Here is a 72,089-nt window from a genome sequence, read left to right as displayed (position 1 = left end):
TCCATGACTTTGCTGATAATTGGGAGAAGGCTGATTGGTCTGTAGTTGCTGGGATCTGTTTTTGCACCTTTTTTGTGCAAAGCGGTGATGTTGGCTGATTTCCAAGCAGATGGCAGATGACCTTGAGCAAAAGAGAGGGTGAAGAGAACAGAAAGAGGGAGTGAAAGAGCAGAAGAACATGATTTTAGGACCCGTGGGCTGATGCCGTCAGGACCAGCTGCAGAATCAGAGTCGAGGGTTGACAGAAACTTTTCCACCTTGTCAGGAGGAAAGGACACAGAGTCCAGGAGCAGCTGGGTATGACTGGGTACGGTGGTTACAGAGAGGGATGGGTTTGGGACACAAGATTTAGAGGCAAACACAGAGTTGAGGCATTCAGCTTTTTCACGTGCGGAGTCAGCCGTTAAGCCGTTTGAGGTGAGGGAGGGGATGGAGGGGGAACAAACACCAGAAACAGATTTGACCAGACGCCACCAGGATTTGGAAGAGGGAGACAGATAAGAGAGTTCGGTCTTGAGAACGGTGAGATATTGTTTCCTGGCTCTCCTGAGGGTGGACACACACTTGTTTCGGGCTTTGTGAAAGGAAATAAGATTTCCTTCCGTTGGATTTGCTTTCCAGGAGACGAAAGATAATATAATATATAATATAATTATATATATATAATATTATATATATGATATATATTATATCAGTCACTATGGTTCCTCTGGAACTTTGCAGGCAAGGCGGATGTGCATGGCGATGACGTCATGTTGTCCGCTCATTAGGTTGGAGAACCAGATTACAGATACCATTATATATTATATATATATATATATCACATATATATATATATAATATATTATATATATATAATTATATATAATATAATATATAATATATAATATAATATAATATATAATATATAATATATATATATATATATATATAATATATATATAATATATTATATACAGTGGAACCTTGACTTACGAGTGCACCAACTTACGAGTTTTCCGAGATACGAGCCGTCGCTCGGGCGGTTTATTGCTTTGAGATGCGAGCCGAGATTTGAGTTACGAGCTTTCGCCACCCGCCACCAGGTGGGTTCCGGTCACGTGGTTATCTTGCCATGCAAGCATATCTGCCGTATATCGCTGCTGTTTTGTTTTTGCATGTTGGTTATTTTGGAGCTTACGCCAGCCGCCACCAGGTGGGTTCCGGTCACGTGGTTATCTTGCCGTGCAAGCATATCTGCCGTATATCGCTGCTGTTTTGTTTTTGCATGTTGGTTATTTTGGAAAATTTCTTAGTTTTAACCATGGGTCCTAAGTAATTGAGTGCCAAGGGCAGTTCTGAGAAGAGGAGGAGGATGATGTGCTTGGATATAAAACACGCAATCGTCGAAAAACATGAGCGAGGTGTGCGTGTTGTCGACTTGGTGAGGCAGATGTGAAGGCAGCTGAAGATTTTATTATAACTTTTGCCGAACTGATAGAAGCCGAACGATACATCCCCCAGCAAATCTTCAACTGTGACGAGACAGGGCTCTTCTGGAAAAAGATGCCGAGGAGGACGTATATAACGGCAGAGGAGAAGAGCATGCCAGGCCAAAACTTGTTCAGAGTGCCGGCGATAGCTCGCCTTCTCTTTGTGGAAGACACGGTGAGATTCTTAACATCCAACAACTAATGGGACGCAAACGGGGCGCCCAGTTTAGCGGTACACACATTGATGAATCACCCTGCCTGTGAAACACCGACATGACAGGTTATAGCTGGGTCGGGATTCAAACCCAGGCTGGACAGTTTAGAGTCAAGTGTGCGTACCTCCAGTCCAGGCCATCCTGCCAACTTGTATGCTGCATACAGGTGAAATATAAAGCGCGAGATATTTTTATATATACTGCATATTTAAAAAAAAATTGGTGTGGTTTTTGGCGGGCTGGAACGGATTAATAGCATTTCAATGCATTTTAATGGGGAAATTTAATTTGAGAAACGAGCAAATTGAGTTACGAGCTCGGTCACAGAACGAATTAAACTCGTAAGTCAAGGTTCCACTGTATATATAAATTATATATAATATAATATATAATATATAATATAATATATAATATAATATATAATATATAATATATAATATATAATATATAATATAATATAATATATAATATAATAATAATATATAATATAAAGGTGATATAATATAACAAATATAATAAGATATACAGTTACGTGAAAAAGTAAGTACACCCCATGTAAAGTTTTGACTTTTTCAACATATTTCAACATACAGCTATTTGATCTTCATTTCAACAATATTGATAGATAAAGGTGATATAATATAACAAATATCATGAAACGTTTACATTTTGTAGTCCATTGTATAATTTAAATAAACATAAATGCAAATTTCGCATGTGGAAAAAGTAAGTAGACCCCGACATTGATCACCACTTCAAATACCAAAAATTAGAATCAGGTGCACCAGCTCAGGTGCGAATGATTAGAACATCGTTAGAGAGGATCTTGGAGGAACCTGTCTTATTTAAACCTCAGACATTTAGTTTGGTTTGCTCTTTGTTGTTGAAGTGCGCGGCGTCACAATGCCGAGATCAAAATAGCCCTCTGAGGCCTTCAGAAATAAGGTTATAGATGCTTACGAGACTGGGAAGAGATTTAAAAAGATCTCCAAACAATTTGAAATCAATCATTCGACTGTCCGGAAGATCATCTGCAAGTGGAGAAGATTCCAAACAACTGCCAACTTGTTCAGGCCAGGCCGCCCCAGCAAGTTCAGCCCGATGGCAGACCCCAAGATGCTGAAATAAGTCTCGAAGAACCCCAGAATGTCATCACGGGACCTACAGGTAGCTCTAGCCACTGTTGATGTCAAAGTGCACGAGTCTACCATTAGAAATAGGTGGCACAAATTTGATCTACATGGGAGGTGTACCAGGAGGAAACCTTTGCTGTCCAGAAAGAACATTAGGGCAAAACTAAAGTTTGCCAATGAACACCTTGGCAAAGACCAGCACTTCTGGAACAATGTGCTCTGGACAGATGAGTCAAAGGTAGAGCTATTTGATGACAGTACCAGAAGACATGTTTGGCGAAAACCAAAGATAGCATTTGACCACAAGAACCTGATACCAACTGTAAAGCATGGTGGTGGAAATAGTTGGGGCAGCTTTACTGCATCAGGGCCTGGGCAGTTCACCATCATAGAATCCACTATGAATTATTCATTGTACCAGAGGGTGCTTGAGGATAATGTGAGGTCATCTGTCGGAAAGTTGAAGCTCAACCAAAGGTGGACCTTGCAACATGACAATGACCCTAAACATACCAGTAAATCCACCAAGGAATGGCTGAAAAGAAAGAAATGGAGGGTTCTAGAATGGCCAAGTCAAAGCTCGGATCTAAATCCCATCGAGATGTTGTGGGGGGATTTGAAACGAGCTGTGCATGCAAGAAACCCCTCAAACATCGCACTGCTGAAATAATTCTGCATGAAGGAGTGGGCAAAAATTTCTCCCAGTCGATGTCAGAGACTCGTATACAGTTATAAGAAACGCCTACTTGAGGTTGTTTCTGCCAAAGGGGGCAATAGCACCTATTAGAGCCAAGGGTCTACTTACTTTTTCCACATGCGAAATTTGCATTTATGTTTATTTAAATTATACAATGGACTACAAAATGTAAACGTTTCATGATATTTGTTATATTATATCACCTTTATCTATCAATATTGTTGAAATGAAGATCAAATAGCTGTATGTTGAAATATGTTGAAAAAGTCAAAACTTTACATGGGGTGTACTTACTTTTTCACGTAACTGTATATCTTATTATAATAGGACAAACGTATATGGTTATGTCGTTGTGTCGCTATGTTTGTCGCTATGTTTATATGCACCGAGAACGTCTTCTTCTTCTTCAAATAAAATTACCACCCTCTTAATTGCGTTGTGACTGCTGAGACCCCTCAGACCTTTGACGCTGAGACCCCTCAGTCCCCCAAGATCCTTCAGACCACCAAGACCCCTGAAGACCCAAAATACCCTGAAGACACCCAAAGACCCCAACGACGTAAAACACCCCAAAGACCCCAAATACCCTTCAAGGGTATGAAGGTGTAATACCCTTCAAGGGTATTACACCTTCAAGTACACCGACTGGGTATGGTGTACCCACCATACCCAGTCGTACCCAGCTGCTCCTGGACTCTGTGACCTTTCCTACTGACAAGGTGGAAAAGATTCTGTCAACCCTCGACACTGATTCTGCAACTGGACCTATCGGCATCAGCCCACGGCTCCTAAAATCCTGTTCTTCTGCTCTTTCACTCCCTCTCTCTGTTCTCTTCACCCTCTCTTTTGCTCAAGGTGATATGCCATCTGCTTGGAAATCAGCCAACATCACCGCTTTGCACAAAAAAGGTGCAAAAACAGATCCTAGCAACTACAGACCAATCATCCTTCTCCCAATTATCAGCAAAGTCATGGATTCCATCATTGCTTCGGATATGAAATCTTTCCACTTCTCCAATGGCTTGACCTCTGATCATCAATTTGGTTTCAGACCAGGTCACTCTACTCTGGACATGCTGCTTCTGCTGTCTCAACAATGGATGGAGGCCCTCAATGCCAAACAGGAAATTAGAGCTGTCTCCCTTGACATATCATCTGCCATCGATACGGTCTGGCACCCCGCGCTGCTCACCAAACTCTCCTCCTATGGTATCCATGGAAATCTCCATGCATGGCTGGCGGACTTCCTCTCTAGTCGTAGTCAACGTTTGGCCCTGAATGGGTTTCTCTCATCTCCTCTTCCTGTTCAGGCTGGAGTTCCCCAAGGCAGTGTTCTGGGCCCTGTGATTTTTCTCGTCTTCATCAATGATCTCTCTGACTCTCTTGAAAATCCTCTCTATCTCTTTGCTGATGACTCCACTCTCTGCCGCTCCATTCGTCATCCCTCTGATTGGCAGTCTGCAGCCTCCTCACTCTCTGCAGACCTGGACAAAACCACCGACTGGTCAAACAAGTCGAACATGTCTTTGAATCCTGACAAATCTCACACTCTATGTCTCTCTGAAAATAACGACTGGACAACCCTCCCATTCACTTTCTGAATAATCCTCTCCAAGAACATCTGTCACTCAAGCTTTTGGGTCTCACTATCTGCCATGATCTTTCCTGGGAAAACCACATTTCAAATCTGGCCTCCGAAGCCAGTCGCCGACTGGGCATCCTCCGTCGTGCGAAGTCCTTCCTTGGCACACCTGAGCTCCTCACCACATATAAGGCTTTCATCTGCAGCCCAATGGAATACTGCTCTCCCCTCTGGGCCGGTGTTCTTGCCTCAGACCTAGCTCGTCTTCACGCTGTTGAAACCAAAGCGTTCAGAATCATTGGAATCTCCCGCTATGAAGCTAACTCCGAGGGCCTTTCACTTACTCACCGCAGGCAGGATGGTGGTCTTTCCATCTTCTACCGAGTCCTCTCCGGCCTTGCTCCCCCAGCTCTCTCTGGGCTCTGTCCCCCCAAATATTCCTGCAGGTCGCACAAGATCTGCCTGCAACCCTCTTATGGTTAAACTGCCAAAATCAAGACTCTGCTCACCTTCACTCCTTCATTCCTCTTTTCTCCCACCTCTGGAACAAACTCCCTCACTCCCTTCAATCCCACTCCTCCCTCCAGGTCTTTAAAACAGCTGTTCACCACCATCTCTTATCTTCCCCCATCCAAAACCTTGATCTTTTCTACCCCCGCTAATTTCACTCCAAGTCCACTTTTTTGAAATACCAACCACTTTCCTGGAAGTCCTTGCAGTGTCCTTGTGTTTTATGGTCCTTGTGTTTTATACTTTTCCCACCTCACCCCCCCCCCCCTTCCCACACCTCCTACCCCCAAGCCTTCCCCTTCCCACAGATCTCCCGATGTCCCTGCTCTCAAATGTTGTGTTTGTGTACTTCCCCTTCTCTCCCCATCTTGTCTACCGTTCCCCTTTTTACGTACTTTGTTTGTCTGTTTGATTTGTTTGTTTGATAAATGTTAGCTCTTTCACGAGCCTCGATTCTGTATCCCAAAAAAAAAAAAAAAGGCCCTGCGGCTCAAAAAGACCCGGAATACCCAAAAACCCAAAAGACCCCAAAGACCCAAAACACCCCGAAGACCCAAAACACCCTGAAGACCCAAAACACCCCGAAGACGCAAAACACCCCGAAGACCCAAAACACCCCGAAGTCCCAAAACACCCGGAAGACCCAAAACGCCCCAAAGACCCAAAACACCCAGAATACCCAAAACACCCGGAAGACCCAAAAGACCCTGAAGACCAAAAAGACCCCAAAGATCCCAAAGACCCAAAAACCCCGAAGACCACAAATACCCTGAAGACCAAAATTACCCCGAAGACCCAAAAGACCCCAAAGACCCCAAAAGACCCAAAGACCCTTCAAGACCAAGAATATCCAAAAGACCCTTAAGACCCAAAAGCCCATGAAGACCCCAAAGACCCAATAGACACCGAAGACCCATAAGACCCAAAAGCCACTGAAGACACCAAAGACCCAATATACACTTCGAGGTCCAGATAATCCAAAAGACCCTGAAGACCTAAATGGCCCTGAAGACCAAAAACACCATGAAGACCCAAAATACACCGGAATGGTCAAAGATGCCTCCCCCTCTGAAACGACGTGTGGTGAGGCGTGCCGTGTGCGCCGAGTCACGCTCGTATATACAAAGAAATATCAAGAAAGATACACCAACAACTGGGAGAATGACAAAATATCAGGCAAATATAAAAAATAAAAGGATAGAGTGAGGATAGACAAAGAAGGCTCATTGGAATGCCGAAGAAGAGGTAATCTGAACTGGGATGGTGAACGAATCACAATAAACACCCAAGATCAATGGACACTACACCAATGGATTTAAAAAGATGGCGGAAACATTATACATCGCAATATTATACATCCCGATATTATACATCCCAACATTATACATCCCAATATTATACATCCCAACATTATACATCCCAATATTATACATCGCAATATTATACAACAACAACAACAACAACAGTCATTTTAAAGCCATTTTCCCTGCAAGAGCAGGGGTTAGCCTTGCGGTCCCCATGACAATATTATACATCCACAAAATATACATCGCAATATTATACATCCCAATATTATACATCCCAATATTTATATATATCCCAATATTACACATTCCAATATTATACCGTACATCCTAATATTATACATCCCAATATTATATGTAAATGTATTGATGTAAGGCAACAAATTACTCAGGGTGCATGATTCTCAAGGTTCTGTTTTACCGTGTTCCTCTGTACAACAAGCTGTCCACGAGGGTTTTAACCGGATTTAACGATCGCGCTCACCGTGAGAGGGCGCTTGAACCATGTACTTTGATCTCACCAGAAATCACTGTGTCAAGCATTGTAATACCTTGAACCATGTACCTTGATCTCACCAGAAATCACTGAGTCAAGCATTGTAATACCTTGAACCATGTACCTTGATCTCACCAGAAATCACTGAGTCAAGCATTGTAATACCTTGAACCATGTACCTTGATCTCACCAGAAATCACTGAGTCAAGCATTGTAATACCTTGAACCATGTACCTTGATCTCACCAGAAATCACTGAGTCATGCATTGTAATACCTTGAACCATGTACCTTGATCTCACCAGAAATCACTGAGTCAAGCATTGTAATACCTTGAACCATGTACCTTGATCTCACCAGAAATCACTGAGTCAAGCATTGTAATACATAATTGTCACGTTTCAACCGCTAGTAATTTTCACATTTGAACCACTAGTAATTTTCACATTTCAACCACGAGTAATTTTCACATTTTAACCACGAGTAATATTCACATTTCAACCACTAGTAATTTTCACATTTGAACCACTAGTAATTTTCACATTTGAACCACTAGTCATTTTCACATTTGAACACCGAGTAATTTTCACCTTTCAACCACTAGTAATTTTAAACGTTTCAACCACTAGCAATTATCACATTTCAACCACTAATAATTTTCAAATTTCAACCACTAGTAATTATCACATTTCAACCACGAGTAATTATCACATTTCAACCACTAGTAATTTTCAACCTTTCAACCACTACGAATTATCACATTTCAACCACGAGTAATTTTCACCTTTCAACCACTTGTAATTTTCACATTTCAACCACGAGTAATTTTCACATTTCAACCACTAGTAATTTTCACATTTCAACCATTAGTAATTATCACATTTCAACCACTCGTAATTATCACATTTCAACCACGAGTAATTTTCACATTTCAACCACGAGTAATTTTCACATTTCAACCACTAGTAATTTTCACATTTCAACCATTAGTAATTATCACATTTCAACCACTAGTAATTATCACATTTCAACCACGAGTCATTTTCACATTTCAACCACTAGTAATTTTCACATTTCAACCATTAGTAATTATCACATTTCAACCACTAGTAATTATCACATTTCAACCACGAGTAATTTTCACATTTCAACCACGAGTAATTTTCACATTTCAACCACTAGTAATTTTCACATTTCAACCATTAGTAATTATCACATTTCAACCACTAGTAATTATCACATTTCAACCACTACGAATTATCACATTTCAACCACGAGTAATTTTCACCTTTCAACCACTTGTAATTTTCACATTTCAACCACTAGTAATTTTCACATTTCAACCATTAGTAATTATCACATTTCAACCACTAGTAATTATCACATTTCAACCACGAGTAATTTTCACATTTCAACCACGAGTAATTTTCACATTTCAACCACTAGTAATTTTCACATTTCAACCATTAGTAATTATCACATTTCAACCACTAGTAATTATCACATTTCAACCACTAGTAATTTTCACATTTCAACCATTAGTAATTTTCACATTTCAACCATTAGTAATTATCACATTTCAACCACTAGTAATTATCACATTTCAACCACTAGTAATTTTCACATTTCAACCATTAGTAATTTTCACATTTCAACCATTAGTAATTTTCACATTTCAACCACGAGTAATTATCACATTTCAACCACGAGTAATTTTCACATTTCAACCATTAGTAATTTTCACATTTCAACCACTAGTAATTATCACATTTCAACCACGAGTAATTATCACATTTCAACCACTAGTAATTATCACATTTCAACCACGAGTAATTTTCACATTTCAACCACGAGTAATTTTCACATTTCAACCACTAGTAATTTTCACATTTCAACCATTAGTAATTTTCACATTTCAACCATTAGTAATTTTCACATTTCAACCACGAGTAATTATCACATTTCAACCACTAGTAATTATCACATTTCAACCACGAGTAATTTTCACATTTCAACCACGAGTAATTTTCACATTTCAACCACTAGTAATTTTCACATTTCAACCACTAGTAATTTTCACATTTCAACCATTAGTAATTATCACATTTCAACCACTAGTAATTATCACATTTCAACCACGAGTAATTTTCACATTTCAACCACGAGTAATTTTCACATTTCAACCACTAGTAATTTTCACATTTCAACCATTAGTAATTATCACATTTCAACCACTAGTAATTATCACATTTCAACCACGAGTAATTTTCACATTTCAACCACTCGTAATTATCACATTTCAACCACTAGTAATTTTGACATTTCAACCACTAGTAATTTTCACATTTCAACCACTAGTAATTATCACATTTCAACCACTAGTAATGTTCACATTTCAACCACTAGTAATTTTCAACCTTTCAACCACGAGTAATTTTCACATTTCAACCACTAGTAATTTTCACATTTCAACCACTAGTCATTTTCACATTTCAACCACTCGTAATTATCACATTTCAACCACCAGTAATTTTCACCTTTCAACCACTAGTAATTTTCACCTTTCAACCACCAGTAATTATCACATTTCAACCACCAGTAATTTTTACCTTTCAACCACTAGTAATTTTCACATTTCAACCACTAGTAATTTTCACCTTTCAACCACTAGTAATTTTCTCCTTTCAACAACGTCATTTTCACATTTCAACCACAAGTAATTTTCACCTTTCAACCACCAGTAATTATCACATTTCAACCACCAGTAATTTTCACCTTTCAACCACTAGTAATTTTCACCTTTCAACCACCAGTAATTATCACATTTCAACCACCAGTAATTTTTACCTTTCAACCACTAGTAATTTTCACATTTCAACCACTAGTAATTTTCACATTTCAACCACGAGTAATTTTCACATTTCAACCACTAGTAATTTTCACATTTCAACCACTAGTAATTTTCACATTTCAACCACGAGTAATTTTCACATTTCAACCACTTGTAATTTTCACATTTCAACCACGAGTAATTTTCACATTTCAACCACTAGTAATTTTCACATTTCAACCACTAGTAATTTTCACATTTCAACCACTAGTAATTATCACATTTCAACCACGAGTAATTTTCACATTTCAACCACGAGTAATTTTCACATTTCAACCACTAGTAATTTTCACATTTCAACCATTAGTAATTATCACATTTCAACCACTAGTAATTATCACATTTCAACCACTACGAATTATCACATTTCAACCACGAGTAATTTTCACCTTTCAACCACTTGTAATTTTCACATTTCAACCACTAGTAATTTTCACATTTCAACCATTAGTAATTATCACATTTCAACCACTAGTAATTATCACATTTCAACCACGAGTAATTTTCACATTTCAACCACGAGTAATTTTCACATTTCAACCACTAGTAATTTTCACATTTCAACCATTAGTAATTATCACATTTCAACCACGAGTAATTATCACATTTCAACCACTAGTAATTTTCACATTTCAACCATTAGTAATTTTCACATTTCAACCATTAGTAATTATCACATTTCAACCACGAGTAATTATCACATTTCAACCACTAGTAATTATCACATTTCAACCACTAGTAATTTTCACATTTCAACCATTAGTAATTTTCACATTTCAACCATTAGTAATTTTCACATTTCAACCACGAGTAATTATCACATTTCAACCACGAGTAATTTTCACATTTCAACCATTAGTAATTTTCACATTTCAACCACTAGTAATTATCACATTTCAACCACGAGTAATTATCACATTTCAACCACTAGTAATTATCACATTTCAACCACGAGTAATTTTCACATTTCAACCACGAGTAATTTTCACATTTCAACCACTAGTAATTTTCACATTTCAACCATTAGTAATTTTCACATTTCAACCATTAGTAATTTTCACATTTCAACCACGAGTAATTATCACATTTCAACCACTAGTAATTATCACATTTCAACCACGAGTAATTTTCACATTTCAACCACGAGTAATTTTCACATTTCAACCACTAGTAATTTTCACATTTCAACCACGAGTAATTTTCACATTTCAACCACGAGTAATTTTCACATTTCAACCACTAGTAATTATCACATTTCAACCACGAGTAATTTTCACATTTCAACCACGAGTAATTTTCACATTTCAACCACTAGTAATTTTCACATTTCAACCATTAGTAATTATCACATTTCAACCACTAGTAATTATCACATTTCAACCACGAGTAATTTTCACATTTCAACCACTCGTAATTATCACATTTCAACCACTAGTAATTTTGACATTTCAACCACTAGTAATTTTCACATTTCAACCACTAGTAATTATCACATTTCAACCACTAGTAATGTTCACATTTCAACCACTAGTAATTTTCAACCTTTCAACCACGAGTAATTTTCACATTTCAACCACTAGTAATTTTCACATTTCAACCACTAGTCATTTTCACATTTCAACCACTCGTAATTATCACATTTCAACCACCAGTAATTTTCACCTTTCAACCACTAGTAATTTTCACCTTTCAACCACTAGTAATTTTCACATTTCAACCACTCGTAATTATCACATTTCAACCACCAGTAATTTTCACCTTTCAACCACTCGTAATTATCACATTTCAACCACCAGTAATTTTCACCTTTCAACCACTAGTAATTTTCACCTTTCAACCACTAGTCATTTTCACATTTCAACCACTCGTAATTATCACATTTCAACCACCAGTAATTTTCACATTTCAACCACTAGTAATTTTCACCTTTCAACCACCAGTAATTATCACATTTCAACCACCAGTAATTTTTACCTTTCAACCACTAGTAATTTTCACATTTCAACCACTAGTAATTTTCACCTTTCAACCACTAGTAATTTTCTCCTTTCAACAACGTCATTTTCACATTTCAACCACAAGTAATTTTCACCTTTCAACCACCAGTAATTATCACATTTCAACCAACAGTAATTTTCACCTTTCAACCACTGGTAATTTTCACCTTTCAACCACCAGTAATTATCACATTTCAACCACCAGTAATTTTCACCTTTCAACCACTGGTAATTTTCACCTTTCAACCACCAGTAATTATCACATTTCAACCACTAGTAATTTTCACCTTTCAACCACGAGTAATTTTCTCCTTTCAACAACGTCATTTTCACATTTCAACCACAAGTAATTTTCACCTTTCAACCACCAGTAATTATCACATTTCAACCACCAGTAATTTTCACCTTTCAACCACTGGTAATTTTCACCTTTCAACCACCAGTAATTATCACATTTCAACCACTAGTAATTTTCACCTTTCAACCACTAGTAATTTTCTCCTTTCAACAACGTCATTTTCACATTTCAACCACTGGTAATTTTCACCTTTCAACCACCAGTAATTATCACATTTCAACCACCAGTAATTTTCACCTTTCAACCACTGGTAATTTTAACATTTCAACCACTAGTAATTATCACATTTCAACCACTGGTAATTTTCTCCTTTCAACACCGTCATTTTCACATTTCAACCACTAGTAATTTTCACATTTCAACCACTAGTAATTTTCACATTTCAACCACTTGTAATTTTCAACCTTTCAACCACGAGTAATTTTCACATTTCAACCACTAATAATTTTCACATTTCAACCACTAGTAATTTTCACATTTCAATACAGAGTAATTTTTACATTTCAACCACTAGTAATTTTCACATTTCAACCACTAGTAATTTTCAACCTTTCAACCACGAGTAATTATCACATTTCAACCGCTAATAATTTTCACATTTCAACGAGTAGTAATTTTTACATTTCAACCACTAGTAATTTTCAACCTTTCAACCACGAGTAATTATCACATTTCAACCGCTAATAATTTTCACATTTCAACGTGTAGTAATTTTTACATTTCAACCACTAGTAATTATCACATTTCAACCACTAGTAATTTTCAACCTTTTGTCTCCGAGGAGCATTTGTGTGTTTCAGGGTGAGACAGACAGGCAGCATTAGCCTATATATATATATATGTATATATATATATATATATATATATATATATATATATATATATATATATATATATATATATATATATATATATATATATATATATATATATATATATTGCACTCAATTTCCAATCCATCTCTAAAATTCATCCTTTTCTATATATAAAAAATAAATCTCGTGTGTGTTCTGTGCTACCCTTGTGTTCTTAGTAGGAACCAAATAATGCTCTGGAAAAGTTCATATAAAGGGGCGCTCTACTCCATATATGGGTGGAAACCCGTCAGTCGGTCAGGAAAGAATAATTTCCTTGATATGGGAAAATAAAGATTATTATTATTTTGTTGGAAATTTGATCGGGCTACTGGAGACAGGTAGAGCCACATTCAAAGGCGGGAGCTGCGTTTTGGAACAGGGAGCAGAGTTAAAAAACAACCGTAAAGGAAATAATGATTCAGATGCGAAGCAGCCATTCCTTTTTGCTGAAAATAGTCGACACGTTTGGGGAAAGTCACCCTGCATGCAGGTAAACGCAGTAGCACATGCATCGGAGAAAGAGACATTTGTGTTTGTGAAGGGGCGAGAGCGTAACGGAATCCATTAGGTGTGCAGCTGCCTGAGTGACCTCAATACCGACCGCAGTGTGCCCACGGAGCCGTGTTCACCCTCCCTGTTCGGGAAGCACCTAGAGATGCGAAAACGATCATGGTGCCCAATTACAGGTGCAATTACAGGTAATGTGGTGCTACAGCAACACACAGAGGGCATCTTTTTCTTCTGTATGTATATTTGATACCTCCTCGTGTGCCCCTTAGGAGTTTGCTTGGTTGGACGTGATGACGTTCAGAGACAACGCTTGTTGTGTACCCGCTGTTTGGTGAGATTCTGTGATTGAAGGGTCGAAACAATGACGTAGTTGAAGGAGCTGCGCTCCAACGCGAGTCGAAAGAATTGACGCGACCAAAGACGGAATTCGTCCGAGTTACTTTATTGAAACAAAACAGCTCAGGTATTCTGAAAAGCCCATTTATCGGGCAGCAATATATATACACATTTATGCCCGGGCGTTTGCCCGGGAAAACCGAGACCGGGCATGCCCGGGTGTCAAGGGCGAGTCCTGGAAAGGCGAGTCTGGACATGCCCGGGCGTCCTGGATGCGGCCTGGCAAGTCGAGGCTGGGCGTGCCCGAGCGCTCTGGGCGAGCCCTGGAAAGGCGAGAGCGGGCATGCCCGGATGCTCTGGGCGAGCCCTGGAAAGGCGAGTCTGGACATTCCCGGGCGTCCTGGATGCGGCCTGGCAAGTCGAGGCTGGGCGTGCCCGGGCGCTCTGGGCGAGCCCTGGAAAGGCGAGAGCGGGCATGCCCGGGAAAGACGAGACCGGGCGTGCCCGGGAGGTTCGGGCGTGCCCGGGAACAGCGAGTCCGGGCATGCCCAGGAGAGGCGCGTCTGGGCCCGTCCGGACGAGCCCGGCATGGCGATCGCACCCTGGCCGCGTCCTGGCAGGTGCAAGGCGATTGTGTACATTCAGCGGGGACCGCTACACACGCCCCTCCAGAATCGACCTGCACCGGCAGGGTCAATTTAAGGGGGTTCCGGATGACCCGGCCGAAGCGACCCCTGGAGGGTCATGGGGGGGGGGGGGGTCCGATCCGGTGGTGGGTGGTCGAGCGGGGGGGAACTGTAGACGGGGGGCGGCCTCGCCGCGGAGGAAGGGCCAACCGTGGTGGTCGGTCGACGTCCACTTGCGCCGGTTTGAGGCGGTCCACAGAGATCCGGTCCGACCGGCCGCCGACGTCGACGACGAAGGACTTGTCGCCCCGTCGCAGGACCCGGAAGGGCCCGTCATACGGCGGCCGGAGTGGCCCCCGGTGCGCGTCATGACGCACAAAGACGTACTCCGCTGTGCGAAGCGCCGGGGGGACGTAGGACTGGGGGCCACCGTGGCAGGACGTTGGCATGGGGGCAAATCGGCGGGCGGCCTCCTGGAGGTCCGAGCGCTGGTGTGCGGCGGACCAGGGACTGGTAGCGTCGGGCGCGAACTCGCCCGGGATGCGGAGCGGCTGGCCGTAGAGGAGCTCGGCGGCGGACGCCCGGAAGTCCTCCTTGGGGGCCGTGCGGAGGCCCAAATGGACCCACGGCAGCCGGTCGGTCCAACCGTCATCCTGAAGGCCGGCCATGAGTGCGGCCTTCATGGAGCGGTAAAACCGCTCGCACAACCCGTTGGCTTGAGGGTGGTAGGCCGTGGTGCAGTGCAGCGTGACCCCCAACGAGCGGGCGACCGCGCCCCAAAGTTCGGACGTGAACTGTGGGCCGCGGTCGGACGAGATGTCCGCCGGTGTGCCGAAGCGTGCGACCCAGGTGGCGATGAACGCCTGCGCCACGTCGGCGGTGGTGGTGGAGGTGAGGGGCACGGCCTCCGGCCACCTGGTGGTCCTGTCCACCATGGTGAGCAGGTGGGTGAACACCGCGATGGGGGCAGGGGACCCACCAGGTCCACGTGGACATGGTCGAAACGCCGTGCAGGCACGGTGAAAGGTGCTAGCGGGGCCTGGGTGTGGCTGTGGACCTTGGCCCGCTGGCAGGCCGTGAAGGCGTTGGCCCAGTCGCGGACGTTCCGTCGCAGACCGTGCCGGACGAAGCGCACTGACACCAGCTTCTGAGAAGCTTTCCGGCCCAGGTGAGAAAGGCCGTGGATGGAGGCGAAGATGCGGCGCTGCCAGGAAACGGGCACGATGGGGCGAGGCTGGCCCTGGGAGACGTCGCAGAGCAGGACGGTGCCCGCGAAGGGGATGTCGGCCAGGTGGAGGCCCGTGTCCGCCGCCCGGAGGGCCTGCACCGAGGTGTCGGTGGTCTGATCGGCTGCCATGAGCGCAAAGTCCACGCCGAGGTGGACCGCGTTCGCGCTGGCCCGAGAAAGACAGTCGGCCACAGCGTTGTCTTTGCCGGCGACATGCCGGATGTCCGTGGTGAATTCCGACACGGCGGAGAGGTGGCGCTGCTGGCGGGCCGACCACGGCTCCGTGACTTTGGCCATTGCGTAGACCAACGGCTTGTGGTCGACGAAAGCCGTGAACGGGCGGCCCTCCAGGAGGTGTCGGAAATGGCGAACGGCCAGGAATAGACCGAGCAGCTCGCGGTCGAACATGCTGTATTTTAACTCGTTCAGCCGGAGCTGCCGGCTGAAAAAAGCGAGTGGCTGCCAAACCCCGTCCACCCATTGTTCATGGACGGCGCCCACCGCGTAGTTGGAGGCGTCCGTAGTGAGGGCGATGGGCGCGTTGAGCACCGGGTGAGCCAGCAGCGTTGCGTCGGCGAGGGCCCGTTTTGCGCTCGCGAAGGCCGCGTCCATGGCCGCAGACCAAACGATGTCATGCTTGGCCGGCTTGCCCCGGAGGGCCTCGTAAAGGGGCCGCATGAGCTGAGCAGCGCGGAGCACGAATCGGTGATAAAAATTCACCATGCCGAGGAACTCTTGTAGGGCCTTGATGGAACGGGGACGTGGGAACGTGGTGATGGCCTCGACCTTGGTCGGCAGCGGCACGGCCCCGGTCTTGGTGATGCGGTGGCCCAAAAAGTCAACGGTCGTCGTGCCGAAGTGGCATTTGGCCAGGTTGACAATTAAGCCGTGCTCGCTGAGGCGACCGAACAGTGTTCGGAGGTGGAGGAGGTGCTCGGCGCGGGACGTGCTCTCGACGAGGATGTCGTCCAGATAGACGAAAAGAAATGGCAGGTCGCGCAGCACGCCGTCCATTAAGCGCTGGAACGCCTGGGCCGCGTTCTTGAGGCCAAACAGCATCCTCAAAAATTCGAACAGGCTGCAACGGCATGATGACGGCCGTCTTTGGGACGTCGGCCGCCCGGACAGGTACCTGGTGGTATCCCCGTATCAGGTCAATTTTTGAAAATATGACCCGTCCCGCCAAACGGGCGGAAAAGTCCTGGATGTGCGGGATCGGGTACCTGTCGGGGGTGGTAGCGTCGTTGAGGCGGCGGTAGTCGCCACACGGGCGCAATCCACCCCCCGGCTTTGGCACGATGTGCAGTGGTGAGGCCCACGCGCTATTGGAGCGCCGCACGATGCCGAGGTGCTCCAACGCGTCGAACTCGGCCTTTGCCACGGTGAGCTTGGCCGGGTCGAGGCGGCGGGCCTTGGCGTAGACCAGCGGGCCCGTAGTGGGTATGTGGTGCTCGATCCCATGCCGCACTGCGACGGCCGAAAACGTCGGCCGCGTGAGGGCCGGGAATTCCGCGAGCAGGCGAGCGAACTCGTTCGCCATCGGGAGGGCGCACGCCAGTTCGGTCGGCACGGAGCTGCTCATCGTGCACGCCAGGGAGCTGAAGGTCTCGGCGTTGACAAGGCGACGACGTTTGACGTCGACCAGCAGCCCGTGCGCGCAGAGGAAGTCGGCGCCCAGCAAAGACATGGGGACGCAGGTGGTCACAAAGGTCCACTGAAAGCGCTGGCTGCCGAAGCAGAGGGTGACGTCGCGCGGGCCGAAAGTGCGTATGGCCGAGCCATTAGCAGCGACCAAAGAGGGGCCGCAAACGGCGTCCCACCTGTCCTGCTCGGAGGCGGGTATGACGCTCAGTTGGGCGCCGGTGTCACAAAGGAAACACCGCCCGGACGCTTTGTCCCGAATAAAAAGCAAGTTGCCCGAGTGGCCGGCGCTCATGGCTGGGAATGAACGCCGGCCCGTCCGTTTCCCGACTTGCCGAAAGTGCACGGGGGTCGGCACGTCCGAACCTTGTGTCCGAACCTGGTGTGGTAATAACACCACGCCTGGTCAGGTGGAGGCCCCGGCCGTTGTGTCGGAAGCGGTCGGCGCAGCGTGGCGGCCGCCAGTTGCACCGGCAGTTCGGCCTCCAACCGCGCAGTGCGCTCGGGCGTCGTGGGCGTCGCCTCGGACGGTGGCAGGCTCCAGGTAGCCGTGCCGATGTGATGGCCCGCCGAGGAGATCTTACCGGCTTGCCTGGCGAGGGCGCGGGGATCGGTGATCGATGTGCCAGCCAGGGCGAGGTGAGGCAGCTGGCGAAGGAACAGCTCGCGGAACAGAAAATCCGGAGAGTGCTCCACGAGCAACGAGAGCATATAGTCCATGCGCTCGGACGGGCGCGTGTCGCCGAGCTCGGGCAGGTCGAGCAGGCGCCGTGCGCGTGCCGCCGGTGAGAGGGCGAAAGCGTCGAGGAGGAGCGTCTTCAGCGCGTCATACTTGTCAGCAGCCGGCAGGTGCTCGAGGAGGCTCAGGGCGCGGGCCGCGGTGGCGGAACCGAGCGCTGCCACGACGTGGTGGAAGCGGGTGTCGTCCGCGGTGATGCCTCGCAGGGCGAACTGGGAGTCCGCCTGGGCGAACCAAACAGCCGCGTGAGCCTCCCAGAAGGTAGGCAGTTTAAGAGGCACTGCCGTGTCCATATCGGTAGGTCACCAGTGAAGGAGCTGCGCTCCAACGCGAGTCGAAAGAATTGACGCGACCAAAGACGGAATTCGTCTGAGTTACTTCATTGAAACAAAACAGCTCAGGTATTCTGAAAAGCCCGTTTATCGGGCAGCAATATATATACACATTTATGCCCGGGCGTTTGCCCGGGAAAACCAAGACCGGGCATGCCCGGGTGTCAAGGGCGAGTCCTGGAAAGGCGAGTCTGGACATGCCCGGGCGTCCTGGACGCGGCCTGGCAAGTCGAGGCTGGGCGTGCCCGAGCGCTCTGGGCGAGCCCTGGAAAGGTGAGAGCGGGCATGCCCGGACGCTCTGGGCGAGCCCTGGAAAGGCGAGTCTGGACATGCCCGGGCGTCCTGGACGCAGCCTGGCAAGTCGAGGCTGGGCGTGCCCGGGCGCTCTGGGTGAGCCCTGGAAAGGCGAGAGCGGGCATGCCCAGGAAAGACGAGACCGGGCGTGCCCGGGAGGTTCGGGCGTGCCTGGGAACAGCGAGTCCGGGCATGCCCAGGAGAGGCGCGTCTGGACCCGTCCGGACGAGCCCGGCATGGCGATCGCACCCTGGCCGCGTCCTGGCAGGTGCAAGGCGATTGTGTACATTCAGCGGGGACCGCTACATATGATCCATGTTCATAGATCAAACGCTTAATAAGCTGAAATAATTATTCAGAACTCCTTTAATTTGATGGTTTATTTTGGTGAGGCATCAAAGTTGTGGACCCGGAATTCGGAAAGGTCCTCAGATTGAAAGGTCAACACACCAATGATGGATGGTGCCCAGGTGACGGTCCTGATAGCCATTCAATCAGGTCGGTAATAAGCTGAAGGAATTATTCAGACCTCTCTCTGTCTTTCTGTCTCTCTCTCTCTGTTTGTGTGTGTGTGTGTGTGTGTGTGTGTGTGTGTGTGTGTGTGTGTGTGTGTGCGTGTGTGTAAGGCAAAATGTCTTTCAACTTTTGATTTTTCCACATTGTACACAAACATTCCACATGACAAGCTAGTAACCCCATTGGACAGAGCAGTCGATGAAGCATTTGCAGGAGGAAACAAGCGTTACGCCTCGGTCCCCCATCAGTGAAGTGATGCGAGTTGACAAAGTGGAAGACGCAAGGCGGCCATCTTGGATTTTGACGTGGCGACCCAATTTTCAATAGCGTTCTTCCTTATGCGTAGATACACCCACACACCAGATTAGAAGTTAGTACTTCGCTTATTTTTCAAGATATTTCGCTCACAAGGTTCAGACATACATGGCGGCGGCCAACTTGGATTTTGACGTGGCGACCCAATTTTCAATAGCGTTCTTCCTTATGCCTAGATGCACCCACACACCAGATTAAAATTCGGTCCTTCGCTTACGCACGCACACACGCACGCACGCACGCCCGCACGCACGCACGGACGGACGGACGGACGCACACACGGACGGAGGGGAAAACCATAGTCCCCCTTTCGCTCCGCGGTGCGACGGGGGACAATAAAGTATGCATTAATGTATATTAAAACAGAGCACACTTGTCTGTAAAGGATAATCAATATTCATGCAGTCTTTTCAAAAAGTAAACTCAAAGAAAGTATTCGATTTCTACTAAACAACAGTTTCTTTACATTTGGCAACAAGATACGCCAGCAGACAGTGGGGATACCCATGGGTTCGGATCCCAAGATACTCCCAGCAGACAGTGTGGATACCCATGGGTTTGGATCCCAATATACTCCAGCAGACAGTGGGCATAACCATGGGTTCAGATCCCAAAATACTCCCAGCAGACAGTGGGGATACCCATGGGTTTGGATCCCAATATACTCCAGCAGACAGTGGGCATAACCATGGGTTCAGATCCCAAGATACTCCAGCAGACAGTGGGCATACCCATGGGTTCAGATCCCAAGATACTCCAGCAGACAGTGGGGATACCCATGGGTTCAGATAACACAATACTCCAGCAGACAGAGGGGATACCCATGGGTTCAGATCTCAAGATACTCCAGCAGACAGTGGGCATAACCATGGGTTCAGATCCCACGATACTCCAGCAGACAGTGGGGATACCCATGGGTTCAGATCCCAAGATACTCCAGCAGACAGAGGGGATACCCATGGATTCAGATCCCAAGATACTCCAGCAGACAGTGGGCATACCCATGGGTTCAGATCCCACGATACTCCAGCAGACAGTGGGGATACCCATGGGTTCAGATCCCACGATACTCCAGCAGACAGAGGGGATACCCATTGGTTCAGATCCCAAGATGCTCCAGCAGACAGTGGGCATAGCCATGGGTTCAGATCCCAAGATACTCCAGCAGACAGTGGGCATACCCATGGGTTCAGATCCCAAGATACTCCAGCAGACAGTGGGGATACCCATGGATTCAGATCCCAAGATACTCCAGCAGACAGTGGGCATACCCATGGGTTCAGATCCCAAGATACTCCAGCAGACAGTGGGGATACCCATGAGTTCAGATCCAAAGATACTCCAGCAGACAGAGGGGATACCCATGGGTTCAGATCCCAAGATACTCCAGCAGACAGTGGGCATAACCATGGGATCAGATCCCAAGATACTCCAGCAGACAGTGGTGATACCCATGGGTTCAGATCCGGCCCCTTTCTTTGCAAATTTGTTTCTGCACATGTACGAGTTTGATTGGGTCCAGAACATGTGCAGGAATAAATTAACAACTGCACGAAGATGCGGAAACATCTTCAGGTTCATTGATGATTTGTTGGCAATTAATGATGGCTTTATATTTGATCAGCTTCATGATGATATATATCCAAAATAACTTGAATTAAAAAAGGAAAACCAAACTTCCACTTCAGTTTCCTTTTTAGAATTACAAATTCATATCCACAATAATAAATTTCACACCAAATTATTTGATAAACGAGATGCATTTCCATTCCACATTGTACGAATGCCTTTCTTAGACAGCAATATTCCCAAAAAGCTATTTTATGGTAGGGTTGCAGGTGAAATAATTAGGACTGTGAGAGCAACCACACACACCTCTGAACTGGTCAATAAATTACAACAACTAGTCAGATGTATGTTAGCGCAGGGAGCTACAGTCGGTCGATTAAAACAAGTTTTCTTTAAAATCACAAAACGACACCAAATCGAATTAGTAAAATACAATACGAATAGTAAAAATATTATTCATGAGATCCTTATGTAAATACAGTACAATATAATAATTAAATATACTACAAATTAATGTTGCTAGGAATCAGTAATTGCTAGGATATGGCAGCATGCAAAAAACCGTTTTAAGTGACAGTTTTAACATTTGAAATACAGTTTCATCCAGAGGTAGGTGGTGTGGTCATGCTGGTTGGTAGATTGGTGTATTTCAGGTAAGATGTGCATGATTTAATGATATCATATTATCGAGTGTATAAGGAAAGTTATAAATATATGATAATACATCTATCTATAATTCCAGTAATCTCTGTGTGTATGTATGTATGTATGTATGTATGTATGTATGTATGTATGTCTGTGACCGCTGTTTCTCGACAACTACCGGTCCGATATACTTTAAACTTGCCAGGTATATTGCTGGGGACCCGAGGATGTGCCTTTTCAAGGTTTCATATTAATCGGAGAAGTAGTTACCGAGCTATGTCCAAAAAACGATTCAACCAATCAGAGAGCAGCGAGCTATCACGTGTGCCGAACGTGGCGAACAGACTCTGCCTCGGACGGCACATTTGAGAGCGTATTCATTTATTTCACGTTGGCAAACTATGTTGGCGTTCAACTATGTTTTAAAACTAATTAAAACTAATTTGCGATTCATCGTAACTGCGATATGCGACCTTCCGGACAGTGAAGACTGCACTTCCGGCAGCCAATCACAGAACGCGTTGTTGCGTCGGCGTGGCCGATGTGAGAGCGAGCCGAGCCGAGCGCGTGCGCCATTACGGTTCGTAATTCGATTTCTTCCGGAGAAAATAATAATTTCTCGATTTCTTATGCGCATTATTTCTCCCAATTCAGTCAGAGCGAAGGGCGGAAGCGAAGAGCGTTGTTTTTTTTGTTTACGGGCGTATGGGCGTACGGGCGGGGTAGAGCGTACGGGTAGCGTTTTTTTTTTTTTTTGGCAAGGAACGGGCACCCACGTACGGGCATGCCCTATCTATCTATAATTCCAGTAATCTCTGTTTGTACGTCTGTACGTTTGTACGTCTGTTTGTCTGTGACCGCTGTTTCTCGACAACCACGGGTCCGATATACTTTTAACTTGCCAGGTATATTGCTGGGGACCCGAGGATGTGCCTTTTCAAGGTTTCATATTAATCGGACAATTACTTACCGAGCTATGTCCAAAAAACGATTCAACCAATCAGAGAGCAGCGAACGATCGCGTGTGCCGAACGTGGAGGACACACTCTGCCTCGGATGGCACATTTGAGAGCGTATTCATTTATTTCACGTTTGCAAACTATGTTGGCGTTAAACTATGTTTTAAAACTAATAAAACCGAATTTGCGATTCATTCGCTTTCCTGCGCGTTTGTGCACGCGATGGCGATTTCTTTACCAAACTCCGGAAGCCGTTCGCTTTGGACCAAACCATTGCATGTAAATAGAGGGGGGGGATTGTCACCACTCGCAAGCCGTTCGCTTTGGACCAAACCATTTCATGTAAATAGAGGGGGGGGGGGGATATAATTTTAGATATAGATATAGTACGGGCAATGCCCTAGTTAATATAAATGATAATAATTAAATCGAGTAAAGTTGGAAAAAGTGATGTTGCATTGATGGGATGACTGACTGCCTGGACGCAACTGAGGTTGTGGATCTACTGATGTACCATCTATTGATGTGGATCCATGATCGAGGTTGTGGATCCGCCGTTTGGAGAGGTCCTGGGCTGAAAGGATCGAAACGTCGAGGAAGAACGGTGCCCAGCTGATGATCCATGCAGTCGGGAAACGGGAAAGTTGAATATGGGATGTTGTGAAATTAACATCATTTACAACAATCCTTTAAATTATATATTGTGGGGGTTACCTTTTTGGGACATAATCCACAGGCACAGGCCAGTGGGGCTTTTGATGGTGTGGGTGTGGCGTGCGCGCGGTTGTTGGAGCCACGCCCCCCGAAGAGGGATTTTGCGTTATAAAAGCTGTATGAGTTCCGGTCGCGAGGGAGTTCTGTGGAAATAAAGGAGCCTTGAACAGCTAAGAAGTGTCTCGTCCTCTCGTCATCTGCGACTCCTACAATATATTTAAGTTTAGGAACAACCAAAACTGAACAATTAATTGAATGCATTTTAAAATAAGAATTGAAAAAGAGAAATAAGAGTTGAAAATCATAAGAGATATAACTGTGAGAAACAAAAATTAAAAACAAGATGTCTCTCCTTTCTCTTTCTCTTTCTCTCTCTCTCTCTCTCTCGCCCCCTGCAGGCCGTTTGTGTTGGGCATGGCATCATGGCGGCTGTGAGCAACTGCTCTGTGTTTTGGTGAGCCCGTTGCGTTTTTCCCCCCTCCCCTGCCCCCCTCCCTCTCCTTTTCCATCCTGTGTGCTTCGGCATTGTGTTTTCATCCGTTCTGCACCCTTGTCTTCGAGAGAGAGAGAGGATTGAGAGCGGGCCCAATTTGGGTGCGGCCCACTGGCTTTGACGGCGCTTTGTAAGCCTTTTTTGTGCTTATAATGCACGTTTATTATTTACTTTAGTTCGATTATTTTGGTTTGATACCTTCTTGTCCGGTTCGGACAAGGGGGGGAATTTGATCTGTTTGTTGGTGTTCGACAAACATTGGGTTTTCTCGGTTCTCGGTTACGAACGTGTCTTTAGTCAAGTTAGAATGGCGGGCGAACGTTTCCGCATTGATACGTACGAATCGCTAACTCGTAAACACGGGCTAGTTTGTGTTCCTCCCAACGAGGTGGAAATTAACGATGTGCTTTCCGCCATTGGAAACATCGTTGGTGCACACAGTATTCGCGCTGCCTCTCGTATGAATAAGAAATTCGTCGTATTTTTGTCCGAGGAGCACATGGTAGCGAGTGTATGGTAGTAGTTGTTCAGTAGTTACATGGTTGGTAGTAGTTACATGGTAGTAGTTGAGTAGTAGTTGAGTAGTTGGTAGTACATGGTAGTAGTTGAGCAAGGCTTGTTCATTGAACCGAACACGTTCCTCTATGTGTTCGCTTTACAAGCCCCTACGGTAAAGATTAACATCAGTAATATCCCGCCATTTATTAGAAATGAGGATTTATGTGAACAATTAAGCAAGTTCGGTAAGGTCGTGTCGAGGATTTCGATGGTGCCGATGCGAAATGTTTGCGATCGATTCAAACATGTCATTGTAGCGGTTACCGCTGGGTAGACACAATCGCCTTGCACCGACCGAGAACGCGGCCAGGGAGCGATCACCAGGCCAGGCTCGTCCAGGCCGCCCGGACAGGCCCAGATGCGCCTCTCCCGGGCATGCCCAGACTCGCCGTTCCCAGGCTCGCCCGAGCCGCCTGGGCACGCCCGGTCTCATCTTTCCCGGCAATGCCCAGACTCGCCATTCCAGGGCTCGCCCAGGACACCCGGGCATGCCCACTCTCACCTTTCCAGGGCTCGCCCAGGACGCCCGGGCATGTCCAGACTCGCCTTTCCAGCACTCGCCCAGGACGCCCGGGCACGCCCAGCCTCGCCTTTCCAGGGCTCGCCTAGGACGCCTGGGCATGCCCGCTCTCGCCTTTCCAGGGCTCGCCCAGGACGCCCGGGCATGTCCAGACTCGCCTTTCCAGGGCTCGCCCAGGACGCCCGGGCAAGCCCGCTCTCGCCTGTCCCGGGCAAACGCTCCGGCATGATGTGTATATATATTGCTGCCCGATAAACGGGCTTTACAGAGTGTGCCGGGTTCTGTACGAATAAACATGCTTTGAACTCAACCAAATGGCCTCGTTCTCTCGCCGTCCACGACTCCTAAACTGGTGACCTCGACTACCCCCGAACGGATTCGGGGGATGCACGACTCTTAAACTGGCGACCCCTAAACTGGTGACCTCGACTACCCCCAAACGGATTTGGGGGCTACAAACGAACACGGCGGTTTCGATCGCGCTGCCGGAGTTTTGGCAACGACGAGCGGCCATGTGGTTCGCGCACCGCGCCCGGCTCCTCCTCTACGACCGGAGGGACGAGCCCGCTCCAGGACCCTCCAACCGAATGCAGTTACGGGATGTGGGTGGCACTGCTGCTCATCTCTTGCGCGCGCTCTGACGTTCGCGGCACGGCTGCTTCGTTACCTTCGCGCGCACTGCTGTTCATCACCTTCGCCCAACTTCACTCTACAACTACAGCCGCAACTACTTCTCCGATCCTGCATCCTCGGGAGGCCCGCGAGGAACCTCGGCAGCCTCCCCCGAGGCCTTGACCAGCCCATCGGGTGGCTCAACCGCTTTTCGCGTGCACCGACGCCGAGCACTGCTCGAGCCTCTCGGCACTGCACCTGCGAACTGCAACCTCGGCAGCCTCCCCCGAGGACTTGACCAGCTCCTCGGTCAGCTCAACCCCGGTCCTACGTCCCCCCAGCGCTTCGCACAGTGGAGTACGTCGTGGCGAGGCCGCCCCCCGTCCACGATTCCCCCCGCTCGACCACCCACCACCACACCGGACCCCCCCACGACCCTCCAGGGGTCGCTTCGGCCGGGTCATCGGGACCCCCCTTACATTGACCCTGCCGGTGCAGGTTGATTCTGGAGGGGCGGGTGTAGCGGTTACCGCTGGGTATACACAATCGCCTTGCACCGACCGAGAACGCGGCCAGGGAGCGATCACCAGGCCGGGCTTGTCCAGGCCGGCCGGACAGGCCCAGACGCGCCTCTCCCGGGCATGTCCAGCCTCACCTTTCCAGGACTCGCCCAGGACGCCCGGGCACACCCAGCCTCGCCTTTCCAGGGCTCGCCTAGGACGCCCGGGCATGCCCGCTCTCGCCTTTCCATGGCTCGCCCAGGACTCCCGGACATGTCCAGACCCGCCTTTCCAGGGCTCGCCCAGGACGCCCGGGCACGCCCGCTCTCGCCTGTCCCGGGCAAACGCTCCGGCATGATGTGTATATATATTGCTGCCCGATAAACGGGCTTTACAGAGTATGCCGGGTTCTGTACGAATAAACATGCTTTGAACTCAACCAAATGGTTCGATTCGATTCAAACATGTCATGTCCTTTAAGTTTAAGAGAGTGGTGTACATGATACTGCCTGCACATGTAAAAAGGCTCAATGTCGTGTTGAGTGTGAAAATCAACGGCTTTGAATACAAAATGTATGCCTCCTCGGAGGCGATGACGTGTTTCGGGTGTGGGGCTTATGGGCATGTGAGGAGTGCCTGCCCCAATGCGGTTACACCGCAGGAAAGCGGAGGATTGGTGACTCCTCTTCACCGCACACTGAAGTGAAGGGGAGGAGGCGGTGCGCGCGGTTAAGCCACCCACCGCACCGACTGCGGTGAGCGAAGCACCAGACCCGACCACTCCGACCGGGGGGGGGGGGGGGGGGTGGGGGAGGAAGTGATAGATTTAGAACGTGAGGTGACTAACCCCGCCCCTCCACCTAAGGTGGGAATTAAAGTGGTTGAACCCTCTCCCATTTCGTCCACTGTACACGACAGTCGACAGTGCTGACGATACCATGGAAGTATCGGTAGCGGACACCAGGAAAAAAGGTCAGAAGCGTTCAAGTGATGAATCCTGTGATTCCAAATAAAAACAAAATAAGATTAAGATCGTGTCAGGCTCACAGGACCTCCAGGGTGAGGCCTACACCGGAACCTCCTTGGCGGTAACGGAAATGGTACCGGAAGTGTGTGTACGTGAGGAAGTTTCGCTTGCACAAATTGCCGAGATTCTGCATGACCCGGAAAATAGTCGATCCTGGATGTGGTAAGTCCTTGTCCTGATAACCAAACTCACTCAGACGAGTTAGCAGCTGGATCTGCTAGTGGGGAGAAAATAGATAAAGGGGAAAGTCCTTGCGACTGTGAGGATAACGTTAACCCTTCCCTGACAGATAAATATGAAAGGGATGATGAGGTGGGGGACATACTTATAGCCACAGAGGATATGGTAAATCTGGAAGTGTCTGCAAAGAGCGCGGAGGTCCTTGACCCTGTAGAATTGCTGTTTCCAAAACTAAGTGTTCAACAAATAGTAGGAAAAGGTGCAGATCAAGATGAAGCACTTGATTCTGATGAAACCTCTTCTACTCCACTCTTTAGTGCTTTAAGTGCTCAAGAGAGTGAGGCGTGTGATGACAACACCATCACCATGGTTTCTCAAGAAAATGTTATCAAGTTCCTTGATGAAACGTTCAGGAAAAGACATGTAAAAATCAAAGACTACTTTCCGAATCTACATGATTTTATTTTGACTGCAAAAAACATGATTCGTGAACCTTATCAGGTTAACATGTCAGAACCTCAATTCCAGAGGCTAAGAAAATGTGTAACTCGAGCAGGTAAGGAACTTTATGAATAGTTAACAGAGTGGAGATAAAAGTAGCATGCTTAAACATCAACGGTGGTCGCAGTTGTGTGCGTCGCCTCCAGGTGTTTCACATGTTTCAGAATGACAAAATTGATGTGTTGATGTTACAAGAGACGCATGCAAATCAGTCTTCTGAGGTTAAGTGGCGTAAAATATTTAAAGGTTGTCACTTTTTCTCCAGTGCTTTCGTTGATGCCAAGGCAGGTGTGGCAGTAGTCTTACATCCTAGACTCCAGCCGTTGGAGATCAGATGTAGAGAAATTTGCAAGGGCCATTTACTATCTGTGGAGTTTGTCAGCAGTAACCAAAAGATTTGCACGACTAATGTATACTGCCCTAGTGCTAACTCTGCAAGAAGTGCTTTTCTTCACAAGTTAGCGGGTTTTTTAAGCACTATTGACCTGTCTATGTTGGTTTGTCTGGGGGAGACTACAACTGTACCCTCAACCCACAACTTGATAGAAACACTCCTGAGCCTCATCCACCGAGTGCAAGGCCTTTGGCACAGCTCATTAAAAAAATTCAACTTGGGTATGTGTGGCGGGTACAGAACCCGAACATCCGGCAGTACACGTGGGTTTGTGCCGCAAGAAATCTTTTGACAATGGCTCGTTTGGATAGAATTTATGTTAACCCTGATAAGGTAAATCTTGTCAAGAATTCTTATGCAAGGCCATCTGGTTTTTCTGATCATCACATGGTCGTTGTTGTATGTGGATTACCTCATCACGTTTGTAGAAGTGCATATTGGACTTTCAATGTCAAACTTTTACAAAGTGAGCATTTCAAAGAAGCATTCAGAATGGTATGGAAGGAATGTGAAATGCAAAAGTTTTCCTACCTAAATTTAAGGCAATGGTGGGATTGCACAAAATCCCAAATTAAGTGCTTTTGCCAGCAATACTGTCGTTATAATACATGTAACACACTCGGTGTGATAACTGCCTTAAAAAACGATATACTTTATTGTGAGCAGAAATCTGGAATGTCCAACGAAAATGTCCAGCAGTTGTCAGAGAAAAGAACACAACTGGCTGAAATGGTGAGAGAGCGTGCATCTGGTGCTTTCGTCCGACTGCGAATGGACAATATCCAACTTGACAAACCAGACAAACCAAAGACAGCCAAGATCTCTCAACAAATTCACGCTTTGCGCTCTTCTGCCGGTGCGCTTCTGTCTTCTCAAAGTGACATCAAGAATGAATTACGAAACTTTTATTCAAAGCTGTTTGCCTTGAGAACGGTGAACCAGGAAAACAGAAACGGGATGTTTGAACTGCTCCCATCTCTGTCTGAAGACCAGCAACAACAACTGGAGCCTGGCATCTCTCTCGGAGAACTTACTGCTGCTCTTAAAGGAATCCAAGATGGGAAAGCCCCTGGACTTGACGGCCTCCCAGTTGAATTCTACAAGGCCTTTTGGGACATTCTAGGCCCAACTCCACTTGACATCTTTGATGATAGCCTTGAACAAGGTGAATTGCCATTAAGTTGCCGGAGGTCAGTCAAACCTTTACTAGCTTTGCTCCGCAACTCAGTGGAAGGGTGAGGTGAGGGTGAGGTCTCTCGATGTCTGTCCCAGTTTGAGCTCACTTCCACGGCAAAAGTAAATTGGAACAAAAGTGTTTCATTATGGGTGGGCCCCAGTCCGCCTTCCTCAGCTCTGCCTGTGTTACCAGGAGGAATGCAGTGGAATAAAGAGGGGTTTAAATATTTAGGGTTATTTCTAGGAGTCCAAGCATGTGAACAAAAAAATTGGGAGGGTTTCTTGGAAAGAATTAAGCAGAAACTAGCTAGGTGGAAATGGTTGCACCACCTTCTATCGCTTAAGCTTAAGGCAAGGGTGACAATAATAAATAACCTGGTGGTTCCATTTATTTGGCATAAAGTTATCCCCCTCCAACCTCCGAGATACTTGGTCACAGGCATTCAGAGGGTTATAACTCAGTTTTTCTGGGGAGGCCACCATTGGCTTTGACCAGACGTGGTGTGCAGACCCCGAAATGCAGGTGGCCAAAGCTTGATACATGTCCAGAGTCGGATAATGGCTTTCTGCATGTTGACGATAAAGCGTTTATTGTATGGTGAGTGTGTCCCATGGTAGCCTCTCACAAATGCTTGGCTGCAGGAAGCAGATGGGTTGAAGTATGCCCGAGAGCTCTTCCTCATGGACCTGCAGCATGTCAACACGACTCTGCTCCCCGAGTTTCATCAGAGCCTTTTGAATGCCTGGCAAGTCCTTGGAATACAACGATTAGAGGTGTCCTACGATGCCAAAAAATATATGCATGAGCCATTGGTTCTGAATCCTTTATTCTCTAAAATTTCAACCTCCAGGTCATTTTTGCATTGCTTCACCAGTAATGGAATAAACAGAGTGCGAGACCCGATGAAGCCTTCCCTAAATGGATGGTTATCCACCGGCTCTCTCACATCAAAAGTGGGGGTTCGGTCATCTATAATGGTGGACAAAGTTTTGAGAGTTGTGATTAAAACTTTCAGGGAATTAAATATCGGGTGGACTGGGGTAGATGAAGTGGTGGACTCTTGCCTCTATTTCCCCGAGCTCCAAATCACCTAAAAAAAACAACAGTGTGTCTTCTCAAATTCAGATGGTTGTGGTGTGTTTCATGTGATGGGGAAAAAAGTTATTTATGGGATATGCCAAGAGGTGCTTATACCGGGTTTCACAAAACCTTTAAAAAATCGGTGGGAGGAGATCATTCCGGCTAGTTCGCTCCTATCTCCAGTGTGGAAAGAGATGTATCTAGGTCTCCAACTTTAGGTCGAACCGGAGACTTAAATTGGAGATCATTTCATCAGGCCCTGGTCACCCAATACTTACTTAATAAGTTTGACCCCTCTGTACCGAATGTTTGTCCTTTTTGTGAAGAGGCTGAAAATGTGACCCACGCTTTCGTGGAATGTAGGAGATTGGTACCCCTTTTTTGTTTCCTCCAACAGCTATTTTAATAAATTTGAGTTTGTTTTTTCAGTTACAATTTTTGTGTATGGCATTGAAAGGAGTACCAAGAGCAAGACAGCGGTCCCTTTCTTGAATTTTCTGTGCGCGATTGCTAAACTTGCAATTTATAAAACTAGGAAGATCAAATTGAGTGGCAGAGATGAAAATGTGCTTTTTTGCTTTAAAGGAATAGTGTCGGCCCGGATAAAGTTAGAGCAGTTTTACCATTTGAGTTTCGGCAGTGTGAACCACGATTTTTTTTTACAGATGAGGTGTTGAGTTTGTTTTTGTAAATTTTACTTATGCTCAATGTCCACATATATATATATATATATATACATACACACATCTTCTTTGCTTGTACAACTTCCTTTTCTTGTAAAAATTTGTGGTGTTTTCCGTGTGTGTTTTGATACTTTTATAATAAAAGCACACAAAAGTCCCTCTCTCTCCCTCTCTCTCTCTCTCTCTCTCTCTCTCCCCCTCTGTTTCTCTCCAATCATTCTCCCTTTTTCTCAAAATTTTCTCAATTTAGTAAAACCCTCTCTCGGTTGTTTACCTGCAGTGAGTAGATCGTTGAGTCACTGGATGTAAAATACCTGTTGTAAGATTATATTACACATTATAGCAAGTACCAAAAAGTATTTTTTTAAACTCTTGCGTTTGCCCAGAAAAGGAAGAATTCTGAAGTCTTTTTTCGTTTCCTTGCATACCACGGGAAGTCATTTTCAAGCAACATCGGCATTAAAACCTCCCACAGAAAGCCAGACCTGTGCCCCCTCAGCTGCACCGGAATCTCACGCACATGGCCGCTGCACGTGTGGGAAACGCCATTTCCTCGCGCTTAATTTGGCCACATCCGCAGGGAAGCACCTGCGACTCAAAGGTTCGGCCATGCCATGCAGAGAGCTACCTTTGTGCTTGTTCAGGAGACCGAGGATTGTTTGGTGTTTCTCTTTGACTGCATAACCTCATCTTTATTCGGATTGCCAGATGTCAGAGACACGGCCAACATCGCAGGCGAAAAAGACCTACACCTTGATAAATATACCAATAGATCTGTGATGCTCACATAATTAAGCACTAATGATTGTGGAGATGTATCACTGCCCACCTCTGCCCACCGCTCACCTACACCCACCACTCACTGCCCACCTACGCCTACCACCCACCTACACCCACCGCTCAACGACACCCACCGCTCACTGCCCACCTACGCCCACCACTCACCTACACCCACCGCTCACCTACGTCCACCGCTCACTGCCCACCTACGCCCACCACTCAACTACACCCACCGCTCACTGCCCACCTATGCCCACCGCTCACCTACACCCACTGCTCACCTACACCCACCACTCACTGCCTACCTATGGTTACCACTCACCTACACCCACCACTCACTGCCCACCTATGCCCACCGCTCACCTACTCCCACCACTCACTGCCCACCTATGCCCACCGCTCACCTACACCCACCACTCACTGCCAACCGACACCCACCACTCACTGCACACCTACGCCTACCGCTCACCTACACCCACCACTCACTGCCAACCGACATCCACCACTCACTGCACACCTACGCCCACCGCTCACTGCCCACCTACGCCTACCACTCACCTACACCCACCGCTCAACTATACCCACCGCTCACTGCCCACCTACGCCCACCACTCACCGACACCCACCGCTCACATACATCCACTTCTCACCTACACCCACCGCTCACTGCCCACCTATGCCCACCACTCAACTACACCCACTGCTCACTTCCCACCTACGCCCACCGCTCACTGCCCACCACTCACCTAAACTCACCGCTCACCTACACCCACTGCTCACGGCCTACCTACGCCCACCACTCAACTACACTCACTGCCCACCTACGCCCACCACTCACCGACACTCACTGCCCACCTACACCCACCGCTCACTGCCCACCTATGCCCACCACTCACCGCTCACCTACACCCACTGCTCACGGCCCACCTACACCCACCACTCACCTGCGCCCACTGCTCACTGCCCACTTACGCCCACCACTCACCTACACTCACTGCCCACCTACACCCATCGCTCACCTACACCCACCACTCACCTACGCCCACCACTCACCTACACTCACTGCCCACCTACACCCACCACTCGCTGCCCACCTACACCCACCGCTCACCTACACCCACCACTCACCTACACCCATCGCTCACTGCCCACCTACGCCCACTGTTCAATCAGTCAACCCACTTTATTGAACATTGTTGGGATTCTAAATCTACAGGAGCAAAGTAAACCACAAAACCTCCACCCTCTCTACATGCCCAATCGCATTATCATACATCATCAATGGCCACAATACTCGTGGCATCAATCCAAACTTCAAACACCACACCTTCATCTTACCTGGCAAACCACATCCATCAATCCTCTTCAAACCTCTCTAAAGCTTGTTCCTCACCAACTCCACCCTTCCCAGATAATTGAACTCCACTGCATACCATCTTCGCAAACTCTTCACAGGGGCCTCCACCAATGATGGAACCACCTCCCCTCCCAGCTCAAACCTGCGCATGTTATCCACCACTCCTCGTCTCACCACCACACTCCTCGACTTTCTTGCTTTAAATTCCATTCTTGCCCACCGCATCAACCTTTCCAGTCGTCGCAGTACCTCTACTGCTGCATTAGCGGACTGTTGGACAACTGTCAGGTCATCCATGAATGCAAACATCGCTGGCAACCTCTGACCAGGGGCGAGCTCCACTTCTTTCCCATGTCCACTCACCGCACGTATCAACAACTCCATAACCAGCACAAACAAAATATGGGAGATGGTGCATCCCATCTTGATCCCCACGTCCAACTTCTGCCACTCTGTTACATAGGACTGTGTCGCAAACCGCATCTATGCTCCAACGTTCTCCTTGGCCATGACTTTTTGAATCAGCACGGACAATTTATCAAATGCACACACGTACACACACACACACACACACACACATATATATATATATATATATATACATATTGTTACCGTTTTGCGCGACCCCCGTTCCCTTACCAAGGGGAGATTAAGCCCCTTGTTCTTCTTGGGTCGTCGCAACTGCGAGACTCGAGTCGCCACTTCCGGTCGGACGCGGGGCAGGGTTTCGGGACGATGTTCGCACGTACCTAAGTACCCACGCCGCCACGGACGCGGGGATCAAGTCTCGCACGAACCACGCGTAATTTGAGTGCACGCGAGCGGACGGCGCACCACGTGGTCCGTGCTATTACCTTGGTATTGGAACCCGATTAGAGCGATACTATTCGTACCACGCTCAGTCAATGAGGGAAAAGACGAGACGGTCGAATCAAAGAAATAACAGGTTTAATAATTATTATTTACAATGATCGGTAGCAGAAGCAGAGATTCACAGGGCAGATCTTAGTCAGTCTTAACTTATTTTCCCAGACAATGGGCCCATTCACACTCACAGGGGGATGAAGGAAGGATTGTTCATGCGCTGAACGCGCCGGCTTTGGTCGTTCAGGAACAGCTCACCCGGCGTGGACCTCTGCGGTCACAGCACGTCCCCCGACGCAGGCAGGCAGGCGGGAGGGATCCTCGCAGCGCGTACCTCGAACAAAGGCAGGCAGGAAAATATGCGCGTCTCTCGCCCGGCATGGCGGTCCTTCACAGCGCGATTTATACAACGGCGCGCTATCACTCTCGTAACTCAACGGAGGATCTGACTCAAGCTCAACCGCGAACTCAACTTGTAACTCGTCTGCCTCCCTTCCCACAACTTGGCGCTCCGAACCGACTCTCTCAACTTGTTCAACACCGTGCACTCTCAGAACTCACAAGCGCCTCACCCCATAACTCGTCTCAGCACACCTGTCCTCATAACTTGACGAGCGCCTCTCCCTACTCATAACTGAGGTGGGGGCTTCGGGCACAGGGTTATATGGTTCCGCCCTGGCCCGTATCGAATGTTCCAAACCACGCCTTTTGCCGCAGTGCTAAGCCACTCCCCTCGAGCCCTGATTGGCGGCTCGTGCTTACCGGTCACTCCCACTTCTCCTGCCCCGCCTTATTTTGGCCTGGATCGACTTGTCAGGCCGGCCTCGTGGTATTTTGCGCCAAAACTCAAAGCATCGAGGCAGCAAAGCATTGCAAGGAGACCTAACTCTCATTATTCTACTCAACGCAAAACTAACACAGAAAAAGGACTATGCTTACATTTACTATGAAATAACTGAACTATCGCGAGGCTACGCGTTGTAGTGTGACTAAACAATGAGGCGAAATTAACCTTTATTTGTAACGGATCTTTATTGTTACGGATCTCGGGGGTCGGCGCTCCCCTTATCAAGGGGGGGAGGGGAGGTTAATCCCCTTGTCTTTTTAGCTGGCCGTCCTGAGTCCTGGACGTTATAACGTCCTTCCCGGCACGGCGTTAGGTAGGGTTTGCTCGGCCTAGGGGTTCGCTGCTACCTAAGTACCAACGCCGGCCGGAAACAAGGGAATAACTCCCGCTCGAATCACGGATGTGATGGACAATGCCGAGCGGATAGCAACCCGCGATCCGAGCTATTAACAAATGACTAGACCCAATTTCTAAGCGGTTTCCAATCGTGCCATGTTTACCCAATGGAAGAAAGGACGGATGCGATCGGATGGAGAGGAAACCAGAAGGTAGGAAGAACAAAGATGGGTTTATTAACAAATGTACAGAAGAAGAGGAAACGAAAGGATGTACAAGAGGAAGAAGAAGAAGCAGCACACAGGGCAGTCTTATTGCAGTCTTAACTTAGGACCCCAGACAAACATACACACTCACACGGGGATTGTAGCTGGTGGATGGTCAGGTAGAGGGTCCGGTGATGGGGTCCAGGCTCCAGGTGAGGCTCCAATCCAGCGGCGAAACCCGGCAGGCAGCTCCACATATCTTGGAACGCGACCGGACCTTATATATAGTGGGGTGGGGGGGGGGGGGGGGGAGGCTGGTGTCCTGCGTACATAATATTTGCACGGTCGTGCTAAACGCACCCTCCTCCAAGTCTCTTATCAGCGCCAGCGAGTGAATCTCTTCCAAATGTGCGCTCGTATCAGTCTTTTGAAGCAACCAGCGCTCCCGATAAGTAGTCCCTTTCAATGCGCTCTCCCGACCAAGTCGTGAAAGGGTTTTGCATTCGCTCTTCTATAACGCGCCACGCGATCACTCCGCGCTCCACAAAGCCACACCTGCCAGCGATGTTACCTCAGCCTGGTTGGCTGGTGAGGGCTTACCGGCCACGTCTTTGTGACTGGTTGACAGGCCACACCTTCTTCTGGCGTTCCCGCCCCCTTTTTCCTCGGGCCTAACCGCATGGCTTATGGCGTCGTTTGAGCGAGCGCTAACAAGGCGCATAACAGAATTGGGAGGGGTCATGAGGCATCGACTGTAGGGGCACGTAATGGCGTCGCTTGGAGAGGGAGGTCGCAAAATGGACGGAATTGGGACCTACTCTTATTCAATGATGCAACGCAGATTGAACTATTGGAAACACGGCCTTATCTGAACACAAACTAATGAAATAACTGAGTTCCTATGGTGGCCTACGTGTTGCTTGTGGACTAACTAGGGGTGCTAACATTAACCTTTAATGTCATATTTACAAGTGATGTCATATTTACAAGTGTGGGTTCTAAAACCGCAACAATATATACACACACTTTATATATATATATATTATATATATATATATATATATATATATATATATATATATATATATATATATATATGCATATATACACATATATACACATACTAGCTTGGCTCGGCTCACTGCGCTCTCCTCACCAAGCGTCGATACTGAGGAACGGGCCTTATTTTATCTGAGCTAATGACTGTACCTGCGTTGCTGTGTTGTCATGCTTTACACCAATCATAATACAAACAATTATTTGCACAAATGTATTTGTTGTGTTTGTGATATTAATATTTTTATAGCAATTTAGGTGAAGATTTAGGTTGGAATGTTTTTTTTTCAAGAAAGATCCCTCAGCACACACATAGGGGAGGGGAGGTGCAGACTGGAAGTTTGGGACGATTACACCTCACCACCACGTATTCAAAACACCTCACCACCAAGTAATTCAAAACACCTCACCACCAAGTAATTTAAAATACCTCACAGCATCAAACACGTAATAAAAACACCTCACCACCACGAAATTAAAAACACCTAACAGCCATAAAACACGCAATAACAACACCTCACCACCACGAAATTAAAACACCTCACAGCCATAAAACACGTAATAAAACACCTTGAGATCACGGCGAGGTCACGTCTTTTCGAAGCTGCTCCATGCGCTCACGCTTTCGAAGCTAAGTGATATTTCTCAATCGTGTTTTTGTCGAGACTGTATCTATCTTTCGGTGTATGTACCTATAGCGTATCTTTTGGAAAATTTTCGGTGCTAATTTTTCGTACATGTATACACAATCGTCGGTTAATGGTATCGAGTATTCTGCGGCCTAGTACTCGTAGGCTTGGACTACTGTACCGTCTCCGACCTTGTGGTTGTTTTTCTCTCAGCGATTCGTCGAATGCGCTGAAATTATTTTCGTTCACTGTTTCGTCCCAGTCGTTCACCCCGTACCTCCTTGTTTAATATCTGTACTCACAAAAAAAACAAAAAAAAAAAACCCCAGAAAAATATTCCTTCCCAGGTCTTATTCGTTTATTTGTTCTTTTTGTTCGTTCGTTCTTCGTTGGCGATCACGCGGTTAGAAATGTATAATCTCTCCCCTGAACAACTATTTTCTCTCATATATTATAACACCCTTTCTTCTTTTCCTACAAAAGGATGCTTTCGTCTTGCTCACCAAATCTATTCATTCCAAAAAATATATATAATACCATCTCTTACAGTTCCTCCTTTCTACATTCCCTAAACTATCCAGAACTCCATCCTCCTTCAGTGTCCTCAAACGTATTTTTGACTCGAAGGTCTCAAACTCATTTTGCAAAAAATGTTCGTTTCCCAATAAATCGTACACTTTTCAAAATCCAATCTCACCCCATCCCCTCCAAATCCTCCCCATCAACCCATCCCTTTCAAATCTCCCCCCTTGCCCTTCCCTCCCCTCCCTCCTAAACTCCCCCCACACCCCTCCCCTCCGAGACTCTCCCTCGCTCCTCCCCTCCTAGACTCCCCTCTCACCCCTCCTCCTCAAAGCATCCTCCCTGCTTCTTCCTCTTCCAACTTTCACCTTCATCTCCCCAAACCTTCTGCCTTGCTCTTCTCCCTCCTCAAATAACACCTCACTGTGCCTCACCCAATCTCCATCAAACCTTTTGTCCGCCCCATTCTTCCCTTTCTCCAAGCTATTCTGAAATCTCTGACACACCTTCAACAGCTCTCCTACCTCTTCCTCCTCTTCCACATCTTACCCTACCCCTCCCCCCCCCCTGTTCTGGACCCGATGCTCCCCCTTCCTCTTCATTAACGGTATGGACCTCAAACATCCGGGGCCTTCGCTCAAACTTGACTGACCTCTCCATACAGGTTGCTTCTGACAAACCAGATGTGATCTGCTTAACAGAAACTTTCCTCCTTCATGATGTCTCTGATGCCTAGGTTACTCCCTCCTCCGGTATGATAGACCTGAGCCTCGTCCTGGAGGTGGGGTTGCTATCTTTATAAAAAAACTCTCTTCCTCACTCGCCCTCCACTGCCCTCTCTCCACCTCACCCCCAGGAATACCTTTGGCTACGGCTTCCCCTTCGCTCCCACCTTTTGTTCATATGTGTGTTGTACCGTCCACCAATCAGCGATGACTCCATCTACATCTCACTGTCTTATAATATGGACCAACTTCTATCTACCCATCCCAACTCTCTCTCTTCCTCAGATGTGGTGATTTCAATTATCACCATGCCAGTTGGCTGGGTGTGGGTACCTCTCTCACCAGCCATGGCTCTTCAGCAAAGGACTTCTGCGACTCACTGGGACTGACACAATCTGTCAATTTCCCGACCCGGATCTCAGTCAACGGAGCATCTTCTCTTTTGGATTTGGTTATGACAAACTTCCCTGAAAATGTCTGCTGCTCTTCTTCTGCTCCAATCGGCTCATCTGATCATGTGCTTGTCAAAGTGGACATCTCTCTGACCATTCTCAGAGAGCCTCCTCAGCGTCGACGAGTCTGGCATTTCACTCAGGCCAACTGGCACGGTCTTCAAGCAGCCATCAATCATCTGGACTGGTCTCCCATCTCTACCGCCTCTGACATCAACTCATCCTGGGAATTCTTTCAAAGTAAATTGCTCTCTCTCATGCACAGATTTATACCATCTCGTCTTCAGTTGTCATACCCTTCCTCCCGTCCATGGTACATGGAATCTTGTGGTGAGGCTGTTGCCCTGAAACAACTTGCTTTCGTCTCCTGGAAAGCAAATCCAACGGAAGGAAATCTCATTTCCTTTCACAAAGCCCGAAACAAGTGTGTGTCCACCCTCAGGAGAGCCAGGAAACAATATCTCACCATTCTCAAGACCGAACTCTCTTATCTGTCTCCCTCTTCCAAATCCTGGTGGCGTCTGGTCAAATCTGTTTCTGGTGTTTGTTCCCCCTCCATCCCCTCCCTCACCTCAAACGGCTTAACGGCTGACTCCGCACGTGAAAAAGCTGAATGCCTCAACTCTGTGTTTGCCTCTAAATCTTGTGTCCCAAACCCATCCCTCTCTGTACCCACCGTACCCAGTCGTACCCAGCTGCTCCTGGACTCTGTGTCCTTTCCTCCTGACAAGGTGGAAAAGTTTCTGGCAACCCTCGACTCTGATTCTGCAACTGGTCCTGACGGCATCAGCCCACGGGTCCTAAAATCATGTTCTTCTGCACTTTCACTCCCTCTTTCTGTTCTCTTCACCCTCTCTTTTGCTCAAGGTCATCTGCCATCTGCTTGGAAATCAGCCAACATCACCGCTTTGCACAAAAAAGGTGCAAAAACAGATCCCAGCAACTACAGACCAATCAGCCTTCTCCCAATTATCAGCAAAGTCATGGAATCCATCATTGCTTCAGATATTAAATCTTTCCTCTTCTCCAATGGCTTGATCTCTGATCATCAATTTGGTTTCAGACCTGGTCACTCTACTCTGGACATGCTGCTTCTGCTTTCTCAACAATGGATGGAGGTCCTCAACGCCAAACAGGAAATTAGAGCTGTCTCCCTTGACATTTCACGTGCCTTCGATACGGTCTGGCACCCTGCTCTGCTCTCCAAACTCTCCTCCTTTGGTATCCATGGAAATCTCCACGCATGGCTGGCGGACTTCCTCTCTGGTCGTAGTCAACGTGTGGCCCTGAATGGGTTTCTCTCATCTCCTCTTCCTGTTCTGGCTGGAGTTCCCCAAGGTAGTGTTCTGGGCCCTGTGCTTTTTCTGGTCTTCATCAATGATCTCTCTGACTCTCTTGAAAATCCTCTCTATCTCTTTGCTGACGACTCTACTCTCTGTCGCTCCATTCCTCATCCCTCAGACCGGCAGTCTGCAGCCTCCTCACTCTCTGCAGACCTGGACAAAATCACAGACTGGTCAAACAAGTGGAACATGTCTTTCAATCCTGACAAATCTCACACTCTTACAATGTCTCTCCGAAAGGACCGACTGGACAACCCTCCCATCTACTTTCTCAACAATCCTCTCCAAGAAGTTCTGTTGCTCAAGCTTTTGGGTCTCACTATCTGCCATGATCTTTCTTGGGAAAACCACATTTCCAAGCTGGCCTCCAAAGCCAGTCGCCGACTGGGCATCCTCCGTCGTGCGAAGTCCTTCCTTGGCACACCTGAGCTCCTCACCACATACAAGGCTTTCATCCGCAGCTCAATGGAATACTGTTCCCCCCTCTGGGCTGGTGCTCCTGCCTCACACCTTGCTCGGCTTCACGCTGTTGAGGCCAAAGCTTTCAGAATCATTGGAATCTCCTGCGATGTAGTCAACGCCGAGGGCCTTTCACTCACTCACCGCAGGCAGGTTGGTGGTCTTTCTGTCTTCTACCGACTCCTCTCCGGCCTTGCTCCCCCAGCTCTCTCTGTGCTCTGTCCCCCCAATATTCCTTCAGGTCGCACAAGATCTGCTTGCAACCCTCTTCTGGTTAAACTGCCAAAGTCTAGGCTCTCTGCTCACCTTCACTCTTTCATTCCCCTTTTCTCCCGCCTCTGGAACAAACTCCCCCACTCCCTTCAATCCCACTCCTCCCTCCAGGTCTTTAAAACAGCTGTTCACCACCATCTCTTATCTTCCCCCATCGAAAACCTTGATCTTTTCTACCCCCGGTAATTCACCCCAGAGTCCTTGCAGTGTTCATATGTTTTAATCCTCTCCCACCTCCCCCCAAGTCCTCCCGATGTCCCTGCTCTCAAATGTTGTGTTTGTGTCCTTCCCCCTCTCTTTTGTGTCCTTCCCCCTCTCTCCCCATCTTGTCTACCGCTCCCCTTGTTTTTTTTGTGTTTTGTGTGTCGGTTTTTCTTTTTGTGTGATTAATGTTAGCTCTTTCACGAGCCTCGATCTTGTATACAAAAAAAAAAAAAAAAAAAAAAAAAAAACCTCACCACCACGAAAAAAAACACCTCACAGCCATAAAACACGTAACTAAAACACCTCACAGCCATAAAACACGTAATAAAAACACCTCACAGCCATAAAACACGTAATAAAAACACCTCACCACCACAAAATTAAAAACACCTCACAGCCACAAAACACGTAATAAAAACACTTCAGCCATAAAACACGTAATAAAAGCACCTCACCACCACGAAATTAAAAACACCTCACAGCCATAAAACACGTAATAAAAACACTTCAGCCATAAAACACGTAATAAAAACACTTCAGCCATAAAACACGTAATAAAAGCACCTCACCACCACGAAATTAAAAACACCTCACAGCCATAAAATTAAAAACACCTCACCACCACGTAATTATAAATACCTCACCACCACGTAATTCAAAACACCTCACCACCACGTGATTTAAAAACACCTCACCACCATGTGATTTAAAAACACCTCACCACCATGTGATTTAAAAACACACCACCACGTCATTTAAAAACACCTCACCACCACATAATTCAAAATACCTCACTACCACATGATTCTAAACCACCACAACGTTATTAAAAACACTTCACAACCACGGAAACAAAAGTTTGAGGGAGTCGTTAAGTGACAACACTGACACTGCCCAGATGTGTAGATATATAGATAAATGACTGTCCCCGAGTTGCAGTTTTGTCATGGCTTAAACCAATCATAATTCAAACAATTATTTTGCACAAATGTATTTGTAATATACGTGATATCACATTTGATAAAAATTGGAATTTTTTTTTTTAAAAATATCCTTAGGACATACCGACGGGAGAGATATGTGCATACCAGAAGTTTGGTACGATTTCACAAGAGTTTGAGAAAGCAGTTCAGTGACAAGACAACACAGGACAAGACAGACGCTGCACAGATATATATATAGATATACACATATATATATATAATATATATATACACACATATATGCAAACATATATATATGTTTGCAGTGGCGACTCAAGTCTCGCGGTTGAGACGACCCAAGGAGAACAAGGGGCTTAATCTCCCCTTGGTAAGGGAACGGGGGTCGCGCAAAACCGTAACAATACATATACACATATATACACATATACACACATATATATATATATATATATATATATATATATATAACAACAAACAACAACATGCATTTTAAGGCCATTTTCCCTGCTAGAGCGGGGGTTAGCCTTGCGGTCCCCATGACAATCTTCTCCATTTTGCCCTATTTTCTGCATCTCTCCTTGTTAACCCCCTTGCCCGCATTTCTTCTTCCACCATCTTTAGCCAAGTCTTTCTCGGTCTTCCCCGTCCTGTACTTCCTTCTACATTAATTTCCATCACTCTTCTCAACCGGTCACTTTCATCCTTCCTCAACACATGACCAAACCATCTCAACCTGTTCCTCTTCACAGCATCAATCACAGGCAATATTCCCATCATCTTTCGCAATTCATCATTTGTCTTCCTCTCTCTCAACGATACTCCGCACATCCATCGAACCATTCGCATGTCCACCCTTTCCAGCCTTCGTTGCTGCTCTACGTTCATTACCCATGTCTCGCTCCCATAAATCATAACACCTCTCACACATGCAGCATACACCTTTCCCTTCAGCTTCAGCGACACTCCCCTCCTCATCAGCACGCCACTCAGTTCCCGAAACTTCTTCCATGCACATCTCACTCGAGCAACCGTTGCCGAGTCTGATCCACCTTCTCCATTCAGCATGTCTCCGAGGTAGCAAAATGTTTTCACACCTTCCAGCTTGACGCCGTCTCCAAGATCCAACTCAACATTTCCTCCATCTGCATCTCCCTCTGTGCACACCTTACATTTGAATGTAGCTGCCACACTGGTTAATGACCCTCTCAGACCACTACATTTTTGATGAACCCACTCAGCGCACATTGTACATTGAATGGAGTTCACTCCGACACCATTCCTGCACACAGCACACGGCCACTTCCCGGTTCTTTCCACCTCACCACATGCTTTACCACCTGCCATCACCTTCGTCTTTCCGATATTCACCTTCAGACCTTTTGTCTCCATATATTCCTTCCACTTGTTCATCTTTTCCTTCAGTCCATCCATACTTTCCGCAATCAACACCAGATCATCTGCATACAACAACTCCCACGGTAAACCCTCCTTTACGTTCTGAGCCAGCACCTCCATCACAGCTACAAATAGTAGTGGACTTAGTACGGACCCCTGATGCACTCCCACCTTCACCTCAAACTCACCACTGTTCCCGTCCTTCGTCCTTACAGCTGTGCGCGCTCTTTTGTACATTGCCATCACTACTCTGATCAACCATTCCTCCACTCCTAACTTCCTCAATGCCCATGTCAATACTTTGCGTGGAACCCTATCGAATGCTTTCTCCAGATCACAAACCCAAAAAACAACTTCTTCCTCTTCTCCATGTACTTCTCCTGCAACTGCCTCACAATGAAAAGCGCGTCTGTCGTTCCTCTTCCTGGCATAAATCGAAACTGCATTTCGTCGATCTTCACTTTCTTCCTTATCCTCCTCTCCAACACCCTTTCCAATACCTTCATTCCATGCTCCAATAAATTTATCGCTCGGTACGAGCCACACTCCAGAGGGTCACCTTTCCCCTTGTATAGAGGGACGAGGGTACTCAGTTCCCAAACCACTGGAATGCGGCCTTCTTTCACCACCAGATTACAGATCTCTGTCATTCTCTTCACACCCCAACTTCCTGCTGCCTTCAACATATCTCCCACAACTCCCGTTGGCCCTCCGGCTTTTCCACTCTTCATTGCTGTTATCGCTTCCTCAACTTCCTTCTCAGTTATCTTCTCTGCCGGTCCTAAAACTGGGTTACTCTCTATGTTGCCATCCCATTCATTCTCTGTATTCAACAGCATTTCCATATATCTTTTCCATCTTCCTTTAATTCCATCTGGGTCGACAACAATTTGTCCCACTTCATCCTTCAAGCAACTCACCCCCATCACATCACACCTCTCTTTCGCTATCTGCTTTGCAATCCTGAATACTGCTTTCTGACCCTCTTCCGAATCCAAGTCCAAAATCCAAGTCCAATCCAAAATCCAACCATATATATATATATATATATATATATATATATATATATATATGTATATATATATATGTATATATATATATATATATATATATATATATATATATATGTATGTACGTATATATATATATGTCAGCCATTGGGGTTTAAACCCCATGACGCAATTGATCATAAACATCTGAAATTATATATCGTGCTTCTGAAAACTGATTTGAACTCAGCTGCAGGCAGAGGCGGGGGGACAAAATGTGCTTTCGAGACTCGAGGTACAGGGTGGATCCTTAGCCCAGTAAACAAGTCCTTGAATGTATGTGCCAGACAGTAGATAAAATGCTCGCGACCCACGTACAGGGAAAACATGTCGCCAAACGCCTTCTTCACAAAGGGAATAATTAATTATATATCTTTGTAGTTTCTAGTATGTCTCCTAAATCAAGGATGTAACCAACCTCGGGAGAAATATAGACATTACATATCCTTGATTGTTATTGTATTCAGCACGTGTATCCAATCATTCATCTACCATTTAGCCTAGTGTATGAGAATATTTTCTTCGGCCTGCGCTCGGGTCTGATATGTTTAGATAAAGAGCCAAAAGGGCTCAGCCTATCCCATGCTTACATCTGTTTGTCTAAGTTTGGCCTTCTTCAGGAAGGGACGAGGGAAGGTGGGTCTTTATGGCCCAGGTTTGCTTTGTCTGTAGCGCAGATTCTTGTCTGATATTTTGCTATATATGAAATGTCTTTTTGCTTATTTTGTAGCGAGTGCCTTGAGAAATTGCCCGCTGCGTGTTAGGCGGTGCATTCTCGAGCCTTGCTCCACACTGTGTGTTTGTAATCGATCCCATTAAACATTGCTGCTCTTCTTCTTCTTCTTCTTCCTTCCCTTGAGGTCTTCGACCGACAATTTTGGTGTCAGAAGTGGGGTCATCCAAGTGTGCAGACGAGGTGGACCCTCACGTTCCAGGTCGGGGAGGAGGCCTGCCGGCATCAAATTTGGGTAAGCATTTTTGCACATCGAAATTGAAGCCTCCTGCCTTACTTTGGACGTGTGGGCCTCTGTCGGCTGCACTACCTGGCTTGCATTCCGAACCATATTTAGTTTAAACCAGAGCAGCAGTGGGTAACGAATCGATTATACAGGGCGCCCGAGATAAGGAGGGATATCCCTCAGGTAAGCTTCCTGCGTGGGAAGCAGGTAGACCCATATGTGGGTGATAGATAATAGGTGTTAAGTTACTCCGGCGTGAGAACTGCGTAAGGCTAGGGATCGGGGGGCGACCCGATCTTAGGACTACCAGGAGGGATTAACCCAAGAAGGTAGGAAGAATGGGTAATAAGGTAGGAAAGGAGGGAGAGCCGTTGAAGAACACTCCAGCGTTTTACATGAAAAGAGATTATGGGTATGCTGCTTTGCAACCGAGCAAGGCATGGACTATATTGACCGAGGGTTTGAATACGCCTTGGCCAGAGGAAGGGTCATTTGCAATAGACAGGTTAGATGTGCTATATGGGGCTTTAGATGCCCTAGAGAAGAAGAAGAAGAGACTCCCACCTGATTCATGGAAGGTCTATAGTTGGTGGAAGGTGGAGGCCTTGAAGAGACAGGCAGCCTCCAGACAAGCGAGTTTGCGAGGAGAGTTGGGCAAATACCAGGATGAGCGCAAACAGGGTCCAAAAAAGCAGGGTAAACAGATGAAGGCGCTCGCAGCGCAGACAAGTCAGAGGCTAATGGTAGCCCGGATTAATTCCGATGAGAAGGAACAGGATGAGGAAGATGAAATCCCTGTTTCCTATTCCCCCCATGGTCCAGTCCCAGGATCTAAGGCACGTACCCGACACCAGGGCGCTATAGGGGAAACAAATGGGAGACCCCCTAAAGTTCATAAGACCCCACAACCATCAGCCCCTCAAGTCGAGGACGATAGAGATAGCGGCACAGACACCCCGGGGTTTCCACCCCCGATAGGTCCAGGTCAGAAAGTTTACCCTTCACTAGTGGAGTATCGGGCACCAGTGCAACGTGCGATAGAAACAAAGGGAGTGTTCCCCATGCGATGCGTGGGAATAGACGCAAACGGCGTGGCAGTAAGGGAACGTGTGCCTTGGAAAGAATCTGATTTAACGGCCATGCAAAAGAGGGTTCAGGAAATGTTGATCGACCAACCTTTGGATATAGTAATATTGCTCCGTCACTGGATTACAGAGGATGCCCCAGATTGGAGAGATATTTGTCATTTGGGAGCATCTATATTGCCACCAAAGGTATGGGTAAAGGCTAAAACCCTTTCATTATGGCCAATAGATGACCCCATGGCTCGGGTGCCACCCATGACCGGAAACGATTGGGACATTTTGAAAAATCATCTCCTGACCCACATTGGCAATGCGCTCGCACCACCTGGAGGGCCAGATTGGGGAAAAATTGGCAACATAAAACAGAAAGCAGGAGAGACTATCGGCGATTACCGAGAGAGAATAGAAAAAGCGATAGCTCGATGGGGCGGGTTAGGATTAATCCAAGTCGAGGACCTACCCGCTCCCCTGGTGAACAATTACCTAGTAGAAGGGCTTCGGCCCGCATTAAAAAAACAAGTGCATGCCGTCCTTTTCGGTTGGAAAGGAATGGGGACCAATGAATTATGTACAAAACTCGAACAATGTCCGGGCTCCTCTTCGGAGGAAAAAAAGGAAATTAAAGAAGAAATGTTGCAGATGTTAGTAAGGGAAAAATTGGCCCAGCAACAAACAACAAGAACAATGGGGAGCAAGAAGAAACAAAAGGGGGCAAAAATAATGGGAAGTGACAGTGACAGTGAGTCAAGTGATGACGAGACACTCGGTCCGGCACTGCAGGCAGCTGTGATGCAAGTACCCCGGGGACCACAACAAGGGCCTAGTGGGCCAGGGAATCAGACGTGGAGACAACCCCAACAACCCCAGTGGGCTGCTCCACCATGTTCTGTGCTAGGTCCCCCGCCGGCCTATTGGCCACCACAAACACCCATGCCAGGATGGGCACCGCAATGGGGACCCTCCAATATGGGCCCCACCCCATGGGTTACCCCCAATTCGGGCATGCCATACGGGCCTTGTGCCCCAGTCCAACAAATGCCGAGGGGAGGGCAAGGGCGCCCACCTCCCTACAAAGGGGGGCGAAGGCCAAACCAACAGGGGGGTCCAGGACAGGGACCCCCAGGGAGAGGGGCATGTTTTGAATGTGGACAGATGGGCCACTGGAGACGGGATTGTCCAAATTATCCAAGGGGACCACGAGGACCCCAGGGACAGCAAGGGCCGTCATATGGAAACGCCTATTGACGGGACGAATGCGGGCCGCCAAAGGAATGTCCATTAATAACAATGACCCCAGATGAGGAACCGACCTTGACGTTAGATGTAAATGGACAACCACTAAAATTCTTAGTGGATTGTACTTAGTGCGAAATCTTAGTGCGACTCGCAGTTGTATCAATAAGGGACAACTACCTACTTTGAAACCGACACACAAAAGCGTCCAAATCCAGGGCGTTTCAGGAAAATTAGAAGCTCTCCCCGTATCAAAGGAGACCCGAGTAATGCTCGGACCGCTAGAAGCTAAGCATGCATTTCTCATGACCACTACTGCCCCAACTAATTTACTAGGACGGGATTTGCTGTGTCGATTAGGTTGTAACATTGCGTGCACCAAAGAAGGTGTATACGTCGACGTCGGAGAATCGAACCGCGATTTGTTAATGATGGCATTGCAGCGCGCCAGCCCCACCGTGTATTGGTGGCGGTTGGAAGAAGGGGCTTTAGCAACATGGACTCATGTGATCGACACGATTCGCGCGCAAACGCAAGAAATTCGTGATTGGCTAGAAGAACACCACATAGCCACAAAATTGAAATATAATCCGCCGCATTGCACCGCATGTTATGACGCGACTGGAAGCGATGATTATTATTTAGACATGGTTGCGGCAGCTTTAGGGGAAACTTCTGATCTTCAATTATCACACATATGGATTGGCCGAGAAGGCATTGGGATTACGGTAACCTTGTCGCCACGCCAGAGATCAAAGGCTAAGTACCCCGAGGGGATGGTAGCGCATTTTACCCTTAGCACCGCCAGAGGATGGCCACCCGAGAGCATTGGATGGATGATGGACAGACTGCGGAAAACGCCAGTAAGGCGTCGATACAATGTTGAACACCGAACGGTCCATGTGTTGGACAACAATGAAGGGTTCATAATTAATTTGGCACCTCAAGACAGACGAGTTCGATTTGAGATGGTGGAACTGCCACCTAAAGCGGCACATATGGTCAGGGCGGTCCCCACGACTCCAGGGGACTCCGATGGATTGCTCGATACCGTCACCCCGTCACTATGGGCGCAACACGAGAATGAAGTAGGGCGCATTAGGAATGCACCTCCGTTGGTGATTCCAATTAAAGAAGGGTTACCTTTACCACACATTCGGCAGTACCCACTTCGGCACGAGGCTGACGCAGGCATTTTTCCGGTGATAGAATCGCTCGTGCAGCAGGGAATAATAATCGAAACCAACAGCCCATGTAACTCCCCCATTTTCCCAGTGCCAAAACCAATGACAGGAAAGTGGCGATTTGTGCAGGATATGCGAGAGATTAATAAAATAATTCAGGGTATTCATCCGGTTGTACCAAATGCAGAAGTTTTGATGACTTCCATTCCGCCAGATGCTACACATTTTACAGTCATAGACTTGTGTTCCACCTTCTTTTCAGTGCCAATAGCTCCAGAGTCCCAGTATCTCTTCGCTTTCACCTTCCGGGGGAGACAATTCACCTGGACAGTGCTTCCGCAGGGTTTCGCAGATAGCCCTACCTTGTTTTCACGAGCGCTGCACCGCGATCTCGCAGATGTCCAATTGGAAGGCGGCTCGGTGCTGTTGCAGTACATCGACGACTTATTAATCTGCTCTCCATCCCAGGCAGCCTGCGAGACGGATTCACTAGCGCTGTTAAATGCGCTAGCCGAGAAAGGCCACAAAGTAGGCCGGGAAAAATTGCAATTTGTGCGGGAGATAGTTACATACTTGGGACACGCGATTTCGCATGGGAGACGCGAGCTCAACGCGAGCCGGGTCACGGCCATCATGGAAACCCCATTACCTCGTACACAAAGGGAGGTGTTGCGATTTTTGGGAATGGCAGGATACTGTCGTACATGGATAATTGACTATGCGTTACTAGCAAAACCTCTGTATGAGGCGACGAAAAACGACCAGCCACGGATGGTAAACTGGACGGACAATCGAATATGCTGCTACGAAGGACTCAAACGAGCCCTGGTAACGGCTCCAACCTTGGGCCTTCCCGATTATAAGAAGGCCTTCACACTTTTCACCCATGCAGTAGGGGGATTCGCACAATCCGTGTTAACTCAGACTCATGGAGATAGGGAACGTCCGGTAGCCTATTTCAGCAAAAAGCTTGATGCGGTAGAACAAGGCTTTCCGCTGTGCTTACAAGCCGTGGCGGCTGCCCGATACGCAGTTGAGCGGACGGCCGACATAGTTATGGGACATCCGGTCCTTTTACAGGTACCGCATTGCGTCCATACACTACTACAACAGCGAAACACACAGCACTTCACAGCCACTCGACTGATGCAATACGAAACGGCATTAATTATGGCACCCAACGTGACGGTGATGCGGTGTACCGTTCTTAACCCAGCGACACTTTTGCCAACAAAGGAGGAGGGAATCCCGCACGTTTGTACGGACGTGGTGCAGTTAATATCAACAGTAAGGCCTGACTTACAGGACACACCGCTACAGGAAGCCGATCACACCTATTACGTCGATGGTTCAGCCAAACGGGCTTGGGACGGATCCCTGTTATCTGGGTACGCAGTATGCTCGGATACGGAGACGGTCGAAAGCGGCCGCCTCCCGCCCACCTGGTCAGCACAACAAGCTGAACTGTACGCACTCACGAGAGCGTGCGAAGTAAGCGAGGAAAAGGCAGTGACAATTTATACTGACTCGGCATACGCACACGGAGTGGTCCACGACAAAGGGGCCATATGGAAAATGAGAGGGTTCCTCACTTCAGCGGGAGCACTCATTAAAAATGGGGACTTAGTGCGTAATCTGCTTCATAGTATTATGCTTCCACGTGAAATAGCTGTAGTTAAATGCCGAGGTCACCAGCGTACAGACGACGCTGTGGCCCGTGGAAACGCCCGAGCCGACGAAGCAGCAGCACAAGCGGCAAACCAACAGATTGGATATAATATGCCAGTAGTTACGCGCAAACAGGGCGCTAAAGCGACCGCCCAGACAGACGTTCCAACATCCGCACCTACAGAGTTCGATGTAATACAATTACAAGCCGCGGCCTCAAACGTAGAACATCAAGATTGGATTAAATTGGGAGCTCAGCGCCCCGCAGAAGGACAAATGTGGACGATTAATGACAAACCCGTGGCACCGCGAGCTTTATTGCCATGGTTGGCACGCATGGCGCATCAAAATGGCCATGTGTGCCATAGGGGGGTGATGAGGCAGGTCACTTCCACCTGGGCAGCACCAGGCCTATCGGCTGCGGTTACCATGGTCTGTCGCTCGTGCGCTATATGTCAACGGCATAATAGGGGGGCACCCCCCAGACGCCGCCACAACGCGGGTCACCCGGCTCCCGTCGGGCCGTTCTGTCATATCCAGTTCGATTTTTTCAATTTACCGCCTTGTATGTCCTTTAAGCATGTACTGGTAGTGGTGGACATGTTCACCAAGTGGGTGGAGGCCTACCCATGCGTCAGGGCTGACGCTATAACGGTGGCCAAGTGCCTTTTGCGGCACTTTATATGTCGATTCGGTGTCCCGCAGAAAGTGTCATCCGATCAGGGCGGGCACTTCACAGGTGACGTCATTAAAGCCGTGTTAAAGGCCTTGGGAGTGATACAGTCGTTCCACTGTGTTTACTGCCCGCAATCGGCGGGACTTGTAGAATGAACGAATGGCACACTGAAAGGTAAGTTGGCAAAGATTTGCGACGAGACAGGCCTCAAGTGGCCGGAGGCCCTTCCGCTAGCGTTAATGAGCGTGCGCTCCACTCCAGGGCGCACCACTGGTCTCTCTCCGCACGAGATATTAATGGGTCGGCCCATGAGTTTGCCGGTATCGGCGCCAGTGGATATGGCAGCACTTGAATTACCTATCATGGATGACATGCTTTTAAAGTTTTGCATAGGTCTCTCCCATGTAGCGCGCAGCATACATGAACGCGTTCGGGAGGCCCTGCCGGAGCCAGCAAGCAAGCCTATCCACACCTTCGAGGCAGGAGATTACGTGCTGGTGAAGCATTTCACCCGTAAGACTGCGCTCGAACCAAGGTGGACGGGGCCATACCAAGTTCTTCTGATCACACCAACAGCGGTGTTTTGTGAGGGCAAGTCGTCCTGGGTACATGCCACACATTGTAAGTTGGCCATACCCACAAACACAGACACCTCAAACGCACCACCACAGATCGAGGATGCTGCACCACCGCCTGTTAGGGGTGGCAATCACACTTAGTTTAATATACCGCTTTGCCAGCACTGGGGACATGAGGGCATGGGCGAACACGGAGACATATGCATATGGCGACCAAACCATTAAGGTCTACCGGCAGAGAGTTATCTGGGGCCAGAGGCTAAAACAGGTGTCTGCAACAGGTGCATGGGATGCTAAGAGAGGTATTAGAGGACATTGGATTGACTTTAAATTGAAATGAAAATTGAAAGGGTGGATTAGGAAAATGAATTTGTTCAAATAATCGTGGCATCTGTGGGATGCAACAATTTGTGCCAGAATAGTGTATGGGAGCCGTTATCTGGGAAGCGTCGTTAAATGGCAGTAGGTTTAGACAGATATTGAAAGGGTTCGTGCAATGTCATTTTGGGGCTTATGGCTCGCCATTGTCTGTCTGCCAGTTATGGTGGGCAAAGGGAAGAGGGAGTGATACTGCTCTGGCCTCTTGCTCGGCAGAATTGAGTATTGCTGGTTTTACCCCTGTTCAAAATTGAGCTCTCGAGAGCTGATTAACATTAGGATGCATCTCTCAAGGGACCCCTGGGTGGTCTCGAGAGCTGAGGTGTGAAATATGATGACGTTGTCTTATGGACACTTTGTGAGTGGCTAGACACGTGCCTGAAAGGGGAAATTGTATTCATAACTCATGTGGGTTGTGTCTGAAGAAAAGGTTTAAAAGGAAGTGTGAAGAAGGTCATGGAAAGTGCAAAGATGATTGGAGTGGAAAGTCGAATCAGATGGATTATTTGTCAATGACAGGTGACTGCAGGAATTGATGAGAAAGTGGAGGAAAAGGTTATAAAAGTTCATGGAAAAGACAGGAAATAAAGGAAAGTGGTTAGTTATGGACTGTTGTTTCGTGATAAGAAGGTGATACAAGGGGTTGGCTTGCACTGGGGGGGAAATGGTTGGTAAATCATGTATTATTAGATGTAGGGAAGATGATTAAAAGGAAGGTATTTTCGGAAATTGGTGAAAGTAAATATGGCATTCGAATTTCCAGACACGACACAGGAAATGCGGCTATGAATAAGCCAACCATCTGAGAGATAAGGTAACTAAATGCCAATTGGTGGGACGGGGGGCTAGGAATTTGATCATGGTGTGTGTAAGAAAGTATTTTTCAGGATGGACAATGAAGAAACCGCCGTCGGAAGACCATGATCTTGACCATAGAGGCCGTCGACCTGAATGGGTCCTTCAACAAGGCAGATGTGACCGGCGCTTCAGAATTTTGTATTGATTTTTGTGATGACTGTGATACTTGTGTTGAAAAATCCCTTGTGGGAACTGGCTGATGCCTGTATTGATTTTTGTGATGACTGTGATACTTGTGTGGAAAACCCCTTGCGTGTACTGGCTAAACGCCTCTTATGTATTATGAATGATTGGCGAATAGATAGTCTCGCATTAGTAATGGAACGAATTGGAAACGAAACCCGAATCGCAGAACTACAATTGGAAAACGAATTAGTGCATATGCGAACGATGGTGATGCAGAATCAAGTGGCTTTGGATATGTTGTTGGCAGAAAAGGAAGGAGTATGTGGGGAAAACGATGAACCTATTGATGCTTGGGATTCTGATAATGATGATTTTAGTTGGGATGATTATACCTGTGATTTAGAAAGTGTAGGTTCTTTTAAAGGTTATTGCTATTATGCCAGCAGTAAGGAGCGGATGGCAAACATGTATCCGGAAGAACCACCCTCACCACCACTTACACCACCCAGCAATCACATGTACAAGGCTTGATGGCATTGGACGTCGATTGTTTGCCCTAATTCGCGAGGACCACGCCTGCATAAGGAGGGCCCTAAATCTGGCTGGCAACCGGGTCGCACCTACGCCGCTGCGAGGGTGGATTCGGAATCCGGCCGGGCGGCAGCAATCTCTTAACCAGGCGCCGTCGTCGCGAATTATGGCTAACAATTCATGCGTTGAATGTTAGACGGCCAGTTAGGGCCGATATCTTTCTTGAGCATGCGTGACGCTGTGTCGCGCCTGGCATGTGACTAATTGGGATGCTGACCACTGGGGTATATGGTGTCTTTCCAAGGAGTTGTCTTGTAAAGACAAAGGAAGGAACTGTCAGCCATTGGGGTTTAAACCCCATGACTCAATTGATCATAAACATCTGAAATTATATATCGTGCTTCTGAAAACTGATTTGAACTCAGCTGCAGGCAGAGGCGGGGGGACAAAATGTGCTTTCGAGACTTGAGGTACAGGGTGGATCCTTAGCCCAGTAAACAAGTCCTTGAATGTATGTGCCAGACAGTAGATAAAATGCTCGCGACCCACGTACAGGGAAAACATGTCGCCAAACGCCTTCTTCACAAAGGGAATAATTAATTATATATCTTTGTAGTTTCTAGTATGTCTCCTAAATCAAGGATGTAACCAACCTCGGGAGAAATATAGACATTACATATCCTTGATTGTTATTGTATTCAGCACGTGTATCCAATCATTCATCTACCATTTAGCCTAGTGTATGAGAATATTTTCTTCGGCCTGCGCTCGGGTCTGATATGTTTAGATAAAGAGCCAAAAGGGCTCAGCCTATCCCATGCTTACATCTGTTTGTCTAAGTTTGGCCTTCTTCAGGAAGGGACGAGGGAAGGTGGGTCTTTATGGCCCAGGTTTGCTTTGTCTGTAGCGCAGATTCTTGTCTGATATTTTGCTATATATGAAATGTCTTTTTGCTTATTTTGTAGCGAGTGCCTTGAGAAATTGCCCGCTGCGTGTTAGGCGGTGCATTCTCGAGCCTTGCTCCACACTGTGTGTTTGTAATCGATCCCATTAAACATTGCTGCTCTGATTCTTCTTCTTCTTCCTTCCCTTGAGGTCTTCGACCGACATATATATATATATTTATATATATATATATATATATATATATATATACATATACATATATATATATATATATATATATATATATATATATATATATATATATATATATATGTATATGTGTATATGTATATATATATATATATATATATATATATATATATATATATATATATATATATATATATATATATATATATATATATATACACATATATATACACATATATATATATATATATACACACATATACACATATATATATATACACATATATACACATATATATATATATTCGGACAAGAAGCCTAGTTGCTTCGAGGTCTGGAGCGAACGATTGGCGAACGAAAGTCACGAGTGAACTTTGGGTTTCCCAGGAAAGGGATTCCTGCGACAGAGTTGTTATCGCTGTGACAGATCAACCTGCGTGTCAGGTTTTGCGGTGGATTCTGAAGAGAATCATCGACATCATCGTCGTGCCGTTACGCCACGAGAAAGGGCCGTCGGCCATTTTTACCTCGCGCAGGACTTGTGCTTCGCTCAAGGTTTCATCTCGCTTCGACCATTTTCACCGCATTCAGACGTTGATCTGGTGTGTGTGTGTGTGTGTAACGTGGCTTTTGAGTGGAAAATCTGCGTGTCACCGATTTGGAGTCGTGAAACGTCCATACCCGAGGGTGTGATTTCCCAGTCGCCTTGAGGGCGCCTTTGCGCAGCTTTGGCAGCAGGACTGTAACTGCCAACCCAACGGGATTCTGGTCTCGATTGGACATTGTTCTGACGATCGCTGGAGCGGATCGACACTTGGCTTGAAGCCGGAAACAACTTTGGCTTGAAGCCGGGATTAGAGACATTGGGAATCTTCTTCTTTTCGCTCACTTGGAGCACAGTGCGTTATATTGTACGAACCTGATGGTACCATCATAGGAAATATATATTGTTTGTACAATTGATTACTATTGTTGTTGTACTGTTATTCTTGTGTGATCTTCATACAATACTTGTTTGTTTGTAACAATTGGTGTGGCTTCACCATTGATCTTTGACATACAGAATAACACATTTTTCTGCCGTTACTCCTCTCGGGGCTCGGAGGTACACCGTGACCAGGGGGTTTGGGGAGGAGCACGTAACAATATACACATATACACACACACACATACATATATATTGTTATGGACACGGCTTCAGATGTTGCTTGACCGAGCGGAATGGCCGCCGTGTTCGCACAGTTTACCCGATTACCCCCAACTCACCCGATTCCACCCGACGTAGACCAAATCGCGCTACGCTAAATCAATGATGGAAAGGACACAACGACTGGGATAAATGAAACGACGCAAGGGGGTACAGTTCTCAAGACCTCCGGAGGAGGATATAATTAGTGGTGGAGAAAAGGGTTTATTTTTTTTTTTTTTTTTTTTTTTTTTTTGTATACAAGATCGAGGCTCGTGAAAGAGCGAACATTAATCACACAGAAAGACAAACCGACACATAAAACATATAACATAGGGAGCGGTAGACAAGATGGGGAGAGAGGGGGAAGGACACAAACACAACATTTGAGAGCAGGGACCGAGAGACATGGAGACATCGAGAGATCTGAGAGAGGGCGAGGGCTTTGGGGGGGGGGGCGTGGGAAGGGGGCAGTGGGAGAGGTATAAAACATATGGACACTGCCAGGACTTCCAGGAAAGAAGTTGGAATTTCAAACAAGGTGGATCTGGGGTGAATTAGCGGGGGTAGAAAAGATCAAGGTTTTGGATGGGGGAAGATAAGAGATGGTGGTGAACAGCTGTTTTAAAGACCTGGAGGGAGGAGTGGGATTGAAGGGAGTGAGGGAGTTTGTTCCAGAGGCGCGAGAAAAGAGGAATGAAAGAGTGAAGGTGAGCGGAGAGCCGAGATTTCGGCAGTTTAACATTACAAGGTAATGAGGTAAAGACACAGAAGAGATAGGCACTTAGACACAATCTTATCCACCCAGACAGACCACAGACAAACGGAACAAGACTGACTTACACAGGGATTGATGGCAGGGAAGGACAGGCAGTCGATAGCACAAGGTGCACCTTGGCTCAGGGACAGGATAAAGCACGGTCCAGTCCAGAGATGCGGGGAGGTGTCACAGCGCTCGGAGGTGGCGTCCTTCTCTCTCCAAGCTCAGCGCGCGTCTGACGTCACCTCCCTCTTCCTGCGCATGCTCAGCGGGGAGTCACACGCCCTCGGCTCGTTGGCTCCGCCCCAGATGGGACCGGTCCGCCGCTTCTATTGGGTGCGGGGGTTACCGGGCTCCGCCCTTGACGAGGAGCTGACAGCGAGCCCCTACTTGGTAACCCCGCCGAGCACATGCTCGATGGCGGCTCGTTGGAAAGGCCTGGTGCACTCCCAACACCCCCTACCAACCAAGCCGGAGTGAGGACGCACACTCCCCGCGCCGCCGCCGTTGTTGTTGTTGTTGTTGTTGTTGTTGAACCGTGAGGAAGAGCTCCGGGGAGGTATTGGGAGGTCCTAAACTTCCTAACGGTGCCATACAATCACATTCTGGTGCAACGAAGAGTCAGAATGAATGGAAACGAGTCCTTAACTGACATAGACTAAGAATAACTAGCAAGATGTCCTATAGTTGTCTACGTGAGATGCGGTGGACCTGGATGCGACATTTAATGGGGGAAATAGGGGGGGGTCGGGTCTACAGAGTGTTTTTTACAGAAAATGGGACTAGGGAATGGGGGATTGGGGATAGTTGGGAAGTATGGAGGAAATAGGGGAATATTTACAAGCGGATATGGATGGATGTAAATCCCATATCCGCAACAATATATATATATATACGTATATATATATATATATATATACAGGGGGCTGCAAAAGTAGGTATACAGTAATGAAAAACAAAACGTGCGCACAAAACGTATTTTATTGATTATGCAAGCATATCAATAATAACATATCAATAATAAACATATCAATAATAAACATATTAATCCCTCAAATGTTCAGACTGTCTGCCCCCGGTATTCACACACTCCACTCGTCGAGTGTGGACAACCATGCACACTCTGGCATAAAGGTTGTTGTGAAAATCAACCAAGTCCACAACTTTGTCCCATAGGTAGGTTTAATCTCAATCAGATCTTTAGCATCATCCTGTAAAATACAATCATGCAATAGATATCAGGATCTTGGCATCATATAGGAAGGATCGATTATATTAGTCAATGCAAGCAAGCCTAGAATATATGTGCGGGTACGTACCATTCAAGACTACATGTCATAGTAAAATGTCACAGGAGTGGCTCAGCGTCGCGGACGTCCGAGGTCTTATTGACGCCCCTCTGCGGTTTAAGTGGGCATCACTCCTGGGTTCAACTTTAATACATTTTCACGACAAAGGTCTTTATCAGCATCAATTTCCTGGCAAGCCTCCCGTATGAACTGAATCATGGCATCAACAGAACGTGGCTTGCGTGCGAAAACCCTGTCTTTTACACATCCCCAGAAAAAGAAGTCCATAGGGGTGAGATCCGGCGAACGTGTTGGCCAGTCAACGGCTCCCCGACGTCCAATCCACCTGTTGGGAAATTCTTTGTCAAGTAGCGCACGCACAGTGAGTGCGAAGTGCGGTCGTTAAATTTCCACTTTACCTGAAAAAAAATAGATGTATTATAGAAAAAATTACGAAAATAAAAATATTAAAAATGGTAATAATGATTTTAATGAATTAAATTAATTCTAGTATTAAATGAATCCTAGCACCACTATTATAATACTGGTAATACTGGTATAATCCTTACTGTATACCTACTTTTGCAGCCCCCTGTATATATTTTCAGTCACGTGAAAAAGTAAGTACACCCCATGTAAAGTTTTGACTTTTTCAACATATTTCAACATACAGCTATTTGATCTTCATTTCAACAATATTGATAAATAAAGGTGATATTATATAACAAATATCATGAAACATTTACATTTTGTAGTCCATTGTATAATTTAAATAAACATAAATGCAAATTTTGCATGTGGAAAAAGTAAGTACACCCCTGTGGCGGACACGAAAGCTCACTGGCGTGATGACATCATTCCACGCGCCAAGTGGGCGGCGGCCACGACCGAGGGGTAGGCATGGCCGCGGGATATACACCGGGCGCGCAGCCCGGAACGCTCCAGTGTTACAGTGGAGCTATTGAATAAAGACTTACAACTTACCGCGTTGTCCGCTTCCTCCTTGCTTACAAGCAGCGCGCGTAACACCATGCTTCATTGGTGACCCCGACGTGATGCCTCGAAGCCTGAACTGGGCTTCGGCCTACAGGGACCAGATCTCCGCCTGAGCTTCCCAGAACTCGGGGAGCTTTATCGCTACCGCGTTGGTTGCCATGGCTGTGGCGGGTTCGGGTGGTCAGTGACGACTGGTTTGTTTGTCACAACGGTTTGTCACGAGTGACGTGACGGTTTGTCATGACAACGTGACGACGAGCCGACAAGTTTGTCTGGCATGGCCTCCGGAAGGCCGTCCGTGGCTGGGCCAGGACGTGCCTCGCGTGCCAGCACGCGAAGGTGCACCGACACACCCAGGCCCCATTGGCCCCGTTTGCGGTGCCGGAACGTCGGTTTGACCACGTTCACGTGGACCTGGTGGGACCTCTGCCCCCCTCACGGGGTTTCAACCACGTCCTGACCATGATGGACCGCACCACCCGGTGGCCGGAGGCCGTGCCTTTGGCATCAACGACGGTGGCGGACGTCGCACAGGCGTTCATCGCCACCTGGATCGCCTGGTTCGGCGCCCCCTCGGACATCTCGTCCGACAGCGGCCCACAGTTCACCTCGGAGCTCTGGGGGGCGGTCGCGCGAGGGCTCGGGGTCCAGCTGCACTGCACCACGGCATACCACCCCCAGGCTAACGGCCTGTGCAAGCGGTTCCACCGCTCGTTGAAGGCCGCGCTCCGGGCGACCCTCCGCGACAGCGGCTGGGTCGACAGGCTCCCCTGGGTGCTGCTGGGCCTCCGGACGGTGCCCAAGGACGACTTGCGCACATCCGCGGCGGAGTTGGTCTTCGGGCAACCGCTGCGGGTGCCGGGCGAGTTCCTCCCCGACTCCACGGCACCATGGTCCGCGGCGCAGGAGCACTCCGCGCTGCAGGAGACCACCCAGAGGTTCGCCCCGGTGCCCACGGCGCACCACGGGCACCCACCTACGCACATTGCCCCAGAGCTTCGCACCGCGGAGTACGTCTTCGTCCGGCACGACGCCCACCGGACACCACTGCGGCCCCTGTACGACGGGCCTTTCCGCGTGCTGGAGACCGGAGTGAAACATTTCACCTTGTACATCGGCGGCACTCCTGACCGTGTCTCCATAGACCGCCTCAAGCCGGCCCACCTCGACGTGGACCACCCACCGCTGGTGGCTCTGCCCCCATGTTGGGGCCGCCCCCCGGCGGGCGGACCCCCGGCACCGCCCGGCCCCGCCGGCACGCCGCCCCCCGAGCCTGCACCCATCCCGGGTGCAGCCGAAGGCATCCCAGCTGGCATCCCTGCACCCCGGACGCCACCAGTCACCAGAGGGCGCTTCGTCCGGGTCATCCGTTTGCCCCGCAAACTGGCCCTCCAGGTGCACGGGAATTCTGGGGGGGCGCGTGTGGCAGACACGAAAGCTCACTGGCGTCATGACATCATTCCGCATGCCAAGTGGGCGGCGGCCACGCCCGAGGGGTAGGCGTGGCCGCGGGATATACACCGGGCGCGCAGCCCGGAACGCTCCAGTGTTACAGTGGAGCTCTTGAATAAAGACTCTTACAACTTACCGTGTTGTCCGCTTCCTCCTTGCTTACAAGCAGCGCTTGTAACACCGCGCTTCACCCCTACATTTATCACGACTTCAAATACCTAAAATTAGAATCAGGTGCACCAGCTCAGGTGCAAATGATTAGAACATCGTTGGAGAGGATCTTGGAGGAATCTGTCTTATTTAAACCTCAGACATTTGGATTGGTTTGCTCTTTGTTGTTGAAGTGTGCGGCATCACCATGCCTAGATCAAAAGAGCTCTCTGAGGCCTTCAGAAAGAAGGTTATAGATGCCTACGAGTCTGGGAAGGGATTTATAAAGATCTCCAAACAATTTGAAATCAATCATTAGACTGTCCGGAAGATCATCTACAAGTGGAGAAGATTCCAAACAACTGCCAACTTGTTCAGGCCAGGCCGCCCGAGCAAGTTCTGCCCGAGAGCAGACCGCAAGATGCTGAAAGATGTCTCTAAGAGCCCCAGAATATCATCATGGGACCTTCAGGTCGCTCTTGCCACTGTTGATGTCAAAGTGCACGAGTTTACCATTAGAAAGAGGCTGCACAAATTTGATCTACATGGGAGGTGTGCCAGGAGGAAACCTTTTCTGTCCAGAAATAACATCAGGGCAAGACTAAAGTTTGCCAATGAACACCGAGGCAAAGACCAGCACTTCTGGAACAATGTGCTCTGGACATGAGTCAAAGGTAGAGCTATTTGGCCACAGTACCAGAAGACATGTTTGGTGAAAATCAAAGACAGCATTTGACCATAAGAACCTGATACCAACTGTAAAGCATGGTGGTGGAAATATTATGGTTTGGGGCAGCTTTACTGCATCAGGGCCTGGGCAGCTCACCATCATAGAATCCACTAGGAATTCTTCATTGTACCAGAGGGTGCTTGAGGATAATGTGAGGCCATCTGTCATAAAGTTGAAGCTCAACCGAAGGTGGACCTTGCAACATGACAATGACCCTAAACATACCATGAAATCCACCAAGGAATGGCTGAAAAGAAAGAAATGGAGGGTTCGGGAATGGCCAAGTCAAACCCAGGATCTAAATCCGATCGAGATGTTGTGGGTGGATTTGAAACGAGCTGTGTATGCAAGAAACCCCTCAAACATCGCACAGCTGAAAGAATTCTGCATGGAGGAGTGGGCAAAAATTTCTCCTAATCGATGTCAGAGACTGGTAGACAGTTATAAGAAACGCCTACTTGAGGTTGTTTCTGCCAAAGGGGGCAATACCACCTATTAGAGCCAAGGGTGTACTTACTTTTTCCACATGCGAAATTTGCATTTATGTTTATTTAAATTATACAATGGACTACAAAATGTAAATGTTTCATGATATTTGTTATGTTATATCACCTTTATCTATCAATATTGTTGAAGTGAAGATCAAATAGCTGTATATTGAAATATGCTGAAAAAGTCAAAACTTTACATGGGGTGTACTTACTTTTTCACGTGACTGTATGTATATATATATATATGTATATATATATATATATATATATATATATATATATATATATATATATATATATATATATATATATATATGTATGTATATATATATATATATATATATATATATATATATATATATACATACTAGCTTGGCTCGGCTCGCTACGCTCACCTCACCACGCGTCGTTGCTGAGGAACGGGCTTGTTTTAGCTGAGGATAATGACTGTACCTGAGTTGCTGTGTTGTCATGATTTACACCATTCATAATACAAACAATTATTTTGCACAAAATTATTTGCAGTGTTTGTGATATTACATTTTTATAAGCAATTTAGGTTGAAGATTTAGGTTGAAAAAATATATAAAATTCAAAAAAGAACCTCTCGGCACATACATATGGGAGGGGTAGGTGCAGACTGGAAGATTGGGACGATTACACCTCACCACCACGTAATTCAAAACACCTCACCACCACGTAATTTAAAACACCTCACCACCACGTAATTCAAAACACCTCACCCCCATGTAATTTAAAACACCTCACCACCACATAATGAAAAACACCTCACCACCACATAATGAAAAACACCTCACCCCCATCTAATTTAAAACACCTCACCCCCATGTAATTTAAACCACCTCACCCCCATGTAATTTAAAACACCTCACCCCACCTAATTTAAAACAGTTCACCACCAAGTAATTTAAAACACCTCACACACACGTAATTTAAAACAACTCACCCCCATGTAATTCAAAACACCTTACCACCACGTAATTCAAAACACCTTACCACCATGTAATTCAAAACACCTCCCCACCATGTAATTCAAAACACCTTACCACCACGTAATTCAAAACACCTTACCACCACGTAATTCAAAACACCTCCCCACCACGTAATTGAAAATACCTCACCAACAAGTAATTCAAAACACCTCATCACCAACTAATTCAAAACACCTCACCACCACGTGATTTAAAAACACCTCACCACCACATAATTAAAAACAACTCACCACCAAGTAATTCAAAACACCTCACCATCACGTAATTCAAAACACCTCACCACCACGTGATTTAAAAACACCTCACCACCATGTCATTTAAAAACACCTCACCACCACGTGATTCAAGACCACCACCACGTTATTAAAAACACTTCACAATCACGGAAACAAAAGTTTCAGGGAGTAGTTCAGTGACAACAGACACTGCCAAGATCTGTAGATATATAGATAAATGACTGTGAGTTGCTGTTTTGTCATGCTTTACATCAATCATAATTCAAACAATCATAATGCACAAATGTATTTGTAATATACGTGATATTACATTTTATGAACAATTGAAGTTGAAAACTTAAGTTAAAAAAAAAAAAATTCCGCAAAAAAATTCCCCCCCAAAAAAGAAAATTGGAAAATTTTTCTTTAAAATACCCTTAGGACATACCGACGGGAGAGATGGGTGCATACCAGAAGTTTGGTACGATTTCACAAAAGTTTGAGGGAGTAGTTCAGTGACAACACAACACAGACACTGCACAGATATATATATATATATATATATATATATATATATATATATATATATATATATATATATATATATATATTGGGAGTCAACAAAGAAGGCTCTTTAGAATGGCCAAGAAGAGGTCAGCTCAACTGGAATGGAGAAAAAATCATTATCATCGGGCCCGAGAACAGGGACACTGCGCCAATGGCTTTAAAAAAAATTGCGGAATTGTGTTACTTGGACAAGTATAGGTTCTGTAATGTTGAAACAGAAAGTGCGAGTCACTTACTATCGGGATGTAAAAAAAACTCATGTCAGAACATCTGTACACCCAAAGGCACAACAAGGTATGTAGAGTAATCCACTGGTACATCTACAAAAGTCTCAATATTCCAGTTCCAGACATGTCGTGGAAACATGAACCAAAAGCAATCACTAAAAACAAGGAAGTAATGCTCACATATGACCTAATGATCCCATCAAGTGTGAACATTTAAAACAGAGCATTGTAACCACATATATTACTGAGGTACAAAAAAGGAAACAAGGCATTGATAAATGATGTTCAGTTCCCAGCGATTTTGGCCTAAACAATGAAAAAATCAAGAAATTGACCAAATACCAAGACCTCAAAAACGAAGTGAAAGGATCCTGGAAGCCGAAGAGTGCCGAAATTGCACCAATGATTATTGGAGCAACGGGAATGATAAAGAAGATCACAGAGATCTTAAAAAGCATCTCTGAGAATATTACCACAAACAATCCACAGATGGAAGCTGTCCGAGGCTCGTTGACGATCCTCAAAAGAGCCTTCAGAACAAAACTTTGAGAACAAGAAAACTTCACAAACCAGTCCATAAATCATGATCCCTTACTGACACGGAGGTGGATACTTAGACCTGAGAGGACTGCGTTCCACATTCTGAAACCCGCATATGGAGATAACGATCAACGACACACATAAATACATACATAATATATAAATACATAATACATACACACACACACACACACACACACACACACACACACACACACACACACACACACACACACTGTCCCTTTCTCTGTTCCACTGTTCTTTTTGACAATCATCCATCCCACTTCGTTTCCCCCAATGAAATTAATAAGATAAACAGAATTAATTAAATTGGTGTCAGTAGAGCACAAGCTTGATGGACCAAATGGCTTTCTCCTGTATCAAAGTTCCTTGTAAATAATGCCTACATAACACAATTATTTAAATGCAATTCAAAATTCCAAATGTAAATTGCAATTCAAAATGAGCTGTAAACAAACAAGCTTGTTGCCATTCCGCACCCAACAGGAGTGGGTAACATAGATCATCCACAGGGATCACAGGCGCAGGCAACTCGAAAGCTCACAAGCTGGTCAAACACTTAGAATATGGCTTTCCATCCAGACAAATGTCACACACAATCTCCCTCTCTCCAAAAGGTCCATCATGTAAACCCTCCCATCTACTTCCTTAACAATCCTCCAAGTTCAGTCACCCAAACTTTTGGATCTTATGATCTGCCCATTATCTTTCTTGGCAACCCACATTTCAAAATTGGCCTCTGAAGCCAGTTGCCATCTGGGCATCCTTGGTCATGCAAAGACTTGCCATGGCCCACCTGAACTCATATCCACCTACAGGGCTTTCACCTACAGATTCATGGAGTACTGCTCTCCCCTCTTGGCTGGCGCTCCTGCCTCGTATGTTGCTCAGCTTGATGCGGTGAAAACCAAGGCCTTCAAGATCATTGGAATCTCCTGCGATGAAGCTGAGTCTATGGGTCTATCACGACGCCATCGCAGACAGGTCGGTGATCTTTCTGAGTTCTACCTCCTGTTTTTGTCCCCCGTCGCACCGCGGAGCGAAAGGGGGACTATGGTTTTCCCCTCCATCCGTGTGTGCGTCCGTGCGTCCATGCGTGTGTACGTGCACTGCAATATTTTTATAAAAGTAAGCGAAGAACCGAATTCTAAATTGGTGTGTGGGTGCAACTAGGCATATGGAAGAACGCTATTGAAAATTGGGTCGCCACGTCAAAATCCAAGATGGCCGCCTTGCGTCTTCCACTTTGTCAACTCTCATCACTTCACCGACGGGGACCTAGGTGTAACGCTTGTCTGGTCTTGCACCCTCTGCTGTTTCTGTGCTTTGTTCCTCTCATGTTTCTGCAGGGCTCATATGGTCTACCATCAATCCCCTTCTGGTGAAGCTTCCTGAATCCAAGATCACCACTAACCTACATTCCTTCATTCCTCTTTTTTCTCTTTTCTTTTTCTTTCTGGAACCAACTTCCATATTCCCTTCAATCTAATTCTTCCTTCCACATCGTCAAGGCAGCTGTTCACCACCATCTCAGATCATCTCCAGTTCAAAACCATGATGTTTCTTATCTTCTACTTCCATTAGCATCCCTTTCCCTCTCAGCTCACCTCGTTCCAAATGTTCAGTTCTTCCTTCCTGATAGTTTGTTTCTGTATCTATATTGTCCACCCTGTGCATCCTCACCTACCCTTCATTCTTATCTGCATCCCTTATTCGTCAGTCTCACTCTACTTTGTCTCTCAACCCTGCTGTTGGTCCCCCTCTTTCTACTCTTCTTTTTGCTCGCTTAGATCTCAATCCATCTTGTGTTTCAGCTCCTCCACGAGTATTGACTTTGTATACAAAAAAGGAGAAGCTGAATGGAAGCGCTCAATCCCTGGTGGATCACCGCTGATGGTGTAGAATTCACACAACGTTCAATGTCCGAGCACCACCGTTTGACATGCAAGTGCCAGAAGCACGACAGCTGCTCCCACGTTGTCTTTACAAAAGAATCATCTGCATCTCTCAGCTACAATGATCACAGAGTCAAACAACCATTCATCATCTAATCCATTGCACACAACCACGACTTGTTTTACAATAAAAACTCAAGTGACAAAGAAAAACAATCGGCGATGCCATTTCAAGCTTATAGGCGGCCGGCCAGCAAGCCTAAAAAACACTTAGCATGGCTTTTTTGTTAGAAGCTGGCAACTACGCCAATTATCTTCAGAATACCTTGCTGAATAACATAGGGGTGGATGCCACGCTCAAATATGCATATTTCAGACATAATGGTCAGTTTTGTTACGGACCGCGGATAAGATGTTGTTTTGCCGAGCGGATGGCACCGCGGCCGAACAGTTACCCCGACTAACCCGATTCCTGGACGTTGGCCGAAATCGCGCCACAGGTATTCAATTTGGAAACCTCTAAAGCGACCGAATGTAAAGAGGAAGAAGAAGAAGACGTACAGAAGTGTAACAGGATTTATTATTTACACACACTAAGCAAAAGGAGCAGTCAAGGTTATATACAGGGAAAATGGAAAAAGCAGGTGACACAGTACAAATATTAACTTATACAAGCTTAATTAATACCCAGGGACAAGACACACAGAACAAACTCACGTTGTTACAGACGCGGTGGTGGATGTTGGTTTACCGAGCGGTTTGGTATGACCGCGCCTGCACAAGTTACCCGATTATACTCGAACGTTGCCGAGTCGCGCTACGCTAGGTCAATGAAGGAAAAGGACACAACGGCTGGGATTCAAATGACACGACACCAAGGGTTCAGTTCTCAAGACCTCCGGAGGAGGTTATATTAGGGCGGAAGGTTAGATTACAAGAATGAGAGGGACAGCATAGAAAGACAAGCACTTAGACACACTCTTATATTAACCCCAACAGACGACAGATAAACGGGACAAAAGGCTGACTCACACGGGGATTGATGGCAAGGAAAGGCAGGATCGATGGCTCCAGGTGCACCTGGGCTCAGGGCAGAATCGACCCGGTTCGGTCCGGTCCAAAGATGCGGGGAGGTATCGTCGCGCTGGGGGTGGCGGTGGCTTCCTCTGCTCTCCGTAGTTCAGGCGCATCTGACCTCACATCCGGTAAGTCGCCGCGTATATCCGGCGGGGAGTGACACGCCCTCGGCTCGTTAGCTCCGCCCCAGATGGAATCGGCACGTTGCTTCTCATTGGGAGCGTGCGGGGGGGGTTACCGGCTCCGCCCTTGACGAGGGGCTGACAAGGAGCCCCTTCGTGGTAACCCCGTCGGAGCGCATGGTCATGGCGGCTAACCGAGCCGGTGTGAGGACGCACACTCCCCCCCGCGCGCCGTTGTTGTAGTTGTTGTTGTTGTTTCATGGGGAAGATGATGGGAGGAGGTATGGGAAGGTCCTAAACTCACTACTGGTGCCATATAATCACATTCTGGTGCAACGAAGAGTCAGAATTAATGGAAACGAGTCCTTAACTGACATAGACTAAGAATAACTAGCAAGATGTCCGAAAGTTGTCTACGTGAGATGCGGTGGACCTGGGCACGACATTTAATGGGGGAAAAAGGGGAAGGTCGGTTCTACAGAGTGTTGTTTACAGACAATGGGACTAGGGAATGGGGGATTGGGGATAGTTGGGGAGTATTGGGGAAATAGGGGAATATTTACAAGCGGATATGGAGGCCAAATGCCATATTCGCAACATTGCACCCTTCTCTACCCTCGGGGCGTCCCGACCCGATAAATTTTTACCTACTTTAGTGTGGCACGCAGATGTAGTTCCCTCTACTATTAACTCTACCCTGAGTGCGACAGTTTTACAGATATTCACAAATGAGTAAATATGTCCCCCTGCGACGTTGCACCCTTCTCCTCACAGAAACACACCCACAGGATAACCGAATCCGGAAAGAATTCGCAAACTAAACATACAGCCGGTAGGGAGCATTATTTACAAGACTACGCTGATATTTACACTACGATCCAGGACCTGTTTTTGGAGGAACACATGCAGATGTTATGCATAGAGAGAGCACGCATGCCAGCATCGATACACCAACCCACGAGTGCTCTGTGGCCTACGGCCTTTAATAGTGTGCAGAGCACCCCTTCCAAGCATCAAAAGCACCACCCCATCACACAGTGAGCACCATCCGGTGCACCAATAAAGTGTTTAGTGATTATTGTGTGGTGTCGCAGCCGGCCGATGTTCTGCCGCTGGTCTTGCCTTCGTGTGGTGCACTTGGCCTTCTTACTTCCTTCAAAAAAAATAAAGAAAGGCGCCAACCGCGTCCATTTCCTTATTGTGGCCGTCAGGGGGCCAACTATTAGTGGTTCACCTGTTTGGCATAGGTGCCACGTTGACCCAGAGGTCCATCAATGGGTGGTGCTTGGCTGCAAAAGAACTGCGGTCCATGGTGGGTGGCCACAAACATTGCGGTCCATATGGTGTATCGATCCAGGCAGCAAACAGCGAAAGTGCAGGCCCACAACTGCGAAGCCAGCACCTCTCTCTCCTCTCTCTCTACCCCAAAGCCAGATCCTCGGAGGTGGGAGACAAAGGAAGCAGACAAGTGAGTAAGGTGGTAAGGGCGCAAAAGTGCACGCAATGTAAGGTAATGCACACTGGGGGCACATGGGAACCAGGTGAGACAGGTACGTTCCTACCATACGCCCCCCCCCCCCACCAGGTAACCTACATGGCCCCTCCCTTACCCCTTACTGTATCCACAAAACACAACACTACCCATAAACATCTACTTTACAAATCAACAAACATCCCTACTGTCTTCCCCGTTCCTCCCATATACCAAATTCGTCTTCTCTCCCTCCTAACCAATCAAATTTGCCATTTTCAACTTTCATCAAAATTTGCCATCTCCAACTCAACATCATAATTTGCTATCACCAATTCATCATCAGTCCCTCCTAGGGAGGGAGAGATGGAATCACCCCAATGTCTCATCCACGTCGTGATGCGTCTCACAAATCCAACAGCAGTCCTTATTTCCTGCACACAGAACAAAGAAAACACAGGTGTGGAGTCATCATCATCACCACAGGCAAGTGGCTGCGTATGGTGCGACAGGTTCATCAATCCTAACTATTTCCTAAATGACTTTAACAACTTTACATTACCCGGGGTCTTTCTCCGGCCAAACCATTGGCCCTGGTACACTATGGGTTCTAAAAACCAATTCCCAATGGCCAAACTGTGGTGCTTTTCAATTTGGGGTCTCACTCCCCCGATTCATCTCCCGGTGCCCTCGCACAATTTCTGGGCTGTGGCGTGTACCTCTCCCAGCGGGTCTACCCACCTGCACACCTCCACCACTGCAGTTGCCTCCGAGCTTACCTGCTCCTTACCCTAACCTAACTACCTGGGGAAGGCCCTCTGGCGCTCTCCCCACTCGGTGCCCTCTCTGGCACTGGGCTGCCCGATCCACACCCGGGATCCTCAGGCACCCACTCACAACTACCGGCTCCCAGAGCCCACCTGCGGCCTCACCTGGCCGACATCCTCACAGTGGTGGAGTGCCCAACCAACTACACACACTAACAGGCTACACGCCCAGCCATTTCCACGACACTAATGCACCCATCCACAACACCATTCTGCAACCGCACCACAAATGCCAATATCCAACCACAATTTACCTATACCCTCTACCTAACACTTACACTACCCGCCCCGGGTACTCGTGAAAGGGGTCCACTCTTCCCCCATCCACACCTTCGCTCCATGCACACCACTCCGTACCACTTACTTCAACTCTCTCCACACACCTGTACCTGCACACCTGTGCTCTCACACCTGGTGCCACCTGCACCCTTCTCTCCCCAAGCGCATTCGCGCTGATCCACAACACTCATTACTCACACACTGCTCCACACACCTGTCCAGTTGCACACCTGTGCAATCACACCTGTTCAATTTTCACACACACGGCATCATCTCATCTAACTACTCCCTTCTGAAACTTGCGCTTCCCAGTCGTCCCTTTAAACTATTGCGCTCCCTCGTCATTATCATCCACACTAATCTACCTGCGTCCCCACTACAGGTATCAGTCACTACCTAACCTTAACGTCACCTACTGTCATCTCTAGATCCCTAACAATATAACCTAACCCACCCGGGCTAGTTTTCACTGCCATACACCCCATAAGCTATTGCTCCTTTGCCCCACTATGGGAAGGGTGGCAGGGATGCCCCCCTTACCCACCGGGCCCATCGCTCACTACCAATTTTGCACATCAAATTTCCACAAATCAAAAATTTGCCAATCATCTGCCAATCCCTGTACCAATCATCACTGCCACTCCTTTGCCAATCATCAAATTTTGTTTTTTCCTAATTTTGGGTCCAAAACACTAACCTCATCACCCAGTCTACTCACTAATGCCTCTCGGTGCGCCAATTCCTGTCCAAAGCCCGGCTTCGTAAAGCCAAGCCATGAATGCGGGTTGTTCTGTGCCAGCGGCTGGATGCGTCCGGCACTCGGTGCAGGGACGGGGGCTTACCCGGGCCGAGATCCCACGCACCATCTCGGCGTGGAGCCATCCAATGTCCCGATCTCGACCTGCCGGACTGCCTCAACAAAAAGTGGTCGCCATGACGACCCTTTCTATCGGGCTGCCCGCTCTGCCTAGTGGAGCCCGGACGCGGCCGTCCCACGCGAGGCCCAGCGTGGATCGCGCACGGCGGTCCTTTCGAACCCGCCGTGGCTCGGATCCCCGCTGGTTCTCGCGGCACGCGAAGCCCGGCACGCACCGAGGGCCCGATTCGGCTATAAGTCGTTCTAAACTCTACCCCGTTTAACGTCGATGCTTCACCTGCATGCTTACACCCTGCAGCCCGTTCCTTGCTCACACATCCAGCCGTTCCCATGCTCCTCGTACCTTTCCTTACACACCCAGGTACCTTCATTCCACTCACAGCCTTGGTCACACACCTGACCACCGAACACTTTGGCACACATTCGTTGGTCGC

The sequence above is a fragment of the Myxine glutinosa genome, chromosome 11 (genome assembly GCF_964187855.1).
Source record: "Myxine glutinosa chromosome 11, kmMyxGlut1.1, whole genome shotgun sequence".
Lineage (NCBI taxonomy): Eukaryota > Metazoa > Chordata > Myxini > Myxiniformes > Myxinidae > Myxine > Myxine glutinosa.
This window is presented reverse-complemented; position numbering follows the sequence as displayed.